The following is a 64,624-nucleotide window of genomic DNA, read 5'->3' on the forward strand; positions in this document are numbered from 1 at the left end:
GGGTCTGTTATGAGTGCATTCACTGCAGTGTAGTGATAGCCACTTCGCGAACGAATCACTCAAATCGAACTGAATCTTTTGAAATGGTTCGCGTCTTCAATAAGCATTAATCCACAAATTACTTAAGCTGTTAACTTTTTTTTAAGTGGCTGACACTCCCTCGGAGTTAAAATAAACCAATATACAGGAGTTATTAATTTACTCAAACAGTACACTAACTGAACTGCTGTGAAGAGAGAACTGAAGATGAACACAGAGCCGAGCAAGATAACGAACGAAAGGGTGAGAAACAGAGATTCCACTAACCGATTTCTATATCCCTGATAGGCTGGAAGGGGAAACCAAATTTCAGCTGAAAGGTCTGTAAAATTTTCTTGACCTATTGTATTGTGTCACATGTCAGTGCATTGACCTCTAAGGGTTCACTGACCTGTCCTCCAGTCCACAAAACAAGTTGAGGCTCACGCCCCTGCCCCTTAGAGGTCCGTTGCTAAAGTGCCCTTGCAGTCCAGTCTGACCCCGGTCCACGATTTCTGCCAAGGGTAGGGGTGTGTGATATGAAGATTTTTAATTGTGGATGATTTTTTTGAAGAAATTAGACTAATAACAGCGTAGATGCCATTCTTCTAATGATGTAGCAAGTACATTGGGTGTTATGGGAAGTGTTCTCGGTTCTGGTTTACCTAATTAATGCAGCCTAAAAATCCTTTAACGGATTTGGATATTAAAAGCATATTGGTATGTTCTGTGTAAGCCAGGTTAATGAGATGGGTCTTTAATCTAGATTTGAACTGCAAGAGTGTGCCTGCCTCCCGAACAATGTTAGGTAGGTTATTCCAGAGTTTAGGCGCCAAATAGGAAAAGGATCTGCCGCCCGCAGTTGATTTTGATATTTTAGGTATTATCAAATTGGCTGAGTTTTGAGAACGTAGCAGACGTAGAGGATTATAATGTAAAAGGAGCTCATTCAAATACTGAGGTGCTAAACCAATCAGGGCTTTATAAGTAATAAGCAATATTTTAAAATCTATACGATGTTTGATAGGGAGCCAGTGCAGCGATGACAGGACCGGGCTTATATGGTCATACTTCCTGGTTCTAGTAAGAACTCTTGCTGCTGTATTTTGGACTAGCTGAAAGATCTCTCTCTAGCTAATAGAGAGATACAACCATGATCAGATGATAAGAGCAGGTCATTTGTAACTCTATGGAGAGCAGTGACAGTACTATGATACGGTCTAAATCCTATCTGGAAATCCTTACATATACCATTTTTCTCTAAGAAGGAATATAATTGTGAGGATACCACCTTTTCTAGTATCTTGGACAGAAAAGGGAGATTTGATATTTGTTTATAATTAACTAGTTCTTTGGGGTCAAATTGTGTTTTTTTGATGAGAGGCTTGATAACAGCCAGTTTGAAGGTTTTGGGGACATATCCTAATGACAATGAGGAATTAATGATAGTCAGAAGAAGATCTGTGACTTCTGGAAGCACCTCTTTTTAGGAGCTTAGATGGTATGGGGTATACATGTTGTTGGTTTAAATGATTAAATAAGTTTACACAATTCTTCCTCTCCTATGGTAGAGAATGAGTGCAACTGTTCCTCAGGGGGTCTATAGTGCACTGTCTGATGCGATACTGTAGCTGACGGCTGAATGGTTACAATTTTATCTCTAATAGTTTCGATTTTAGAAGTAAAGTAGTTCATAAAGTCATTACTGCTGTGATGTTGGGAAATGTCAACACTTGTTGAGGCTTTATTTTTCATTAAAGCTCCAATATGTAGGAATTTTGTAATAAAATTTCCGAAAATAACTTGCACAGTGTGATATATTTCCTCCAGTTGTGTACTTACAATATCTCAAAAGTCTCCAAAGATTTTTTATTTCAGAGAAATTCCGATTTTAAATAACTGGCCATCCCAGAAAAGAAATGTCGCCTCTCAGTGACGCAATGTCCGCTCTATACTTTTTTTCCGGTGTAGATCATGTGATGTTCCACCACACCGGAATATCACATGGTCAAATGCGGAAGTGGTAGTTATGTTATAGCCGTGCGTATGGTTTGGTTGTCGTTGTTATGGATCATGATTACTCTTTGGCGAGTATTGAAGTGCCAGTTAAACGTAAGCGTCCATATTTGGATACACGCAGACACTGTGTGACAAACGGAGGAATAAAACCAGGATAAATATCGGCCAGGCGTTTACGAGATGGAGAGAGCTGCGCGAAAATCTTGGACTTGACAGAGACTCTGCTCTCGCGAAAGTATTGATAGACAGGTAATAAATACATTTTTTGTTTTGTTATTGTACAAGTAACATAATAGTTACAGTAAAGATGGTCCAGGTCTCATCTGGATTTGATCATTCCAGTGAGGATGTATCTGTGTTTCCCTGCAACACATGCAACTGTCAAAAATAGCACTTATAAACAAAGTTATATTGCTTTTTGTACTAAGGTAAGGATTTTTATCACGTGTGGTGACCGAGATTATGGCAGTACAATTAAATACAATCGGATATGTGTTGTTAAAAATATATTTAGTCATTACTTGCAAATGTTTGTTCAAATTTACTTTTAGAATGATTGGTTTGAGCACGTTAAACAACATGGCATTAACCATAAACACGTAACACTGCACAACATTAACCCAACAAATCATTTAACAAATAGCTGTAAGTTGTAATGGGATAATATAGTATAACATTTCACATTCCTTACAGTTCATTAATTATGATGACATAAAATAATACGATCAGATATACAGGTAATACAAAAATGAATAAATTACCTCATCAGTGATCATGATTCGTTTATCCAATTTAGATACATTTCTATGGTGAAAACCATCGTCACCTGCTTTGTAGCGTCATCAAGCTTCGCCTTTGTTATTGTTGGAAATGCGCCCTCTTGTGGTCATTTACAAAAGTCGCATACTGGAGCTTTAATTTAGCCACTGTATTGAATAAATACCTGGGGTTATGTTTGTTTTCTTCTAAAAGAGAAGAAAAGTAATCGGATCTAGCAGTTTTGAATTCTTTTCTGTAGGATAGGTTACTTTCCCGCCAACCAATACGAAATCCCTCTAGTAACATTGAGTCCGATTTAAAAAAAATGCTGTACACTGTAAAAAAATATTTTTTGAACTTGTAAATAAAGATAGCATCAGTTAAGTAAATTTTACAAACAAATACTATTTTGTCTTTTTACTTCAAAATATCATATTTAATTCAATAAGCTACTTGAGGTTAGATTTTTATTTATTTTACTTAAATACATAAGTAAATTTAAATGGAACTGCCTAGGTAGAAATGAAAGTTAAAACTCATAAGTATATTTTACTTGGAACTGTTTGTTATGTTTACAAGGATTCTTTAAGTAAATATCAAAGTTATGATCCCATATTTCCCATCATGCAATGGGGCATGAATAATTAAAAATGTACACTGTTTATGGTTGTTTTTGTTGTTAGTTGCTTATTTTAGTTGTTAGTTGTTGTTTGTTTTAGTAACATACCGTTTTGTGACACCTGGAGTTTATTTTCTATTTAAAATGACCCATTGATACTCAAACACTATTCACCGTCATTGTGTGTGGTGTACCAAGTATTGAGGTCTCTGTGTTCAGGTGGCTATTACTTTTATTGAGTGGGCATATTATCTTTAAATGATAACAGCCTGTCTACATGCTTACATGCATGTTTGCAAGTGAACCAAATGCTTAATAGCACGGTGATTTACCAGTGTTAAGGTTGTTAAAGTAAATTGCATAAACTCCCAGATTTTATTAAATTCAATGGTTGAGTTTTACTTAAAATATATGAGTGCAAAATTTGCAAAATAAATACATTTGTACACTTTTTTTCAGTAATAAGCATTAGGCTACACAGTGTAAAATTTACAAAGAAAGAGTCAACAAAATTTACTGGGAATTCCCAAGTAAACGTAACTTTAAATGTCCAATTAAATTTACTATAATTATGTTTAGGCTTTTACTTGACAATTTTTTTCTGAGTGAAAAAACTTTCCAAGCTTTTTTCAAGTAAATCCCACTCCAAATTTTTTACAGTGTATAGACTTAAAATGGCAATTTTTTAGATCATAATAAATGCACTAGTATTGCATACCTTTATGCAGTTTAAAGACTACTTTTCTTTTTTTTTACTGTAAAGTAGCAGAATATGATTTTGATCAATGAGTTAGACCATCTTCTGATGCAAATACCTCCATTTGGATGAATGACATTTACTCGCATGACAATACAGGGACAGTTCAGTTTTGTGAGAGGAATCCTTGTGCAAAACTGATACCCTCTGCAGGAAGCAGAATGCAGAAGCACAACGTTCACACCAGTCTAACTGTGAGAGACTGCTGGTCATTTCTAGCAGAAGATATCACATTATTCTGCCCACAAAGCATAATTAATCTTTAGTTTCCTCATTGTGTTATTAGCAAAAACTGTTAGAGACCAACTGTCCAACCACTACTAAAAGTGAGAACTGCAGGTTAGAAAAGAATTGAGAACAGAACAAGACAAGAAACAAGGAAATTAAAAATAAAAATCTCTATGGCCCGACATTAAAGAGATAGTGCACCCAAAAATGAAAATACTGTCATCATTTGCTCAACCTCGAATTGTCCAAAACATGTATGAATTTCATTTCATTTCTTTCACGGAAAGAAGATATTTTATAAAATGTGAGTAACCAAACAGTGTTTGGTCCAAATAGACAGTTTGTGTTTAAGAAATATATTCTTTTAGGTTGCACAGAAGAAAGCATTCATACTTGTTTGTAACAACTTTAGGGCAAGTAAATTATACCGATGTATTATTTAGGGGTAAACAATATCTTAAACAATTAGTAAAGAATATATAGTCAGAAAATAATGTTTCTTTTGCAAGAAATGTTGTGCAACGAAGGAGAGGAAGTTACAGGATGGCTTCCATGGTTTAAGAATGGACATGATGGCAAAACAAGAAGCAGAAGCTTATAAGCATCTAATGTATGAGGTTTAAAAATATACATAGCTAACAAGAAACTTCTGCTTTAGGCCTTGTGTTAATCAAAGACTTCTGCATCACAATTTCCACAAATGTATCACTGTTTCCACAAACATATTGAGAAAAATGATTCAAGGAATGAATTACATTTTCAAATATATTAACATAGAAATCAGTTATTTTAAATTTGAATAATATTTGACGAAATTACTGTTTCACCGTGTTTAGGATTAAATAAATTCAGCCTTGAGGAGCATAAGCTTATAAACCACACTGACCTTTTAACCAAACGTTTTCAGTGGTTTTGAGTTTTCTTTTATCAGGAATATTTCTTTTTTGTGAAATTTTGAAATCTTTGTGGGCACTGAGAAAGTAGCACAAAAGAGCTTTCAGGGCACTTTCTCTGTTGAACTGCGGCGATTTTTGCACACAGTATTTATTATATTTAGAATTATATTTATATTGTTTATAGGAATTGTTTTGCTAATAAAATGTATTACCAATTCATGCCAATAATGTATGATTAAAATTATATCCCTAAAAGGATTAATACCTGAGTTAAATCATGTAAGTAGAGTAGTAATCTGAATAGGCCTTTGAAATGATCATAGAAAAATGTTTCTTTAATTATATGTTGTTTTACAGGATACTGATAACATAAAATTATCAGATTACTAAGAGAACAATGAAAAAGATACAAAGTCTTTTAATACAAAATAACTGTACTTCAATGCTATATAACAGAGCAGTCCTCAATGAACATTGTTTTTACAGTATATCATAATATGTAAGTATAAAGCGCCACCTGCTGTCTGGAGAACAGCTCTACAGTAAGCAGAACTTTACAGCACAATTAAACTTGTGTATATTTATATATATCAGTGGCTGTTACAGTGGACATTGAATAGGAAAAACAGATCGGATGTTAACGCCGAAATAATAATAACAAAATGCAAAAGATAAGAAAAATTAATAAGAATATGAAAGAAAATAATATCAAGACAAATAGGCAATTCCTTGTTGTTTTTCTTAGGGAAATAGAAGAATTCCCAATTTTGATCTGAAATGACAATGAAAGAAATGTCTTGCTCATTAAACATCTCAGGATGACCAGGATTATGATCAAGATTATGATATTTTGGATTTTGGGTGTTAAGATTAAATTTAACAGAGTAGAATTAATGACAGTTATCAAATCAATCTATGAGATTGTCCTTCCCATAATCTATGCAAGAAGATATAAAAACATACTTACAGTGAGTGAGTCCACTGCTGAGACGGCTCCTGATTCTCCTTTAATCTTACAGATGATGGCATTGGACTCAATCTTCTCCAAAACACATGGATACTGCTGATCTCCCTGTAGACCCGTCACAGTCACCTCATTCATACTCAAATTCAACATATCTGTCTTTTTCTGAGAAACAGAAAGTGTAAGATGATTTGGAGGTTTGTGTGTTTCACATGCTGATGTTCAGAAACATAATAATATTTACTGAGAAGTTTTTAATACCCACGCTTGCCACAACATGCAGACTGTGCACTGATGCTAAACTCACTGTATCACTAAACTCACCTGAATGTTCACCTGTAGATCATTGGCCACCTGTACGGTGGTGAATCCAGTGAATTCAGGATTAGATTTATAAGAGAAATAATCCACACAGTCCACAGTGGAGTTCCCAACATTCAACAACAATCTAAACTGACCACTGCCATCATAAGGAACAGAGACGAACCACACATCCTGAGAAAGAGAGACAATGAAAATATCAATCTAATACACTGTGACATTTAAAGAGTGACGCTACATGCAAACTGTGTAAATAGAATAATCAAATAAATAATATTTAGTTTGAATTAATAAGTATCCAAAGTGGATTAAGTACATTTAATAATTATACTAGCAAAGTAATGACAATCTGCCAAACTAGAGCTCATGTGAATCTGTTCTGTTTGATTGTTGATATGTCAGATACAATCTGTAAACTGCTAGACTGGATCCTCTTTAGGGTATAGATAATTTTAAGCGTAATGCTGTAGTAATAAGCACACATCTTACCCCTGAGCTTGTGTTGTATTGTTGTGTTTTCATCACTTTATTAGAGGGAAGTACAGTAACTGACTCCACTAACTCCAGATTGCTCCCCTGAAGATGAATCTTCCTTCCACCACTGAAGAGATATTCAAGACAATTTGACCAAAAAGCACACTTCAGAATCAGGGAGGGGCCAAATCAGTAATTTATGGAATTAAATATTAGTCCTATATTATTAAATACAGTACATTACATTACATTAAGTCATTTAGCAGATGCTTTTATCCAAAGCGACTTACAAATGAAGACAGTGGAAGCAATCAAAAACAACAAAAGAGCAAAGACATACAAGAGCTATAACAAGTCTCAGTTAGCTTAAACGCAGTACATGTAGCAAGCAAGGGCTTTTAAAAATATAATAGATAAAAAGAAAACAGACAGAATAGAAAAAGAATAGAGCAAGCTAGTGTTAGAGGTCTTTTTTTTATAATCGTATAATAAATGAAAAGAAAAGGTGGGTCAAAATAGTTAATAAAGATGGAAGAGATGGGTTTTAAGCCGATTCCGGACTCAGCTGCTCGGATTGAGCTGGGCAAGTCATTCCACCAGGATGGAACATTTAATTTAAAAGTCTGAGAAAGTGAATTTGTGCTTCTTTGGGATGGCACTGTACACAAATCTGCCGCAAACTCTATGGGCGCCGCCATCTTGCCTCCCGCCATTACTGCGTGCCTGCGAAGTGTGGCGGTGTGACACTCGCCGGTGCCCTCTAATGACATTTCAATGAAAGCGGATCCTGCTTATTAAAGAAAATGTCTGGTGAAAGGGAACATTGGGTAGATGATGTCAGGCAGTGGCTAAAACTTAATGATAAAGGTAATTTATTGACAACAATGTAAAAATTTGTAATGTAATGTAATTAAGAAGTATATTAATTGATGACAACAATAAAACAGAACGCTGTCATTACTAGCTGTGTTGCTAATATGTTCACAAGTTTCAAATAACTATTAGACCATCCTTAAAAATATTCTTAACCTGACCCAATTAATAATTTTTTTCCCCTTTTAGTCCGACCAACTTGCCGATTGCAATTGCGTTAAGACCCACAGATTTTTTTTTTTACTCTTCAAACAACTAATACAAATGCAATAAAATGTTAGACACATGCAATTGACGCTTTTCACACACTCTCACGCCACACCTCCATTTTCTCATGCACAGAAAAATCGCGAAGCCAAGAGGACAAGGAGACCTACAGACTAGACAGAGCAGGTTACTTATGATTGAAAAAACTCAGCTCTCAGATTCTGTCAGTTTTATTACGAAATTCTAACAATAAATACTCCTCTGCTCGACCAGAAACTCTGTGTAATCCGAATGGCCGTAAACATGGGTAGTCAATTTGCAACAAAGGTTCGTGAATATCACAAATGGTTTTATTCCAGGCCTGTAGTTTTGTGCTGTTGTTAAAACAGCCAGCCACACAACACGCTCTTCCCAGAATCACTGGACAGCATACGTACTAAAAAAAAAAAAAAAAAAAAAAAAAAAAAACTTTTTGTACAGCTAACATCTGCTACAGCCGCCTATGGGACCAACGCTACTTCTGCTACTAATGGCGGCGCTACTTTACTTCCGTGTTTCGCCAGATTTGTGTATAAAGTGATGTTCACTTGAAGAACGAAAGCTTCTAGAGGGCATATAAATCTGAAGTTATGAATTTAGGTAAAGGGGTGCAGAGTCGGTGGTTTTGGATTAATTGTAAAGGTTTGATAAAACTGGCTGGAAGACCTGCCAAGAGGGCATTGCAATAGTCCAGCCTGGACAGAACAAGAGCTTGAACAAGGAGGTGTGCAGCATGTTCCAAAAGAAAGGGTCTGATCTTCTTGATGTTGAATAAAGCAAATCTGAAGGACTGGACAGTTTTAGCAATGTGGTCTGAGGAAGTCAGCTGATCATCAATCATAACTCATAACAAGGTTTCTGGCTGTTTTTGAAGGAGTTATGGTTGATGTGCCTAACTTGATGGTGAAATTGTGATGAAACGATGGGTTTGATGAAACCACAAGCACTTCTGTCTTGGCAAGGTTGAGTTGAAGGTGATGCTCCATCATTATTTTTTTTTATAATTGAATAAAAGAAAAAAGGTCAATAAAAAGTCCCAACAATGATAGAAAAGCAAATGCATGTGTGTGGAAATTGATCAGGCAGCGGTCTGAAATGGTCTGACCTGCTCCAGCTGACTGTGGGCTGTATTCCAGTGCAGCTGGGCTGAGAACTGTAAGTGATGATGCTGTTACCATGACAACGGTCGTCAGGAGTAACAACACACACTTTCACTGTTCCTTTAGTTCCACTGGGAGGAATGTGGAACCTTAACGTGTCACTGGAGCGATCAAACACTGGAGATCTGAAAGAAGAGATATACAGTATGATTTATCTGAATCTACACACATTCATATATACACCACTAAACAAACACAGAGTCTCACTCTTTAGGAATGCACTCCAGATCCCCTTGAATACGGATTTTAGTAACAGATTCCAGGTTCCTTCCTCTTAGTAAAACATTGTTTCTGCCATGGAAAGAAACTTTGTTCGGCTCCAGAGAGAGATTCTCTGGCTTCTACAAAACACCAAAGATTGTGCTCAGTTACAAAACAAAAACAAAAACTGAATATAAAAAAAATAACAGAGGTTAAAAACATACTATATAAAAAGTTATAATTGATTATATAATTTATAAATATAATTTGTATCACTAGTAGTAGTATCAGTATTACACATTGATAAAATATATTGTAAATTTGAATGAATAAAATATTATATATCATTTTTAAAGAATGATAATTGTGACAAATAGTTTCTCAAATGAGGAAACAAAAACCTCTCTTCTAAAGCCATGTTCATTTGAAATAGAAACATACTGTAAAAACAACATCCCTATCCTGTGACGTCGTGCACATAATCAGTCTAACACTTACATTGTAGACCATCTCAGAGAGAAGATATTTACATTCATCCTAAAGAGTAAAGAAAGAGCAGCTCATGTCATTCCTGAGTTCATTCAGTCAACACAATGATAATTCAGCTATCAACACTGAATTATTATAAGTTAATTAAGGTTTTTCCCAAATACAGATATACTGAAGCACTAGAATGTAGGTTACACATTGTCTCACCTGTGTGTGTAACTGCAGCCCACTTCCATGTGTCCAATCACAACGCTTGGAGGAAGAGGACCAGTGACACCCAGATGAGACACACTGCACACACCTGTATTTAATTAAAGCTATACCGTGACTTCATCCCACACCTGAAATGTGTTAAACCACTTCACAGCATTTTTAAAATTAATAATTTATTTAAAAACTCTTTTAGGCTCTGCATTTCTTACTGTGTATAAGAAGCACTCTGTGAATTATCTTTGATATTCAGGCAGTTTTTCAGCATCAGCATCTCTGTGATCTTCTGATCCCCAACAGTCACTTCAGCCGAAATGGGTAAACCTGAATATAACCAGAATAAAAATGTTATTACATGGCTTTCTGTATACAGTTAGTCATTACTACAAAATAAACTCAGACAGGTTGATCAGGACTACTCTCATTGATACCACATTTCACGAGTTCACGCTTACATTTAATTAGCTGAGGTATGGTATGCGTATTTGGCGTGCTGTCCGAGGAAGGGCTCCGAGCTCGGGAATGGCCCGAACCTATACCCCCCTTCCCCGTCTATTTATAAAGTGAAGTCGAAGTGAGGAGATGGGGTGGAGGAGGGATGCTGATTAACTGTCAATGGATAGAGGTAAGTCAGCAATATTTCTACTGTGAGATCAATTACTAGATTGTGGTCCACCTGTGTTGATTAGATAAGTATCTGACGCGCTCCTCCCGAATCTTGTTACGAGAACATAATTTATGCATTTAGCAGATATCTTTTAGAAGATACTTAAAAAACTTCAAAAAGTTTTTGAAGTTGAAACTTTATCATAAAATGTATTGGTTTCAGACGTGTCATGAGGTTTACTACCATGGTTATGGTTGCTGAGAGAGTGAAAGGAAATAACAGTTGTGTAGATGTGCTCTGTGGTCACAGAATTTATAAATAATTTCCTCCCTACAACATACAGACACACACACACACGTACACGCACACACACGTATGCACACACACACATACAGAGACACACACACACACACACACATTACTGAATCAAAGCTAGTAGTCCTTGTGTGTAAGTGAGAAATCAACTGCAAAAATATTATTGATACATTTCAGTTGTGAACTGTTTGCATGAGTGTGATTAGGATACATATGTATTGCTCATTTCTGAGTGCTCTGTAGGGTATTTACTCTTTCTTCCTGCTATTTCGCAACTGCCTTTTATCCACATTATTTTTAATGTAAGAGCAGAAGAGTTGTAAAGTCCACTAATATGTGACTTTCTTTCAGAATTTGGGCTTGTTAGTGGTTTGCTCACATAGAAGAAAACAAATGACTGCTTTATTGTGTGATGATGTTTCTCTGTCTATTAATGCTATGGCAAAAACTGCTCTGTCTGTTTTAATGAGTGCTGTGGTGTCAGAGTTGTGTAAGATTGAGCTTTTTTTTCATTTGGCACTTTCTTATAGCGTGCTGGGAATGTAGGACGACATTTTAAATTGACTAGAAACAGGATGAAGAAATCAAAACGATCAATGTTTTTGGCAGAACATAATAGAAAACTGGAACAAAATCCCTTTAAGAGAGTGCACTTTTTCTATTTACACTTCAAAATAAGTGTACTTAAAAGCACAGCAAAATATTATTCAAATAATTTAAAAAGCACTTTAAAGTGAAACTTAATGTGACATGAAACACTTTTAAAATTGTATTTAAAGCAACTTTCATTTTTTTTTACCTTGAAATATCTGTCTTATTCTTTCTTCTTCTACTAAGGCAAATGGCTTTTGTTTCTTATAGTTAGTCAACCCCCCCCCCCCCCCACCCCAAACATCTATTCTGGGAGTTGGTAAGTTTTGTGAGTAGGTAAGAAAATTCAGTAAAAAGAGCAGATTGCTTTACGGCAGCAAAAAAATTAAAAAAAATAAAAATAAATAATTAATTAATTAATTAAATGCACATATACAGCTATCCCATGTAATTACTAAAGTGGGTAAAAAAAAACATTCAGTTGCTTTAAGTGTGTTAAGTCATGAAATTGCACATTAAATTAACTGAGAACTGACAGAGAACCAACCTCCAGTGTATAGTAGCTGGTCAGAAAAACTACAGGAGCAGTTTGGGAAAACTGCAGGTGGATCAGACCCGTCACACAGGTTCATGGTTCCTGTGTTGAAGGTACATGAGAAGGCAGGATTTCCTGTGCTCTCCAGACTCAAGGAAAGATATAGAGTAATCTGTGTAGAAGTGAGCTCTGAATGGTCAGCAGAAATTGCTTATATGTTTTCAATGCAATGAAAAATGGTTTTACTTGAAGCTAATATAATAATACCTTGCTGGAAGATTTCTCTGCCCAAACCTGAAAAGAAACTAGCTGTTTCTGATGGGAATCTTTTGGGATGGACATCCATGAAGATTTCAAACATTCCTCTTTGGTGGAGCATCTAGACAAACAGAAATATATAATATTGAGCTGTTATGCCAGGTTGCATATTTATATATATATATATATATATATATATATATATATATATATATATATATATATATATATATATATATTTTTTTTTACCAAGCATATTACATTTATTTTTTTTTACGTGCAAAAGATACCAATCTGACCTGTGTGTGTTCACACACCAGCCGCAGAGAGGATCCAGAGCAGCTCTGCAGTCTTTCAGAATGATGTATTTAGCACATGAAACCACAGACACTCTTCTTAACTGCATCAAAAAACATGAGCAGAAAAAAACACTACTGCATTCACTTTTCAATATAAGAAAACAATAAATAATATTTTCTCTAAACTCTACACGCAAAACCACAAAATGCACACAACAAGCAAAACTTAACGCATCTTTTGCTAAAGCAAATACTTCTTTCAAAACTATTTTAACTCTTATAAAATTGTGTTTTTTTGCACTGTAACTACACATAAACAAACATCAAACCATTAGCCATATACATAACAAGCTACAGACAGATATGATAATGTAAATCACTACTATCTTGTATCTTTTGCTTGTTCAGCGTGCAGTGAAGCACAGGAGTTTATCAATTTAAATTTGTCTCTACTGTATAAATCATCACATTCTCTCAGAAAAGAAGGTACAAAAGCTGTCACTTTTCAGTAAGTACATATTTGCACCTAAAATGTCCATATTGGTAACTTAAAAGGTACATATTAGTAGATAAAAGGTATTAAATCTACCTTTTGAAAAGGTGCCACCACTGTGACAGCTTTTGTACCTTTTTTTCTGACAGTGTAGAAATAAAGGTGACTTGGCTTGTATGAATATTCAGTATATATGTAAAAAGAGCTGTAAACAGAAATGCTAGGGTGAAAAATTGAGTGAAAACACTGAGATTTGAGGACTCGATCTGAAGATTCAGTATATGAATGAATAGTTTCACTGAGTGTGCCTCAAGTACAATTATTAGTGAGTAAGCAATTTCATTTTCAAATTCAATGTTGACACTTTTTATTAACTGTACAGTTTTAATCCTCACCTGTTTCTTCAGAGCTATGTAGATATGATTGAAATCCACTGGATCAAAGTGCATTCTAGGAAACACTTTTCGTTCATCATCAGATTTGAACAGCACTGTTGGACAGCCTGCTGTGAATTTCTCATCCAACACAAGCTAGAAAAACAAACAGCATCATTATCCGAAGTTCAGCCAAATCATTATGACTGTGGTGCTTTATTCATGAAATTTTGTTCATGAAAATGTTCATTGCTGGGATATAAAGTACACATTATTAACACAAAATAATGAAGAAAAAAAAAAGTCAGTGAATAGATGTTTTTTTCGCTATTTAAGACACTTACTGTATTTTACAATACTTCACGATGCATATTTCTTATCATTTTAATAAAATTTATAATATTAAAAGTTAGGAGGCAAAGAAAATCTAACAATTCTGACAAAGATGCAAAAAAAGTAATGTTTCAATATTTCTATATTCGTATTTAAATTAGTGGGTAATACTTAACAATAAGGTTTGTTTGTTAAATAGTTAACTATATTAGATAACATGAACTAAGCATGAACAATACTTCTACAGCATTTATTAATCTTATTTAATCTTAATTTTAACATTTATTAAAATCAGAAGTTGTATTTGTTAACATTAGTTAATGCGCTGTGAACTAACATGAACAATGAATAACTGTTTCCATTAACTAGCATTAACAAAGATTATAACTACTGTAACAAATATATTGTTCATTTTTAGTTCATGTTAGTTAATGCATTATGATGTTAACAAATGACAATGTATTGTAAAGTGTTACCACTTAATTTATTTATATTTTCCACGTAAATGTCCAATTCAATGATGCATATTTCTCTGTCACAAATTTTGTTTACATTGATTTTTATAGCAACTAAATAAATGTTTATAGATGTTTATACATGGGTAGTTGTGAAATACAAAGCACTATTTACCCTATAATTATTTATACTATAATAAACGTTTTTGTTCTCTGACATCACATGACATTCTCTTAAAAAGAAACCACGTGTTGTGTTTGCAGTAGTTATATAATTTTAATGTTATTATGATAATTGAGTCCATTTTTCATCATCATGGATAAGGGCCCACAAACCCAGCATACAATTCAACCTACTTAAGCCTCTTTCACACTGCACGTCGGACCCGCAATATTTCCGGAACATTGCCGGGTCGCCTTCTGTGCGAAAGCAACCACGTCCCAGGATTGATTACTGCATTGAACCCGGGTCGGGGACCTAGTAACATTGCGGGGTTCGACCCGGGACGAGCCCTGTGTGAACAAAAGCCAGATCTAACCCTGGAACAATTGCAGGAACACTTTACCTGTGTATTTGCCAGAATGGCAGTGTGAAAGGGGCTTTAGTGTTTTCCAAATATTGAGGATAGCATCTAAGAAACTATTGAAAAATAAAATATAAAGGAGACCTTTATGAGTTGACCATCACTGGTTCCTATGAACAGCACAATCCAGGATCCACTTCTTACTGCTGCCACTGCTGACATTGAGCTGTACTTGAACACCACAGAGAGCGGCTGAAGTTCAGTACCATTCTGAAACACAAACAACAAAATTAATCTTTATATGACTTTAGTGAACAGTACAATTACCTTTATCATGCATCACTTCATTACAATTGTTATTCAAGTCTCAGTAAGGTGAAATGCTGTTCTCATTTAAAAAACGTGTATGAATGCAGTTTCCAACCTCAGAACCACATGTATTTTCACCAATAAGACAGAAGCCCTTCACTCGTCCTTTAACATGACTGATGTCGTACAGAGCCAGCGCGCTGTTCTCCGGATCCTGCTGATTCTGTGCACTGAACACACCTGCCCAAATAACTCTGTTCACTGAGGGAATAACGGTGCTGGCGACGAGCACTGGACGAGCTTTATCACTGCAGCATCGTATCCTTGAAGCCTGTAGGGATTTGATGATTTCTATCTTGCTTCCTTTAGAGCTGTTCATCCACAGGACGACCACTTTCCTCTCGGAGTCAGTCTTTGTGTTGAGAAATAAGTAAGATTCTGAGGGTGAAACTCTCTGGAATCCATCAACAAACTCCACATCTCTCACAGTGCTCTCAATGAAGGCATCTGATCCTTCTGCATTTTTTGAGAAAATCCCACCTGGTTGAGACTGTGAAGTGCTCAGCAAGGTAACAACAGAATACCTGGCATCTTGAGGTTTTGCATCGTCGTCTTTATTCCCAACCAAAAGGTACCTACTGCTACTTGTACCGGCTATGAAGGCAACAGATTTCTCATCCTGTCGAGGTCCTATCAGTGTATTACTTTCATAGTAAATACTGTTTGTAATGTCATTTATATCAAGAACCTCACAATATCCTTCTTTAAATGTCCCACACGTTATCAAGGTGCTGTTTTCATCAAAAGGCACCAGAATGTTAACTCTGTTGTGTTCAGTTGCTTTAGTGATGTCTTTGCTCTTCTCCTCAGTAAGATCGAGACTCATCTGATGTAGTTGATGATCAGTAAGAACAAATAACTTACTGTTACCAACTACAAAGTCCTTGATGTCTCCATCGAAGTCATGCACATCATCGCAAATGCAATATTTCAAAAGCACAAGAATTCCAAGTAATCTTCTCATCTTATCTGATGAGCAGCTGAGGTTTAGAGATCTTGTCACAGAGATCAACTTCTCTCAGACACGCGCACTTGTGAAGTGGACTGAAGTGAAAACCGCGAGGATGCAGATGACTTCCGCGCAACACCAACAAATCTGTTGAGACGGTCTATCTATCTATCTATCTATCTATCTATCTATCTATCTATCTATCTATCTATCTATCTATCTATCTATCTATCTATCTATCTATCTATCTATCTATCCATCCATCCATCCATCCATCCATCCATCTGTCTGTCTGTCTGTCTGTCTGTCTGTCTGTCTGTCTGTCTGTCTGTCTGTCTGTCTATATATCTATCTGTCTGTCTGTCTGTCTGTCTGTCTGTCTGTCTGTCTGTCTGTCTATCTATCTATCTATCTATCTATCTATCTATCTATCTATCTATCTATCTATCTATCTATCTATCTATCTATTTTTGTGTGTGTGTGTGTGTGGGGGGGGGGGGGGGGTATTAGTACTGTATCAAACTTGTTCCTCAAAGTATGTTATCGTTTACTTGGCAGAGTGCACGATGTTAACCCTTGCTATATAGCCAGTGTTTTGCTGTATCTTCTGGGAACAATATCTTACTGTAATATGAGGAGCATCTTTAAGAATTTATGCAGCTCTAATAATAAATTACAGTAAATTACTCTATGTTCCCATTACAGGTACCAACTGTAACATTAATCAGTAAATTACTGTCCTCCGACACTACTCGAGTGCATTACGTCACATTATATTGTGAAGTGTACACATATTCAGGCAGAAACCAAGGATTTATGCAATATGCATTAGCACACACATACACACGCACTGACTTATCCTAAAAGTGAAGGTGTTGCCTCTTTAAGGCAGCCTGGTGGTCAAGTCATTTGTTTACTTTTCAGCGTGCATTGTTAGTCAACCAGTTGTGACGTTTTCATGTTTTAAGCCTTAAAATGGAACCTTACACAAGGAGTAAGTAAACTGTTCAAATATAAGTGTGGTTTCTAGAATACTTTATGTGAAGTTAAATTGTTATTATTTGTTCTTGGACTTCCTTTGTTTCAAGAATGCTATATGGTTAGCTGAGTTTTGAGCCTCTCCTCAAAACTTAGAGTGACATCCCTTGGTGTTGCAAAATATTGAATTGATCAAAAATTTACCAACTCAGATTGTTTATTTATTTAGTAATGTTTTATTTATTCATTTAATTGGTTAGTCAACATTTGCCACAGTGTACAGATGCAAACTGTGCAATGTGCCTTTCCACCAGCTTAGTGTTATTTATGCACATATAAAAAGACACCAACATAGAGCAAATTTTCAATATGCCTGTGGAATGCAGAAGTGCCCTTGTACATTTAAGAAATTCTCCTCGTTTAGGTCTCATATGCACAGAAATCACAGGCAGTCACAAAAACAAGATAAAGTTATACATAGGCATCCACAGGCGAACTTCCACTGTCAGGTCCTAGGGTGTGCATTTGTGGCTTGTAATTTTTCAGAGCTGTGCTTCCACTTTGCTCACTCTCTTTAATGCACTAATTTTTGTTTAAATAATTAAATAAAACTATTAAAATAAACCCTTTTAAAGGGACCAAGATGTCAATGGAGCCAGCCACACCAAGGCTCATCATGCTTGGTAAGCATAAAATATATAGTAAACAACCTATGTTTCTTTGCAGTTTTCATGGTGACTTTTCATTTTTTCAGGAGATAAACTTCTAACCTCAAGTGGATGGTCAGCATTGAGGGGAAAGTGACACATTGCATTGAAGAGAAGCTGGATTTTGCTGCAGCACTCTCTGAGCTTTTTGGTTGCTTTATTTTTTTTAATATTGAGTACCAGGAGTCAGCCAGTGTCACACTTGAGCTTATTCAAAGGTAAGTGTTAAAAATCATTATTTCCAATCATGGTTTTATTTAAGGAATATCTTTTTTTGCCAATATGTATTTGTTGTTGTACATGGTTCTCATAATAAAGGTATGTATATATATTTTCTTTTTTTTTTTCAGCCGCAAAACTGGGTCTACAGTTAAAAGAAAGGTTCAAAATGTGAATCCACATGTCCATACATTTTTGCAGAACCTTACCGAATTTGAATAGAAAACATGTAATTAAGTAAGCAAAAGCAATATTTCTTTTAATATACGACTTTCATTATAAAGACATAAACTGTTAATTAAATTTTTGTTGATATTTTGTCACTACATATTTTGTGTGTGTGTGTTATACTGTAAAGGAAGAAAACATTATTTTCTATTCTGTTATAATTTTATTGTTAATATTGATTCATTAATTTGCTTTTATTGAAAATATGCTTGATTAATTAAGGTACTAAAATACACTGGCGTTGTTGTTTATTTTACTTTTGTTATTATATTGTTAAGGAAATAAGAATACTTGTATTTTGTTTATAATTTTTACTGATGTTGTAAGATGTTATTTAGCCGATTCTATAGATAATGTGGTTGTTTTTGTGTTTTTTTTTCATTTTAGTATATGTTCTGATTTGTTTAATTTGTGATATATTTCATTTTATGTATTTGTTTTTCCCAAATTAATAAAATATATTTATATGAACATTTTATATGCATTCTCTTTTAAAAAATAAAAATATTGTCATTCTGGTGTTACTCAAATATTATATACAGTAAATTTATATGCAGTATTATACTGAGTGGTTTCGTGTAATTACAGTAAATAACTGCCAACACTCCAGCCAGTTATTCACTGTAATTCTTTATTTACAGTATATAACTGGCAACACTGTTGCCAGTTAGTCACCGTAATGGTTCAGTTACAGTAAAATACTAGCAACACTTGCCAGTTAGTTACTGTTAAAGATTCATTACAGCAATTAGCTGGCAACAGTGTTGCCAGTATTTTACTGTAAAAGAACCTGGTAAGGTCTTACAGTGCAAGTAAAAAAAAAAACATTCATATAAGTTAATGTCAAGCCCTGCACATACTGTAACACGTTTAATTGTATATTGTTTTCACCTACGTAGGCTAGCCCTATTTAAAATAACAAGTGGTTACTCGGTTAATTAAAACATTTAAAGCAGTCAAGAAGAATGAGTTTTATGGACTTGAAATAACATATTTTATCACAGTGTTAGCTGTATTTTCTATTAAATAAATAACAGCAAAATAATTTAGGTGTACGATGAAAAATAAAATAAAATCAGTGTTTTCGATATCAGAATAATTGTATTGCAATACTAAATAACAGACCTGTCCTGTTTCTACAGTGTATAATAAATGAGTAGATAGCGCCACCTGCTGTTCAGACACAGATTGACTCTGACAGGAGATGTTTGACAGTCCATCTCTTATTTATACACTATTATATTATAGCCTATATTATAGCCTAATTATGTAAACAGCATTATATCATATTCTTTATGAATTACAGGGAACATAAAATAAAACTTTGTATCAGTTAAAGCTGAAATATACATTTAAAACAACTTATACAATAATAATTATTTTTATAGATGTCTATAGTCTTTGGTATAAAAAAGTTTTTAAATTTTTTCTTTTCCCAGAAAGATGTTGAGCATAATTTTTCCTTTATATATGGCCAGGTGTATTGTGTGGACTGAGGCAGAACAGATTCTTTGTATTACTCATCCCGAGAACATAATTCCCAACCGTGATCTGAAATGACAATGAAAGAAGTTTCTTTTCATCTTTATGTAAATCTAACTTAAGTTTACAAAAGATTTATATTAAACTTAACACAGCAGTGTTATCAAGTCGAAATTTACTTTAAAAATCCAAGGAACAATTGAAAATACCCGAAACACATACTCACAGTGAGTGAGTCCACTGTTCGGACGTGTCCTGATTCTCTTTTAATCTTACAGATGATGACATTGGACTCAATCGTCTCCAAAACACATGGATACTGCTGATCTCCCTGTAGACCCGTCACAATCACCTCATTCATACTCAAATTCAACATATCTACCTTTTTCTGAGAAACAGAGTCCCAAAAGAATAGTTAGTCCCATCAATGCACAGTTGCCAGCTCGAATTCTAGGCAAAAGATCTTGCTCTTCTGAAGAAGTTTTTTACCTGAATGTTCACCTGTAGATCATTGGCCAGCTGTAATGTGGTGAATTCTGTGAAATCTGGATCAGGCTTGTAGAGAAAATAATCCACACAGTCCACTGCAGAGTTCTGGACATTTAACAGCAAACTAAACAGACCCTGGCCATCATGAGGATGGGAGTGAAACCACACATCCTGAGAAAGAGAGACAGTGAAATTATGTCTCTAATGCTTCTCAATGTACCTCCTTATAACCTACTATATACACCTTTAATATATGCCCTCTTTTGGTCAAGAAAAAGTACACACTTTTGAGTGTGTAGTACACTCTTTTGAGTGTGTATACCTGTTCACACTCTTTTGAATTTTTAGAAGTATAGAGAAGTAGCATGTTGATATGCCAGCTGTTAGTCTTTATGCAAAGAGTTCATATTTATTTTGCATTATGATGCATTAAAAAGATAATGGCCAAACAGATGTTTATAGAAGTTGACACTGTTTGTCCTGTTGTAGCATTCACCAAACCTGCAGTTATCTCTCATTGAATGGAACAGCACTGTACTTGATAACATCACTCAGCTTGCCTTGGCTACTCTGGTTAACTGATTATGATACCAAACATCATTGCCTTGTTTTGTCTGCATTTAATATATATATATATATATATATATATATATATATATATATATATATATATATAAATATATAGCCACAAACATGTGGTTCAGGAAACAAGTACATACGTTACCTTCAGGGTAACTATACTCATGATAAAACATAAATAAAAACACAACCACAGTTAGCTGGCATATTCAAATGGTGGACCATGAGACATAAGGGCAATGGCAACTCCATTTTAACATTTCTAAATAAAATGAGCAGCACTTCAAAACAAAGAAGTGGTACACATGACAAGAGCTCAGGGTCATTTAATGTAATGATCTTTTGGTGTAATAGCCTCTAATATTTTTTTTAATATAGAGCCAAACGGGCTTCATTCAAGCCCTTCCCATGTGCACTGCTTCTTAACCACCTGCACTCCTAAACCAATGCACTTAAACACACATTGAAAAAAAAAATTCTCTGCATTATTTCTCATCCTCTCTAACTTTTAAGCTTTTGTTAAAATCTGAGCTGACAACACAGCTCATTTTCTCTTCCTCTTCATTGTGACTTCACACTGTGGTTGTCATCATTTACTAACATAAGGGAACATCAAGGAACATAAAGTAACCTCATGCACTACATGTGTGAATATGGGCTTTTTGAAGACTCAAGTTATAAACAGCTGACATCTGCGTCAGATAAAGCAGGAGTAATAACACATCTTACCCCTGAGCTTGTGTTGTATTGTGTTTTCATCACTTTATTAGAGGGAAGTACAGTAACTGACTCCACTAATTCCAGATTGCTCCCCTGAACATGAATCTTCCTTCCACCACTGAATGAAGAGATTAAAAACGATTTCAGCCAGTGATACATGATATGAAGCAATGATAAAGTACATAATTAAAGCTTTAATTCTAACCACTCGCTTTTGTGCATATGAGTTTCACAAACACACAGACACACAACACAACATTTCCACAACCAATAAAAGTGAAACCTGCCATAAATATTAAGAATGGCCTGGCTGTCAGGAAACTGTTTGTTGTAAACTTTAAGCAAGACTAGACTAAGGTTAGCCCTTGTAATGGAAATGCCATCTATCTGTTTTTCATCTGTTCTAATGTGTTGCTATTTTTTTTTTTCAACACATTAGAAGAGATGAAAAACAGAAACAGCATTCTTGCAAATTTTATTACTAAAATAGTTAGAGTGACATAAGATTCACTACTATTAGCAAGTTATTCTGAAATGGTCTGACCTGCTCCAGCTGACTGTGGGCTGTATTCCAGTGCAGCTGGGCTGAGAACTGTAAGTGATGATGCTGTTACCATGACAACGGTCGTCAGGAGTAACAACACACACTTTCACTGTTCCTTTAGTTCCACTGGGAGGAATGTGGAACCTTAACGTGTCACTGGAGCGATCAAACACTGGAGATCTGAAGGAAGAGATATACAGTATGATTTATCTGAATCTGCACACATTCATATATACACCACTAAACAAACACAGAGTCTCACTCTTTAGGAATGCACTCCAGATCCCCTTGAATACGGATTTTAGTAACAGATTCCAGGTTCTTTCCTCTTAGTAAAACATTGTTTCTGCCATGGAAAGAAACCTTGTTCGGCTTCAGAGACAGAATCTCCGGCTTCTACAAATAAAAAAATAAAAAAATAATAATTCAGTAAAGAAAGGCCATAAAGCAGAACAAAATTGTATTTCAATGAACAATAGAAGTTGAAAGGTACTTAATAATAATAACATGTAAATATAAATATACATTAATAAAATATTAATTACTGATGAATAATGTATTATTCATAATTTAAAATGTATGGTAAATATGGTGTACCTGCTGCTGAAAAAAAAAAAAAACTGTTTATAAGTAAAGTTTCATACCACCAGTAGATCTTTACATGCATCCTAAAAAAATTGGAAAGAGAGAGAACTCTGAGTGTTGCATTTACTTCCTGTATTCACTTCAGCTTACACAATGCTATTTCAGCTATGCATTCATATAATATTAACACTTGAAATTTGAAAACTATGAAAGTTATGAAGTGAATTGGTTACACAATGTCTCACCTGTGTGTCTAACTGCGGCCCACTTCCATGTGTCCCATCACAACGCTTGAAGGAAGAGGACCAGTGACACCCAGATGAGACACACTGCACACACCTGCATAAGTGAACATATGATGTGTTAATATAAAAGATAAACTCTGTGTTATCATTTATGAACTGTGATATTTTTCTCACTGCATTTAATTTTCTCACTTTGTGTAAGAAGAATTTGGTGAATTATCTTTGATACCAGAGCAGTTCCTCAGCGTCAGTGTATCTGTGATCTTCTGATCCTCAATAGTAACTGTAGCAGAGACTCTTAAACCTGAACAGATTACCAACATGTTTATGATTATGAACAAACATACTCTTGACTACATAAATTAATTGTATAATAGCACATATATGACTTCTTTAAAGGAGAACAAACCTCCAGTGTATAGAATCTGGTCAGAAAAACTACAGGAGCAGTTTGGGAAAACTGCAGGTGGATCAGACCCGTCACAAAGGTTCATGGTTCCTGTGTTGAAGGTACATGAGAAGGCAGGATTTCCTGTGCTCTCCAGACTCAAGGAAAGATGTAGAGTAATCTGTGTAGAAGAGGGCAATGGCTGGTAAAGAGTAGAGTAGTAATAAACATTTTCTAAATGATGACTATGAAAATACTTGATTTTGATGTCTACAGTACCTTTCTAGAAGAATTCTCTGCTATCTGAAAAGAAAACAGCCGTGTCTGGAGAGAGTTTTTTGGGATGGACACCCATGAAGTATTTGAACATTCATCTCGAGGAGAACATCTAAATAAAAACAGGATCAGCCAGTATATCACTACAGAACTGTTGCACACTGCTCATCTTGTCCATATAGATGATGAGAAGATAACATACTGTTCTACAATTAAGCATATTACTTTAGATGTAGAAAAGATCTTGTGTGAAAAATCATGTGATAAAGACAGACTGACCTGTGTGTGTTCACACACCAGCCACAGAGAGGATCCAGAGCAGCTCTGCAGTCTTTCAGAGTGATGTATTTAGCACACGAAACCACAGACACTCTTCTTAACTACAGTTTACAAGAAACATGAGCGGAAAGAGACACAATTATTTTAGAGTCATTCTTTGAAGCCAGCTTTTTGTCAAGAGGCTTTTATTATTAATTTAAGCAAATATTGTAAGACTTCCACACGTAAATATGTTATATTCTATTCTATTCTATTTCTATTCTATTTTATTAAATTCTATAGTTGTCACTTATTATGTTTGTTTTTGCCCCTGTGACCCAGTTTCTGTCTCTCCTGGTTTGTTAATTTAATTCCAAGTGTGTCTAGTTTCTCTATGTCCCCATTACTTTAGTAATTACATGCACCTGTCTGCCCTTCATTATCCTGTCTTTATAATCAATGTCCTTTCAGTTCAGTTTGGTTGGGTATACAAACAAATCAGTATGTGTGTCTTCCTCCTGTGTTCCATGGTAGATATACCCCTATGTTGGATTAATAAAGACTCTCCCTGTTATTATCGACTAAGTTTTCCTTCCAGCACAGTAGCGTGACAACAGTCCATTGTTTGGGAAATAAATGAAAAAAAATCTCAAATCACTTTATTACAAAAAAGATATGGGTCAGGTTCCATTAGTCGATGTTAGTTAATGTATTCACTAACATGAACAAACAATGAACAGTACATTTATTACAGTACATATTAATATTTGTTAATGAAAATACAGTCGTTCATTGTTAGTCCATGTTAATTCACAGTGCTTTAACTAATGTTAACAAGTGCAACATTTGATTCTAATAACGCATTAGTAAGTGTTCACATTAAGTAAGATCAATGAGCTTGTTGTTTGTCTTTCAACAAATGCAGAAATGGTTTTATGTTTATGCAGCGTGATACTCAACACAACATGTAAAAAGACAGTATAAGTCATAATAATCAGTAATTATGTCCCCTACTGGATGCAACAATTCCCTCCTTTGTAATGGGTTTTATTGTTCGTTTCATTGTGCTGGGGCACATGGGATCTCAGTATGGTGAAGGGCATAGCATTTCCGTCAAACGCTTGAGGCATTCGGCCAATCACGACACACTGGATAGTTGGCCAATCAGCAAACACCTCGCTTTTAACAACAAAATGCTTTGTCTATGCGTTTCAGAAAGGCAGGGATGTAGAGAAATAATATGTTTTATGTTTTCTGAATCTTAAACCACATAAACACACACATTGCATTACAGCAAATACACAAAATAATGTTCTATTTCGCCTTTAACTAATGAACCTGATTGTAAAGTGTTACCAAGATATGCAATGGAACTGAGCTGACAAACATGTCACGGTAAGGAGACCTATATATAATGACTTTTTCAAGCTCTTTATAACATTTTTATTATGCTTTTTTGGTTTGCAGCCAGAACAACTGAACACAGTATACAATTTCAGACAGTAAATTCAAAGTTCAAAGTTGTTTTTTATGTGGCTGGTTTTAGGTTTTATTAAAAGTGTGATTGACATGTCCCCTACATCTCCAGCATATTCTAAACTCATGGCTAATTTATTTTCAAAACTAAGTATCACTTTTATTGACATTTTAATCCTCACCTGTTTCTTCAGAGCAATGTAGATATATTTGAAATCTACTGGATCAAAGTGCATTCTGGGAAACACTGCTCGCTCATCATCAGATTTGAACAGCACTGTTGGACAGCCTGGACTGAATTTCTCATCCAACACAAGCTAGACAAACAAACAGAAATATAAATCATAAATTATGTCTGCTTAGAGGTTTATTTGTAAGTGGAGATGTCCACTATCGTCCAGGTATTTAGAATTAAAAACTCCCTGAGAATAGTGAAAATAAAGACATGTGTGGGACAGAAGTGAAGCAGACCTTTATGAGTTGACCATCACTGGTTCCTATGAACAGCACAATCCAGGATCCACTTCTAACTGCTGCCACTGCTGACATTGAACTGTACTTGAACACCACAGAGAGCGGCTGAAGTTCAGTATCACTCTGAAACACAAACAACAAACTGAAACTTTATATGACTTCAGTGAACAGTACAATTACCTTTATCATGCAACATGTATTCTATTGAAAATATTATCCATAACTCAATATGACAAAATAATATCCAACCTCAGAGCCACATGGCTTTTCACCAATAACACAGAAGCCCTTCACTCGTCCTTTAACATGACTGATGTCGTACAGAGCCAGCGCGCTGTTCTCCGGATCCTGCTGATTCTGTGCACTGAACACACCTGCCCAAATAACTCTGTTCACTGAGGGAATAACGGTGCTGGCGACAAGCACTGGACGAGCTTTATCACTGCAGCATCGTATCCTTGAAGCCTGTAGGGATTTGATGATTTCTGTCTTTCTTCCTTTAGAGCTGTTCATCCACAGGACGAGCACTTTCCTCTCGGAGTCAGTCTTTGTGTTGAGAAATAAGTAAGATTCTGAGGGTGAATCTCTCTGGAATCCATCAACAAACTCCACATCTCTCACAGTGCTTTGAATCATGGCATCTGATCCTTCAGCTATTCTTGAGAAAATCCCACCAAATTGAGAGTCTAAAGTGTTCCACAAGCTAACAACAGAATACCTGGTATCTTGAGGATTTGCATCGTCATCTTTTTTCCCAACCAAAAGGTACCTACTGCTACTTGTACCGGTTATGAAGGCAACAGATTTCTCATCTTGTCGAGGTCCTATCAGTAGATCACTTTCATAGTAAATACTTTTCGTGATATCATTTATATCAAGAACCTCACAATATCCATTGTTAAATGTCCCACACGTTATCAAGGTGCTGTTGGCGCCAAAAGGCACCAAAATGTTGACTCTGTTGTGTTCAGAGGCTTTAGTGATGTCTTTCCTGTTTTCTTCATAAAGATTGTGGCTCAACTGATGTAGTCGATGATCAGTAAGAACAAATAACTTACTGTTACCAACTACAAAATCCTTGATGTCTGAATCAAAGTTCACCATTTCACCGGAAATGCAATATTTCAAAAGTAGAAGTGTTCCAAGTAAGTATCCTCTCATCTTGCATATCTGGTGAGCAGCTGAATTGATGAGATCTTGTCACAGAGATCAACTATTCTCAGGTGCATCCACGGGTGAAGTGGATGGAAGTGAAAGTAACATGGTTAAAATGAGGGCAGGGGTATAAAAACTACTGACAAAAGTTTGAGTGCTGTGGGTACTGAGTTGAACGTTTATTCAAATCATTTGAAAGTTTACTTAAATGCATGAAAAAAAAATGATGCTTGTTATGTGTTTTGCATTTATCTGCATATTTAAAAGCAAGCCTAAACATTATAAATTAACCAATGAAGATAGAGGTTTGTAAAGCAACAATTAAACACAATAGGCCTATTTTTGTGTTTTATCACAGTTTTTCCAGTGGCCTAAACATACTGTATAGGCTAATGGCCAAATATGTTTTGTTTTACTTGGAAATGCTATATAAGCGTTCGAATTAAAGGTTCAGTATTTATGCATGTAGATGTCTGCCTTTTGGTTATGATTTGTGGTGAAGAGTGAAGCTTATGCTCTGGTTGTGGTTGTCTATTGCACATCAGTGTCCTTTGGAGGATGGGCCAATGGCTGAACATGAACAGTGTAAACTTTGTAGAGGAAGTGGCAGTTTAAAAATCTATTAATTAAAAAAAAGTTAGTTAAACATTAACATGCGTATCTAACAGAACAAATGTCATGCTACAAATGCAAATAACTTGTCACTGAGCAAACCCAAGTTCTTTGAATGATGCATTAAGTAACATCATTTTATAACCATTGCAGAAACCACAAGCTCTGCTCTTCACTCTCAGAAAAGAAAGGTACAAAAGCTGTCACTGGGGTGGTACCCTTTCAGAAAGTACTAATATGTACCACTTAGTAACTAATTTGTACACTTTCTGTACTAATACTATATGTGCATTTAAGGTATCAGTATCCGTTAGAGGCAAATAAGGTACATAGGTGTACCTTTTGAAAGGATACAACATAAATGTCAATATATAATAATACAACTGTGATTTCAGTTGGAGTATTAAGTTCACATCAATTAATCAATATTAGCTCAACAGAAACACTCAAATAACACTCAACATCTAACCACTCACAAGATGTAGTAAGATACTCTGCAGATTTTAAATAAACAATGTCAAGATATGACACAGTCCATTTTATTGTAAATTAAGTAGATTTAATATGGTGTTCATTGTGTGTTATAAACAATCATACTCTTAAACTTAATTAAGTTATAAGTTATAAATAATTAATTATTATGATGTATCATAATTGTTGTTGATAACAATAGTTGATAACATATTATAAGGTTTTTTATAATGCGTTATGCATTCATCATAATGTCCTAAGTATACCCTTATAATGTATTATAAATACGGGCTTCATAGAGTTATCTTAGTCTCCACAAATAAATAAATGTCTACTCATCACCTTAACTTTAACTGTGTTTGTAGACAGCACCGTTAGCTAGACCGATACACACAACACAGACTGGAAGTTAACTTAGGGCCACGCACGTGCGCCCAATGAAACCGTTTTCACGATTTTCATAGTAAATACTGTTTTTACTGTGTTTTGCATTGAATATGTGTTTATGTTTTGGTGGATGTTAATGTGCTTGTTCATTTAAGTACAGACCAGACTCTTTCCTATAGATATCATATTTTTGGTATGTTTATTTGTTAGTAAACTGTATACAATAATAAGAATATTTTCGTCCCCCTTCAGTAACAAATTCCCCATTAAATATCAAATTTGATAATCAATGACTTAAAAAAGACTTATTAAACATTTTGAACAGTGAACATTTCTTCATGCCCTAAAATGACTTGAATATAACTCTGCACGCATACAACATTTAGTAAATGTAGATTCACGAATATACAAATGAGACTAGTCCCTACCTCCACTCAATCACAGACATATAGATTAAAACCAGAAACTGATTCGAAAACAAAAGAGAACAGGGTCACCTAAAACTTGATGTATCAGAATAGTAAAGCATTTTATGCATCACTCCACAACATCAGACTCATGACAGTAATTTATATCATATCATTTATTTGTTTTCTCCTCTGGGTGTTTCTATTGCTCCTTCATACTTGACCAGATGGGTTCTATGGACTGATGCAGAAATAGTTTGTACTTTCTCCCATCCCGAGAACAAAAGTATCCCCAATGCCAATCTAGAAAGACAAAATTAAAAAAAAAATAATAACTTGTGCTACTCAGTCCTGTCCATTGGGTTATGTTCTATAACTCATAAAGTTGACAAGATTTAACATTTAGCAGCAATTATCAAGTCAATAGACTTCTCCTTCCCATAATCTATTGAGATTTAACATTATAGTTACCACATGGAAGAAAATAAAACATACTTACAGTGAGTGAGTCCACTTCTGGGACAGCTCCTGGTTTTCCTTTAATTGTACAGATAATGGCATTAGACTCAACCCTCTCCAAAACACACGGATACTTCTGATCTCCCTGTAGACCCGTCACAGTCACCTCACTCATACTCAAATTCAACATGTCTGCCTTTTTCTGAGAAACAGAGAAAACAATTAGTGCAATCTCTGTACAGCTGCCAAATCTAATTATTTCATTAATTTCTACATATTTTATTAAATAGTATGAAAGAGGCAGAACTTCAATGGTTTATTCAGCCAATTTAGTCACTCTTTACCTGAATGTTCACCTGTAGATCGTTGGCCACTGGAAAGGTAGTAAATCGAATGAACTTTGGGTCAGGCTGGTAGAACAAATAATCCACACAGTTCACAGTGGAGTTCCCAACATTCAGCAACAAGCTAAACTGACCACTGCCATCATAGCGGTGGGAGAGAAACCACATATCCTGAGATAGAAAGACAATGAAAATATGATTCTAATACATGTGAAATTTAAAGATGCTTGTAAGTACTTACAAATATAAATATATATAAAATATATATATATATATATATATATATATATATATATATATATATATATATATAAAATAAATATATATATATATATATATATATATATATATATATATATATATATATATATATATATATATATATATATATATATATATATAAATTCTCAGTTTACATTTTTTTACATTTGTTTTAACAGTTTGGAGGTCAGTATGTGATGGACATTTGAAGACTGAAGTTTAAAATTGCTGACCTCAGTGTATCAGATAAAGTGCTATGAGCAACTGCAGAAGTAATAACACATCTTACCCCTGAGCTTGTGTTGTATTGTGTTTCCAGCACTTCATTAAAGTGATGGACAGTAACTGATTCCACTAATTCCAGATTGCTCCCCTGAACATGAATCTTCCTTCCACCACTGAATGCCATTAATACACAATATAAAAAAAAAAAATCTATTAATATTTAAATCCCCCACTTATTTTAGCATATGTGGCTTTTGCATGCACACATGCAGACTCACAATACAACACATTTCAGCAAACAATGGAAGTGAAACCCACCAAAAATATTAAGAAAGTCCTGGCTTTCAGAAAACAGTTTAAGCAAGAAAAGTCTAATAACAATCTGAGTTAGTAAACTGCAGATCTCAGAAATATGACAAAACATGCAGGAAATGACCTAATTGCAATCATTTGGTGTTGCATATATTTAAAAAATTTGCTCTAAAAGTATCTCATCAGATCATTACTTTGTAAATATTATTTTTCCACATTAACAGCATTCTTGTTAATGTAATGACTAAAATGTTCTGTATGACATTAGATTCATTAATTATAATGTGCAGTTGTCATCTTGAGGAGCTGATGTGATGTGGAAGACAGTGGTCTGACCTGCTCCAGCTGACTGTGGGCTGTATTCCAGTGCAGCTGGGCTGAGAACTGTAAGTGATGATGCTGTTACCATGACAACGGTCGTCAGGAGTAACAACACACACTTTCACTGTTCCTTTAGTTCCACTGGGAGGAATGTGGAACCTTAACGTGTCACTGGAGCGATCAAACACTGGAGATCTGAAGGAAGAGATATACAGTATGAGTTATCTGAATCTACACACATTCATATATACACCACTAAACAAACACAGAGTCTCACTCTTTAGGAATGCACTCCAGATCCCCTTGAATACGGATTTTAGAAACAGATTCCAGGTTCCTTCCTCTTAGTAAAACATTGTTTCTGCCATGGAAAGAAACCTTGTTCGGCTCCAGAGACAGAATCTCTGGCTTCTACAAAACACCAAAGGTTGCACTCAGTTACAAAACAAAAACAAAAACTGAATATATATATAAAAATTTAATTTAATTAAATTAAATTTATGCATTTAGCAGATGCTTTTATCCAAAGCGACTTACAGTGTGCATTTGGGCTACAATTTTTACATATCATAATATAATATATCATAATATAATTTATAAATATCATTTTTATCACTAGTAGAAGTATCAGTATTATAAATACACATTGATAAAATATATTGTTAATTTGAATAAATAAATATTATATATCATTTTTAAACAATGATAATTGTGACGTCGAGGAAACAAAATCCTCAGACTCTTTTTAAGTCATGTTAATTTGAAATAGGAACATTCTGTAAAAACAACGTCCCTATCCTGTGACATTGGGCTCATGATCAGTAAGACACTTACATTGTAGACCATCTCAGAGAGAAGATATTTACATTCACCCTAAAGAGTAAAGAAAGAGCAGCTCATGTCATTCCTGAGTTCATTCAGTCAACACAATGACAGTTCAGCTATCAACACTGAATTTATATAAGTTTATTAAGGTTTTTTCCCCCAATACAGATATACTGAAGCACTAGAATGTAGGTTACACATTGTCTCACCTGTGTGTGTAACTGCAGCCCACTTCCATGTGTCCAATCACAACGCTTGGAGGAAGAGGACCAGTGACACCCAGATGAGACACACTGCACACACCTGTATTTAATTCATGTTATTTATCATTTCACTAGTTCACGCTAACATATAATTAGCTGAGGTATGGTATGCGTATTTGGCGTGCTGTCCGGGGAAGGGCTCCGAGCTTGGGAATGGCCCGAACCTAGAGTACCCCCCCTTCCCCGTCTATTTATAAACTGAAGTCGAATTGAGGAGATGGGGTGGAGGAGGGATACTGATAAACCGTCAATGGATAGAGGTAAGTCAGCGATATTTAAACTATGGGACTGATTACTTAATTATGGTCCACCTGTGTTGATTAGGCTAAGTATCTGATGCGCTCCTCCGAATCTTGTTAATAAAAACATCATTTAAAAATAGGAGTTCAAAGTCTTTTAAAACTCTTATATACTATATTTTCTCACTGTGTATAAGAAGCATTCTGTGAATTTTCTGTGATACTGGAACAGTTTGTCAGCGTCAGTGTCTCTGTGATCTTCTGATCCTCAATAGTAACTGTAGCAGAGACTCTTAAACCTGAAAAGAAAATCAAAAATGTTTATGATCATACATAATCATATAGAACATAAAATATTCACTGACAGAGAACCAACCTCCAGTGTATAGTAGCTGGTCAGAAAAACTACAGGAGCAGTTTGGGAAAACTGCAGGTGGATCAGACCCGTCACACAGGTTCATGGTTCCTGTGTTGAAGGTACATGAGAAGGCAGGATTTCCTGTGCTCTCCAGACTCAATGAAAGATGTAGAGTAATCTGTGTAGAAGAGGACAATGGCTGATAAAAAGCAGTCTTCTAAATATTAACTAAATCATAAGTAAATCATTCTAGACAATGTCTACCTTAGAAGAATTCTCTGCCATCTGAAAAGAAAACAGCCATGTCTGGAGAGAGTTTTTTGGGATGGACACCCATGAAGTATTTGAACATTCATCTTGAGTAGAACATCTAGATAAAGACAGCATCAATCAATATATCACTACAGAACTGTTGCATACTGCTCATCTTTTCTATGTACTGCAGATGAGAAGAAGTTATTATGGGCTACCACAATTTGGCCTTTTTATTTAATGTAGATGCAGCCTGAAACAGATTTAATTTGTGAAAAATCACATGTGATATAGACATCCTTACCTGTGTGTATTTACACACCAGCCGCAGAGAGGATCCAGAGAAGCTCTGCAGTCTTTCAGAGTGATGTATTTAGCACACGAAACCACAGACACTCTTCTTAACTACATCAAAAACATGAACAGAAAGAGAGAAGTACGATGATTCGATCTAACACACTTTGACTAAAGAGGGTTGTGACTAATAGTCTGCTATGACTGTATGAATTACATGCTATGAATTATTTTTATTTACCACAGTGCACTCAATGCACAATTCTATATATTCTATTCTAAAATAATAAAGCAAGCCTATTGTTTTTTTTTCTTCCATTTTATTGCAGACAAAACATCTCTAAGCCAGTATCACAAGCACTAAAACATTTTTTTAATTGTCTACATACCTCATTTGTGTATAGTATCTTTTTTTTTTTTTTTTTTTTCACCAACTACAAGTCACAATAGAAAAATACTTTAACAGAATCCATTAACTTGGATCTTAAGAAAGAGTAATTGGGAATCCCAGGGTCCAAATAATTTACAGTACACACGGTTCCAATATTTTGTAGAAATGGTCCATCTTTGAATTAATTATACATGTAAGGTATTCTAGTGGTAATAGCTCCATTAACACTTTTTGCCAGCCCTTCACAGAGGGGGCTTTATCAAAGGTCCACTTGCAAAAGAGTGTTTTTCAGTGCTGAAAATGTCATGACATTAAGGAGTCTTCTGTTAACCATAGAGGTTGCCTTACTATCAGGCAGTCCTAGTAATAATGACAAAGGGTTTAAATCTAGATCCAAACTCAAAGTATTTTACACCAGTAATCCTGTATCAAACGGCAGAACCATAAACAGTGATTCAGAGTTCCAATTTCAGTCTTACATTTAAATGGGTAAAAGGAACTGTTAAAAGTGTGTCTGCGATCAGAAGATATATGTAGCCTGTGCAGTATCTTCAGCTGAATTGCTCTTGCACAATTACAGACTGATTTTTTTTAGCACCCTCCCAGACTTCCTCTCAAACATCCTCATCAGTCGGAATTGATAGTTCCTTTTCCCACTTCTTCCTAATTTTCTGTGCGTCAGTGCCATTCATAGAGCATATAGTGTTATAGAAAAGGCTAAGCGATGATCTCCCAGTTGTTTGACAAAGTGTCTTTCAACTGGTGTACAGCATCTTAAAATAATGGATCAGTTTATCAAACATTATCAACTTTGAGCGAATAAAAACAAAAATAATATTAACATATCATTAACAATTGTAGGTGCATATTCCTTTTAACGTGACCGGAAAAATAGATCTTACCAGTCACAAAAGTCAGTCAAAAAGGTCTGTAACAAATGTGAGTTTAATCAAAACACAAAATTCAGTGGTTCTTATATCCTATGATATTGCATTTTGAAATTCCTTTAACTTGTGTTTCCTTAAACATTTAAACACGTTTTATCCACAAATAACAGCAAGACGGTAAGAATACTGTTTCTGACTTATTTCCCTACGCGCACCTATTCAACCTCATCTAACAGCAAGTGCAGGGCCATTAAAGAAACAGAAATTAAACTATTCATCAAAAACATAAGAAAATAGTATTGAAACATATACAAAGAAAATACCAAAATTGCCTCTCAAAGAAAGTTACAGAAGTTATACTTTACATCATTACTTGCAAATCAACAAACTGTTATAATATATATATTTATTGACATGTTAAATTGGCTTTTACAACAATAAAGATTAACAAAGATAAAAGGTGTATATTAATTTAATTTAATATTGATTAAGTGTCTGAAGACTGCCTGAATTAGTACTTCTGCACTGTTAAATTCAGAGGTTTGTAAATGTGGGGAATTCCTTTTTTTCCCCAAATATTAAAACATGGTGTTGGATTAGCTTCTTGGTGAAAAAGTTAAAAAAGTGATTCCTTTTTATATTGCTCTTAAAAAGCATTGTAACTTTTTAATTATAAATTTTATACATTTTTATGTATTTAAAATGTTACATTCAGGAACTATTGATTAACATTTTTAAGACTTTTTTTCACACTATAGTAGTTTATATACTATTGACAGTAGCGTACTGTGGGGTTTCAGTCAGGGCCTTCAGTAAGCGACTGTAAACTACATACCCTTACACATTTATCTTACAAATCTCTGTAAGAACTAACACAGCCATATGCGCATAATTCACATATTATTCTGCACACAGGCTCTCAACAAAAATGACAGCTGATTATATTTTTTTGATCTGTTAGACATTCATACATACATCTTTGAAATGGCGCACAAAGGCTCCTCCTTCCCTCCGGCTCACCCTTCATCCTCAGTTGCTCTGGCTCCACATCAGTCTTCCCGAGCACCGCCTCCAACTCAGTTGCCTATACCTTCAGTGCTGCCTTGGACCTCTGGACCCTCTGTGTCACTCTGTGTCTGTGACATCTGTCTGCTCGGCTCCATCCTGGGCTTCTCATCCATCGTTGCAGTCTCCGTGAGTCCGCCCCCTGGTTTAGTCGGCTCTCATTCCACCATGGCTCCTCCCGCCGTCAACTCCACTGTGGGTCATCATCCTGGCTGGCCTCTGGAGCACCCTCCCTCCGCTGGTCTATATCTGTTGGTGCGAGGACGCACCGTTCTAGGATGGGGCGAACTGTGCTGAATTTTGTTCCTTTTGAGTTCTCCTTATTTGGTCATGTTCCATTCCTCGTTTTGTTAATTGATTACTCCCCACCTGTTTCAATTCCTCTGATTACTTTCCATGCCTTTTTAAAACCTGTCTGTTCAGTTCTGTTTTGTCCACTATTGATGTGAGGATACCAAGATTTGGATTTGTGTTTGGATGTGCCCTTACTACTCCTGTGAATCATTAAAAGAAGTGTTCATATATCTTCTTTGAAGTGCGCTTTACTTTGCACACCAACTCGTGTTACAGAATAGCAAACCAAAAGTAAGATTAGCAGTGTTTTTCTTACTTTTTTGTTTTGTTTTGCCCCTCTCCCAGAATGGCCTTACCAGCTGTCCAGCTCCTATGCCTGGAGCAGACGGTCTGTTAGCTAGAGGACCACACCAGGGACTTTCTCGATCTGGCGTGCCCACCAGCAAACCTTCGTGGAGTAGGTGCTGGTGAATAATGGATCCCTGTTCACCATTGGCCCCGCTGAGGAGGATATCTCCAGCCCCACTCCCGAACCTTAGACCAGCCAGCTGTCATCCCACTGCACGGAGTTAATGCCTGAGCCCACTGCAGACGGAGAGCCTGAGCCCGCCATGACTGAGCCGACCATTGCCACGGAGCCTGAGTCTTCATCATGGACTGACAAAGTGTGTGAGCTGGCAACATCGTCTGTTCCAGATGTAGTTTCGGTAGAGATCGGGGCCTTGGAGAGAGACTCCTGCCACTGAGGGTGAGCTGCATCTGGTTTCTGGATTATATTTTGAGGAATTTATAGATGTTTTCCAGACTGATTTAAATGTATTGGTTTGAGGCATTACCCAATGCCTGAATCTCCTGCATCTCCGCTGGGTCCGCCCAGCCCTGAATCTCTTGCGTTTCTGCTGGTTCCGCCCAGCCCAAGTCCATCTGTGTTCCCTCCCTGCCTCCCTCTCCCACCTCCTCTCAAACCAACCAGTTCCTCAACCCCATCTCCGATGGTGCAGTCTCCATCAGTCGGCCCCCTGGTGTGGTTGGCTCACATTCTACCATGGCTCCTCCCACCGTCGACTCCACCGTGGGTCATCATCCTAGCTAGCCTCTGGAGCACCATCTGGCTCCTCCCTCCATCCACTCTGCCTGGTACTATAGTCTATGTTCCCTCTCCATTGCCTGCCCCTTGCCTGCCCCACGCCCACCTCCCTCTGCTGGTCTCTCTCGTCGGTTCGAGGATGCACCGTTCCGGGGGAGGAGCGAACTGTTACAGTTATGGACTTCTGTTCCTTTTGAGTTCTCCTTCTTTGGTCATGTTCCGTTCCTCTATTTGTTAATTTTATTACTCGCCACCTGTTTCCTTTCCTCTGATTACTTTCCATGCCTTTTTAAAACCTGTCTGTTCAGTTCTGTTTTGTCCGCTATTGATGTGAGGATACCAAGATTTGGATTTGTGTTTTGATGTGCCCTTTCTACTCCTGTGAATCATTAAAAGAACTGTTTATATATCTTCTTTGTCATGCACTTTACTTTGCACACCAACTTGTGTTACAGCAGCCAGTCGATGAATTGCAGTTTTAGTCACTTCCTTGTTGGCTTCACTACAGAGAGCGGGAGGTTGCCACTCGGGGACACCTCGAAACATGATTGGGTGGATTTTGACAAGAAAACCGGGCAAAACTGGCTAGGGGAAGCACTGGGCCCGTAGCTGGACCGAGCGCCAACATCCCGCTCTCTCTCGTACTAAGATGGCGACTACCCACTCTGTCAACTTTGAGCTTCAAAAACGCACTTCAGAAATCTGAAGGTGACATCACGGACACTATGTCCATATTTTTATACAGTCTATGAGGTGAACCTAGAGGGCGTGCTTTCATGTAACGTCAAAATTTGATTGGCTGATAATTCAGTTGCAACATCTTTGAACAAAATGGAAGCGCTATGTGTAGTGCTGGCCCCAGACTTTTATTTTTTTTAATGTTAGATATTCCAGTTCAACCTCATCGAAACTAATCATAGGCCATTTTTGGACCTTATACAAATGAAATAAATAAATAAATAATAATAATAATAACTAAATAATAATAGTAAAAAATGTTTACACAATTTTATTTTTTATAGGGAAAGCAGACAAGTCCCTACTGACCCTGATGGCCCACCACTGACTATATATAATATTTGTATTTTTTTGTTAATTGCACATTTCTAAACTTCACCTGTTTCTTCAGAGCAATGTAAATATGTCTGATATCTACTGGATCAAAATGCATTCTGGGAAACACTTCTCGTTCATCATCAGATTTGAAAAGCACTGTTGGACAGCCTGGAGTGTATTTCTCATCCAACACAAGCTAGAAAAACAGAAATAAATTATAACATGAATTATAACATTAGTAATTCAAATGCAGAATTAAAAAAAAACTGATTATAGCTATATGTGTAAATTGAAATGGTCTACAGGTATTCAGAAATGAAAACCCATTGAGAATAGTGAAAATAAAGGCATGTGTGTTGGAGAGAGAAGTGAAAGAGACCTTTATGAGTTGACCATCACTGGTTCCTATGAAAAGCACAATCCAGGATCCACTTCTAACTGCTGCCACTGCTGACATTGAACTTTACTTGAACACCGGAACACTTAAGAGCGGCTCAAGTTCAGTATCACTCTGAAACACAAACAACGAACTGAAACTTTATATGACTTTAGTTGAATATACGTTTAATCATTCAACAGATTCAGGTTATTCTATCTTTACAACATGTTCTTATTTTTTTAAAGTGTGTATATTAAACACATGAATGCAATTTCCAACCTCAGAACCACATGGAGTTTCACCAATAGCACAGAAGCCCTTCACTCGTCCTTTAACATGACTGATGTCGTACAGAGCCAGCGCGCTGTTCTCCGGATCCTGCTGATTCTGTGCACTGAACACACCTGCCCAAATAACTCTGTTCACTGAGGGAATAACGGTGCTGGCGACGAGCACTGGACGAGCTTTATCACTGCAGCATCGTATCCTTGAAGCCTGTAGGGATTTAATGATTTCTGTCTTTTTTCCTTTAGAGCTGTTCATCCACAGGATGAGCACTTTCCTCTCGGATTCAGTCTTTGTGTTGAGAAATAAGTAAGATTCTGAGGGTGAAACTCTCTGGAATCCATCAACAAACTCCACATCTCTCACAGTGCTCTGAATCATAGCATCTGATCCTTCTGCATGTATAGAGAAAATCCCACCTGGTTGAGAGTGTAAAGTGTTCCACAAAGTAACAACAGAATACCTGGTTTTTTGAGGTTTTGCATCTTCATCTTTTTTCCCAACCAAAAGGTACCTACTGCTACTTTTACCAGCTATGAAGGCAACAGATTTCTCATCCTGTCGAGGTCCTACCAATATATTGCTTTCATAGTAAATGCTGTTTGTGATGTCATTTATATCAAGAACCTCACAATATCCTTCTTTAAATGTCCCACACGTTATCAAGGTGCTGTTGGCATCAAAAGGCACCAGAATGTTGACTCTGTTGTGTTCAGTTGCTTTAGTGATGTCTTTGTTCTTCTCCTCATAAAGATTGAGACTCATCTGATGTAGTCGATGATCAGTAAGAACAAATAACTTACTGTTACCAACTATAAAGTCCTTGATATCTCCATCGAAGTCATGCACATCACCGCAAATGCAATATGTCAAAAGTAAAAGTATTCCAAGTAATCTTCTCATCTTATCTGATGAGCAGCTAAGGTTTAGAGATCTTGTCACAGAGATCAACTGCTCTCAGACGCATGCCCTCGTGAAGTCAACTGAAGTGAAAACCGCGACTCTGAGGATGCAAACTTTTTTGGGGGAAGATTAGTTTGGGTATTAGTGTGTCAAACATTTACTCAAAGTATGTAAACGCTTGGCAGAGTGCAAGTAAAAAAAAATCTAATTTAATTAATTGTGTTTTATATTCACCTAGGTAGCCCTATTTAAAAGTAACAAGTGGTTACTCTGTTCATTAAAACATTTAATGTTTTATTTAACCAAAGCAGTGAAGAATGAGATTTTGAGTTCATGAAACAACATATTTAATCACAGTGTTAGGTGTGTTTTCTAACAACTTTGTGCCATAACTCAGTGTCCATGTATAACTAACTATAGGCCTACTCTAGAAATAAATATGAAACAACATTGTTAACCTGAAAAATACCATGATGCCCATAACTACTATGTTCAAAAATAATTAGTTTCACATACACAAAGAAACTACCGGTTTTGTAACAGTCTCTCCATAGGCCTACTTTTATTTTGATCACTGTCTAATGGTTATGATCGTCCAGGGGTGCACATCGGCTTTAAAAAAGATTGTGTGGCCAACACAACACGAGCTGACAACAAATCTTGTCACCCAACATGTAGCCTGTGGTGTCCAGCCACTGCTTCTTCAGGATATATCACATTTAAGCATTCTACATTTATTGAAAATTTGAAGTTTGTTTTACTGTTAAAACAAATGCTGCACAAACTGTGCTGTGTGCTGCTCAGTGCTCTTAAATTTGTGTTCTGATGAAGTTGCGTTTATGTGTATTTGTCCATTTAAATATAGACCAGACTATAATAGATTTCATACTTTTTATAACCCATTTTTATTAGTAAATATGCTGTTTAATGCAGTATATGGATAACAGTCATCAGATTAATAACAGAAAAATAATTGTGTAGGTGTACGATAAAAAAAAAAAAAAAAAATTACAATCAGTGTCTTCGACATCAGAATAATTGTATTGCAGTTCCACATAACAAACCTGTCCTGTTTCTACAGGGTATAATAAATGAGTAATAAATGCGCCACCTGCTGTTCAGACACAGAATGACTCTGACAGGAGACGTTTGACAGTCTTATTCTCTTATTCAGCCTAATTATACATGTAAACAGCATTATATCATATTCTTTATGAATTACAGGGAATTGTATCAGTTAAAGCTGAAATATACATTGAGGTTAATATATAGAATTAGAAAGTACATTTATAGATTCATAGATTTATAGATTTATAGTCTCTAGTCTTTGGAATAAAGAAATGCTAGTTTTTCTTTCTTTTCTTTTTTTCTTGGAAGATGCTGAGCATCAGTTTTCCTTCATATATGGCCAGGTGTATTGTGTGGACTGAGGCAGAACAGATTCTTTGTATTACTCATCCCGAGAACATAATTCCCAACTGTGATCTGAAATTACAATGAAAGAAGTTTCTTTTCATCTTTATGTAAATCTAACTTAACTTTACAAAATATTTGTATTAAACTTAACACAGCAGTGTTATTAAGTCGAAATTTACTTTAAAAATCCATGGAACAATTGAAAATACCCAAAACATACTCACAGTGAGTGAGTCCACTGATGGGACGTGTCCTGATTCTCTTTTAATCTTACAGATGATGGCATTGGAATCAATCGTCTCCAAAATACATGGATACCTCTGATCTCCCTGTAGACCCGTCACAATCACCTCATTCATACTCAAATTCAACATATCTTCCTTTTTCTGAGAAACAGAGTCCCAAAAGAATAGTTAGTCCCATCAATGCACAGTTGCCAGCTCAAATTCTAGGCAAAAGATCTTGCTCTTCTGAAGAAGTTTTTTACCTGAATATTCACCTGTAGATCATTGGCCAGCTGTAATGTGGTGAATTCTGTGAAATCTGGATCAGGCTTGTAGAGAAAATAATCCACACAGTCCACTGCAGAGTTCTGGACATTTAACAGCAAACTAAACAGACCCTGGCCATCATGAGGATGGGAGTGAAACCACACATCCTGAGAAAGAAAGACAGTGAAATTATGTCTCTAATGTGTCCCAATGTGCCTCCTTATAACCTACTATATACACCTTTAATATATGCACTCTTTTGGCAAAGAAAAAGTACACAATTTTGAGTTTGTAGCAGTGGTGTAGGCATACATTTGTGTCTTTAACGTCCTCTCTGTCGCAAAGTTAAATGCACCCTGTCATTGTAAGCTGGCCTGTCAATCATCTTACCACAGTTAAGTCAAGTCAAGCCACGTTTATTTATATAGCGCTTTAAACAAAATGCATTGCGTCAATTTAGTGGGCTACTTTTACTTGTTGTCATGTAGGAGTAACTGCAAAATGTGTGGTCAACCAGAGAGAAAACTGTCACGTGAAACGTGCAGCATGTGCATCACCAGCTTATGACACTGCTTAGATATCTCAGTTTACTTTGTCATGTCGACCATCTTCCAAAATTGGATAGTCATAGATGCTGGGAAAGTGGATGCATGCCAATTTTGTGACAGCAGTAGTTTAAACACACATAAAGAGCTAGACTAACATAAGATCTTTATCTGACCCGACGATCAAAGAAAAATTTGATGAGACAATAAAGTATTGCGGATGTAAATTAACTGTCTGCTTATGGACTTTTTCGACTGGGTGTCAAACTTACCTCTAAACTCACTGCTTTATTGATTATTGATTATACTGGTGCTGGATGTGTATTTTCCCAGCCTCACTGTCCCACTGTCTGTCAGGAAGCTGTTGATCCACTGACAGAGCTGAGTTAGTTTGGGCAGAAGGAGGTTTGGGATGATAGTGTAAAAGGCAGAGCTGCAATCCACAAACAGGATCCTCACTTGAGTCCCTGGTCTGTCTAGATGTTGCATAATGCAGTCCAGTAATTACTGCATTGTCCTAAGATCTATTTGCTCTGTAGGCAAACTGAAGAGGATGGAGCAAGTGTCCAGAAATGTCCTTCGTGTGGGCCAGCACCAGTTTTTCAAATGACTTCATGACCACAGATGTTAGAGCCACAAGCCTGTAGTCATTTAGTCCTGTCATTTTGGATTTCTTTGGAATGGGGATGATGGTGGAGTGTTTGAAGAATGAAGGGACTTTGTACAGCTTTGAAGATGGGAGCCAGTTTGTCAGCACAGGACTTCAGACAGGCTGGTGTAACACAATAGCCGCGTTTCCACTGGCGAGCTTAAACTGGGCGTGCTAGTGCGTGCCAGGGCCAGTCGCGTTTCCACTGTCACTTCCGGGGCTTGATCGTGCCTCGCCGGGGCTTCCTTCACTCTTAGTTAGCAGCAAGTGTTTGAAATAACTTGATCCGATATGGATTATAATCACTAAACAAGGCAGAAATATTTATATGTGATGTAAAAGACTATGCACGATAAAGGTTAACGTTACCATAGTAAACATGGTAAATATGACCGCTTGGATAAATCAGACGTCAGCTTCTTATTCTCTATCACAATTGTTTTTTTATTAAGTAACATTTTATCTGTCGTCTCGTTTCGTCAGTTTAGCTCCACGTTGCATATCATCAAAAAATAATAATAATTTTTTTATAAAAAAAGCTTTTATAAAAATAGAGAGTCTGCGCTGTGGATCATTTCAGAAAGATAACAGCTTTAACACCAGCATTAAACACTTTTTGTAGTCGAGCTCAAAACTCACTTTCAGTCAGCAGCGAGTCTTTGAAATAACTTCAGCCAATGTGGATTATAATCACCATACAAAGCAGAAATATTTATAAGCAATGCAAAAGTCTGTGCACGCTAGGCATTAACATTCCATTGGAAACATGGTAAATATGACCACTTGAAGAAATCAGACGTCATTTTCTTATTCTCTATCACAATCGTGTATTTATTTAGTAACTTATATTATCTGTCACAAGCCTCGTCACGAGAGTTTAGCTCACATTGCCTATCATAAAAAAATATAATAATGTTTTTGTTCGGGAGCTTTGATAAAAATAGAGATATTATCTTTCATTCTAAATGTGACGGCTACTGTGGCTAATAAACAGAAACAGACTCGACTGAATAAGCAGGCTATTTTCATAAGAGTTAAAAATAAATAAATAAAATAGAAATAAGTGTATTTATGTGTGATTAATTTTGAGTCCCAATAAATTAATTCAATATGATCAATGTATCGCTTAGACGTTGTTCTGAGAGGCGTGTTTTAGTGACGTGCCGCGGAGCTTCAGGCCCTGACTGTGGAAACCCTGCACTTTTCTGTCCTCGGTGCTACTGGCCCGAGGCTATGAGCCCCACCCGGCCCGGCCCGCTTTATGCCCTGGCTCGCACTGGCCTGATAGTGGAAATGCGGCTAATCTGTAACTGGTGCTTTTTTTTCCTTTTCTGGTTCCGGAAGACCTAGCACACCTCATCCTCACTCATGTGAATTGCAGGTGTGGGGGAGAGAAGGGATGCAGGAGGTGTGAATGGTGAGAGCGGATGTGTGAAGAGGTGTTCATGGTGGGTTGCAGGAGGTGTGAATGATGTGAAGGGTTGTGTGAAGAGGCGTTCAGTGCATTTGATGGGTGTTTTTTCAAACCTGCAGTAAAACTCATTCAGATCACTTGCCAGTTGTTGATTCTCCACAGTGCTGGGGGATGGGGTCTTGTAGTTGATTATCTCCTTCAGACTTTTCCACACTGATGCTGAGTCGCTGGAAGTGAACTGAGTCCTTATATTTCAGAATAATTCCTCTTTGCCTCTCTGAAATTCTTTTCCAGTGTGTATTTAGCCTGTTTATACAAGACATTGTCCCCGTTCCTGTAAGCATCTTCTTTGGCCTGACCAAGCTGTCTGTGTTTTGCCATGAACCATGGTTTGTCATTGTTGTTAAGTAAGTAGGGTTAGGCAGTGCTTAATTTGTAAATTGTGAGGTACCGGAACACGCGATTACAGAAGGGAGAGGTAACAGACCACTCGTGGTGGACCAGTTTAAGTGATTGAGAGCATGCATCAGTTGCTTTTATATGGTCTGTAAGGCCATGAATAACATGGAAATGTCATGCGATTAAAATAAAAAACAATTTCCAGGCCTAAAAACTTTTCTGAGGGGGACTGTGTGTCGCATGCTTTTAATAAATCTCGCAGCTTTAAGGTTTAGAATGAGGGAAATTCATGCATTTATTCAACATAGCTTGTAGGTTTGAATAATAAAATAAATCCACACAAAGTGTAAGATTAAATCAGTCATTTGAATCCATGAACTCTCACTCGCATTTCAGGACAGCTGACAGAACTGTCACTTGACTAATCAGGTCATTGTTGCATGGTCACAAAAATGTATAATAATTTGCACACCTTTTTAAGAATTTTAAGCCATTTGGTACTCACGCGCTCCAAAGGCTGTATTATGTGCCCTCACAGTCACATCCAAAGTTTGTGCATATAAAGCTGACTCGTGAGTATTCAAATGGGGTTAACAAGGTCTTTGGCCAGTGAATGAGATCTGTGTTTTGTCCGCATCTGAGGAAAGTGCAGCGCATTATATGCCATTATCACCTTTTACAGGTTAGGATCTAACGTTTATTTATTAATTAATAAATACTTTTTTTTTTTTTTTTTTTTTTTTGCTGTTTAATACACTTGGCCAAAATCTCATGATATAAACGATTAAGCACTTATGCACAGGATATTTTAAACGTACAGAAGTATATTGGATAGATTGCGAAAAAAAACTACTTCTCCAGTCTTCAAACACACAAAAACAAGAGCCTTTACAGACTATGACGCGTGTCCCGAGACCTCATCAGCGTCGCCCTGGAAACACACAAGGAACACCTGGAAACCTCATCACCGGCTGATCGGTCACAGCTGCCGTCAATAAAGCTACATAATCCGCCCCCACTGATACACAAGTGAGTGGTCACTCCAGAAGACTGGATGCTAATGCTGTTCTCTGTGTTCCCTTGCAGAAAGCTTGTGACCGATCAGCACCCCCACGCACGGACAGGCCGCACCTGGGACACCACCACGACCAGCGCACCAGCACTTCCTACTCCTGACCACGAAACTCTCACACTCAAATAAATCCACCCTCCGGAGCTTTACTTTGCACTCCTTGCTGTCGTGTGATTCTTCACCCCGTGACACAAGTGGAGAATGCGGGCAGTAGCGTGAAGAGTCACAGACAGCTGCCCTCACTTAAAAAATAATAAAATTACTACTTTGTTTCCTATCCGCTGCTTTTTCTCTCCCTTTCCCCATGCAGGCGGGCACTCCTCCCCTCATCATGGAAGAACTGATCAATCACCTCACTGAGGTCAGCATCTGCCAGCAACAAATTTCTGAACATCTCGCCAGCCGTCAAGGGGAGACAGAACGCGAGCTCGCCGCCCTCCTGGCAGGCGGACATTCCTCGCCACCTGATCCCCGTGTCCAGGCCGCGCAATTGATAACCCAAAATGACCGCCCATGATGACGTAGAGATGTTCCTGCAGATTTTTGAGAGCGTCGCTATCCAAGAGCGTTGGGAACGCCAGGGCTGGGCACCACTGCTCGCACCCCTCCTGACCGGCGAAGCACAGCGCGCCTACTTCTCCCTCCCATCCGAGGCCAGTGGGAGCTACGAGGAACTGAAGAGGGAAATCCTGGCTGGAGTGAGATTGTTACCGATTGCAGCGGCCCAACTGTTCTTTGACTGGGAATATAACGCACGGTCCCCAGCCCAGCCCCAAGTGGCAGAACTCTCCAGGCTCGCGCGGCACTGGCTGCTGGCCGGGGATCCCACCGCTAGCCAGGTGGCCGAGCGCGTGGTCGTCAACCGGTTCCTGTGCACTCTACCCCGGCCCCATTGTCAAGCACCAGGAATGCAGAATCCCACTACTCTCTGCGAGCTGGTGGAAGCCATCGAACTGGCGGATGAGGCCCAATGACGGGAGGCTGGGGAGCGAGTGCTGCCATTTCCCTGAAGGGTGGTCCAGGAGCGAAACACGCCGGAGGGCACCTCGCGACCAATGAGCAGGCTGGCGGCTCCCACCCCCCAGGATGAGCCCATAACCACCAAACCACCCCACCCTTCCATGCGGATGTGGCTGGCAGGCTGCATAGTCCACCACGCCCCGCCCGGTGGGGCCCCACGAGCCAAGGTGAAGGTAAATGGCTACCCATTGGAAGCTGTCCTAGACTCGGGGAGTGCATCCACCCCACTATCTTGTCCCCCCGTCCGGAGTCTTAAGCTCATCTGGTCATCACGTGTGTTCACGGGGACACCCAAGGGGTGGCGGCATGGCAGGTCACCATTTCGGCCGCCCGGGATCCTGGCCGCTTGAGGTGGGGATCGTCACGGACCTCCCGGTGCCGATGCTCCTCAGAAGGGATTGGCCCGGATTCGACCACCTCCTCCTCGCCGCCACCCAGCCTGCCAGCCCCTGTGGGAGCCGCCGAAGACCCCTCCGGAAGAAGGGGGACCGACGTTGTCCTGTGCTACTGGCATAGAGGGTGAGTCCCCAAGTGTCCCTAACCTCTATCTTGATGTCTTCCAGCAGGTGTCGGGAGAGGGCAACTTCAGCAAGGCCCAGCACAAGGACGACCGGTTGAAGCACTGTTGGGCCCAGGTCCGGGTCATCGAGGGGAAGGAGGTCCGGCCATGCCCCCTATCTGGTCCCACACTTCATCGTCAGGAAAGGCCTGCTCTATTGTATTCACCGCGAAGGGGGGAGGAAAAAACCTTGCTGGCAGTGCCTTGGACGAAGACGGAGACTGTGATGGAGCTGGCCCACTCACATCCCATGGCCGCCCACCTCGGGGTCCAGAATACCATCCACCGGATCTGGGATCGCTTCCACTGGCCCGGCCTGGACGCCGAAGTGAAGAGGTACTGCCAGGCGTGCCCGACCTTCCAGCGGACGTCACCACGGACCCCTCAAATATAATAGAAGTAAAATATGTTGACAAATATAATAGAAGTCACTATCGGCTTGGAAAAACCTTTTCTACAGTTGAAATAGCTCAGAATGGTCCAAGAACGGACCCAAACCAGAACCCACAGCGCAACTGCCGACCCCTGCTCTCTGTGCACGTGCTTGTGCTTTGAATCATGTGTGCTGCAAATAAACAGGGCTCAAATTTTTTCCGTTCCTGCACTTAATCGTTTTTAATCAAATTGAAATGCGAATGCAGGAATCGTTAAGCAGAATCGAAATGCATGCGACTCAGCGAATACCCGGTTCTTAGAAATTTGGAACCGGTTTTAAATACCCAACCCTATAAGTAAGTAAGTTAAATAAGTCCTGGCAGGAATGCACATGTGATATAAGATGTTACGGTCTCTGTGAGCTCGTCCAGATTGATGGAAGCAGCTTCAAAAACACTCCGATCATTGAGGTCAAAACAAGCTTTTAAATCCTGCTCTGCTTCATTAGTCTATCTTTTTACAGTCCTCAATACATGTTTAGCTGATTTTAGTTTCTGCCTTTAAGTCGGTGTAAGATGAACCAAACAGTGATCAGAGCGCTTCAAAGCTGCTCGTGGAACAGAGTGATAGGCATCCTTTATTGTAGTGTAACAGAGATACAATATATTACTGTCTCTGGTGGGACATGTTGGTTCCAAATGGGCCGCGAGACATAAGGGCAATGGCAGCTCCATTTTAACATTTCTAAATAAAATGAGCAGCATTTTTAAACAACGAAGTGGTACACACCACAAGTGCTCAGGGTCATTTAATGTAATGTTCTTTTGGAGTTATAGCCTCTAATATTTTTGTTTTTATCCAGAGCCAACAGGCTTCATTCAAGCCCTTACTGTGTGCGCTGCTTCTTAACCACTCACACTCCTAAACCAATGCACTTAAACACACACACACACACACACTGAAAGAAAATCATCTGCAATATTTCTCATCCTCTCTAACTTTTTACATATAATGCTACAAGTTTCAAACCTAAAAAAAATCCTCTTAAATGCAAAACTTGCTTTTGTCTAAGCTGCCAACACGACTCATTTTCTTTTCCTCTTCATTGTGACTTCACACTGTGGTTGTCATCATTTAGTAACGTAAGGGAACCTCAAGGGACATATTATAATAACCTCATGCACTACATGTGTGAATATGGGCTTTTTGAAGACTAACTTAAGTTTTAAACCGCTGACATCTGCGTCAGATAAAGCAGGAGTAATAACACATCTTACCCCTGAGCTTGTGTTGTATTGTGTTTTCATCACTTTATTAGAGGGAAATACAGTCACTGACTCCACTAATTCCAGATTTCTCCCCTGAAGATGAATCTTCCTTCCACCACTGAATGAAGAGATTAAAAACAATTTCAGTCATTGATACATGAAATGAAGCAATAATAAAGTACATAATTAAAGCTTTAATTCTAACCACTCGCTTTTGTGCATATGAGTTTCACCACATGGGGTGGTGTTGGCACAGTGGATAAGACAATCCACAGTGGGTTTGAATCCACTGTGAGACACCAATGTGTCCCTAAGCAAGACACTTAACCCCTAGTTACTCCAGAGGCATGTGACCTCTGTCATATATAGCAATACAGTTACTTTGGATAAAAGTGTCAGCTAAATGAATAAATGTACAGGGTAAAGAAAATGTACATACACAAACACACAGACACAGACCACAACATTTCCACAACCAATAAAAGTGAAACCTGCCATAAATATTAAGAATGGCCTGGCTGTCAGAAAACAGTTTGCTCTTCATAAATTTTAAGGAAGACTAGACTAAGGTTACCCCTGATAATTGAAATGCCATCTATCTGTTTTCATCTCTTCTAATGTGTTCTCTACAGATCATTACTTGGAATATTATTTTTCCCCATAAACAGCATTCTTACAAATTTCATGACTAAAATAGTCTGTGTGACATAAGATTCACTGCGATGAGCATCTGACCTGCTCCAGCTGACTGTGGGCTGTATTCCAGTGCAGCTGGGCTGAGAACTGTAAGTGATGAAGCTGTTACCATGACAACGGTCGTCAGGAGTAACAACACACACTTTCACGGTTCCTTTAGTTCCACTGGGAGGAATGTGGAACCTTAACGTGTCACTGGAGCGATCAAACACTGGAGATCTGAAGGAAGAGATATACAGTATGATTTATCTGAATCTACACACATTCATATATACACCACTAAACAAACACAGAGTCTCACTCTTTAGAAATGCACTCCAGATCCCCTTGAATACGGATTTTAGTAACAGATTCCAGGTTCCTTCCTCTTAGTAAAACATTGTTTCTGCCATGGAAAGAAACCTTGTTCGGCTTCAGAGACAGAATCTCCGGCTTCTACAAAACACACACATAAAAATTGATTCAGTAAAGAAAGGCCAAGTACAACAAAATTAATTTTAACTCCAAATGACCACAGTATTTCAATGAACAATAGAATTTGAAAGGTACCTAATAATAATAACATGTAGATTTACATTTACATTTACATTTATAAAACATTAATTACTAATGAATAATGTACTATTCATAATTTGAAATGTATGGTAAATATGGTGTACCGGCTGCTGATAAAGGAAAAAACAACTGTTTATAAGTAAATGATTACATGAAAATGTCAATGCAAGTGAACTAACACTCATGTCTAGTATCATTGGAAATGTCTCAGTGCAACTGGTACAATGGTCTCAATCTTACAAAAGTAGATTAGAAGATAATACAGATCTGAAGAGTCAAGAGATATCTGGATTACTGTGATGGGAGCGCCCTTTCCTAGAATCCTCCATGTAAATTACCCACTGTTCCCATTGAGTTGTAAAACCACCCAGGCTTGGAACCTAAGTTAATGCAAATTCCAATTGTTAGTTTCTGTCTCCATCTCGGGGGATGTTTTCTTGGTCTGAGGTATTTAAAGTATTGCAGCAAAAGGATCAGGGCGATTTCTGTAGCCAGAAAGCCCGTAGTGTGTTGTGTGTCTCTTCACTTCATACTATGTATTTTCTAAGGTCAGGTATGCATATTTTACTTTTAGATTCATCTTTGAGAATTTGATGTTTTATATTGATATGATTTGATGTGTTTCAATTGGATATGTAATTGGCAAAATACATATCTACCTGACTGTAAATAAATTGTTACAATTTGATTCTATTCTGTCTTACTCTGTAATTATTGACTAGTAGATTACGTTGTATCCTTGTTAGCAACATGAGCACCCGAATTAATGAGTTAATATAAAAATAGAGTTAACTAGAATAATCAAATGTCAGAAGAATATTAATTAAAAAGGCATACAACCAATTTGCATTTCAACCTAAATTCGAGGTCATACTAAAATGGAGTCAGATTAAATAATAAAATGGAGTCAGATTTGAGTTTAACCTAAAATGAATAACTCTACGCGCTGAAAGACAGAACACGCAGGAAACCTTCATCCAGCACCGGATACCTTCCTTGGGGCGAGTGCCTGGACCTTATAGAACATTTTATGAAAGTTATGCAGTTTACCAATGCACATATAATGAAGCATTGAATTGGTTACACATTGTCTCACCTGTGTGTGTAACTGCGGCCCATGTCCATGTGTCCAATCACAACACTTGGAGGAAGAGGACCAGTGACACCCAGGCGAGACACACTGCACACACCTGCATAAATGAACATATGATGTGTTAATATAAAAGATAAACTCTGTGTTATCATTTATGAACTGTGATATTTTTCTCACTGCATTTAATTTTCTCACTTTGTGTAAGAAGAATTTGGTGAATTATCTTTGATACCAGAGCAGTTCCTCAGCGTCAGTGTATCTGTGATCGTCTGATCCTCAATAGTAACTGTAGCAGAGACCCTTAAACCTAAACAGATTACCAACATGTTTATGATTATGAACAAACATACTCTTGACTACATAAATTAATTGTATAATAGCACATATATGACTTCTTTAAAGGAGAACCAACCTCCAGTGTATAGAATCTGGTCAGAAAAACTACAGGAGCAGTTTGGGAAAACTGCAGGTGGATCAGACCCATCACAAAGGTTCATGGTTCCTGTGTTGAAGGTACATGAGAAGGAAGGATTTCCTGTGCTCTCCAGACTCAATGAAAGATGTAGAGTAATCTGTGTAGAAGAGGGCAATGTCTGGTAAAGAGTAGAGTAGTAGTAAACATTTTCTAAATGATGACTATAAAAATACTTGATTATGATGTCTACAGTACATTTCTAGAAGAATTCTCTGCTATCTGAAAAGAAACCAGCTGTGTCTGGAGAGAGTTTTTTGGGATGGACACCCATGAAGTATCTGAACATTCATCTCGGATAGAACATCTAAATAAAAACAGGATTAACCAGTATAACCCTACAGAACTTTTTGCACACTGTTTATCATGTCCATATACAGTACATGATGAGAAGATAACATACTGTTCTACAATTAGGCATATTAATGTAGATGCAGAACATATATTATGTGTGATGTGTGAAAAATCACATATGATAAAGACAGACTGACCTGTGTGTGTTCACACACCAGCCGCAGAGAGGATCCAGAGCAGCTCTGCAGTCTTTCAGAGTGATATATTTAGCACATGAAACCACAGACACTCTTCTTAACTACAGTTCATAAGAAACATGAGCGGAAAGAGACAATAGGCTTTTATTATTCATTTCAGCAAGAAGATCTGTAAAGCTGCAAAGGTTAAAGTCTCAAATTCAAAGAGATATTCTTTATAAAAGTAAAGATTCAACCACACCGTCCTAAAACGGCTCATTCTAACACACCCCAACGTCTATGTCAAGATGTGGGAAGATTTATAACACATGTATATGTACATGTAGTAGCATAACACCACCTAAACATTCACACAAAGAAAGAAGGCGTAACTTTTTTTTTTCAGTGTTGCCCCAAGTGCCCATGTTGTGGAGACACTCTGTGTTTCATTGTGAAAGTGAAAGTACTTTGTTTCCAAAAGAGTACACAACTAGAAATCAGTGGTTAATTTGTATCTACAACACTGTTTCAGAACAGTTCAAACCAAATATTCAGATGTGTACAGCACATTTTGTGGATGACAAGGACTGTTTTCTGGGAGAGTAGCCTACAATGCTGGTGTCTGTTTCTATTAAGTGGGGCAGTTCTAACTTTGCAAAGACAGTTTGGCATTTCTGATACACAGCTTGTAAGTACATTTTCATAATTAAAGGATTTGCCACTGATGATACAAATGCCAGTTTTGAGCAGTGTAGAATAACTGTTAGCGCTTGTTGTTTGCCTTTTTTTTCTGATCACAAATCCAGACATGGTTTTATGTTTATGCAGCACGTTACACAATGCATCACGTAAAAAGACAGTATAAGTCATAATAATCAGTAATTATGACCCCACTGGTGAAACAAATGCCTTGTTTGTAATGGGATTTATTAGTTTTGTCTCATTGTGCCGGGACACATGGGATCACAGTATGGTAAGGGGCATAACATTTCTGTCACACACTTGAAACATTCGGCCAATCACAATGCACTGGATAGCTGGCCAATCAGCATATACCTGTCAGGGTTTTGCACTGTCACTCTGTTTGTTTTGTTTCTTGTGTCAGCACATGGCCTAGTTAATTGTTTTCTCGGCCATGTACTCTTTTAGCCCATCCTCCTTGTTTCCTTTCTACCACACCCTCTTGTTAACCTGGTTAGTCTAATTGTGTTCACCTGGCCCTCATGTATTTACCTCCCTACTTATAGTGTCCCTTACCCGTTTGTGTTTACTGGTTCATGGTCATTTTCATCCCCTCTGTCACTGTCTTAGTCTCTGTCTGTGGATGTGGCTAAATATGTGTCCGTGTCTCCTTGCCTGATCAGTCTTGTACTCTTGTTTAGTCTAGTCCTTGTAGTTCATTGTTCTTGTCTTGCTCCTTGTTTTAGTAATTTGTTTGTTCTTGCCTTTTTGCTTTTTTTTGTAATATTTATTTAGTTTTTCTAGTCTTGATTCTTGGTTTTGTTTATTATCCTAAGTTGGTTACAATGGTAATTATTTCTTAATTTCTTATTTTGTTACTTTATTCTTTATTAGTTTATTGGTTCATATTTTTTCCTTGTCTTGGGTTTATTTTGTGTTTTTGTGGAGCTTTGTCCAGTTTAGTCTTGTGTCAGAGTTCCTGACCTCTCCCTGTGTGTCCTGCCCTGGTTTTGCCTGCTTGGCACTTGGTCTGCTTCAGAGTCGGTGGTCAACAAGTGTCCGAGCTCTGGTCCATGGTGCCTAGTATGGTCTTCTCCATCAGCCTGGTCTTGCCGTCCCCTCTGTTGCCAAAGTATTTTGCCAGTTATTTTCTGAAGCTGTCCCAGTGGCCTTCCCTAGCTGTTTACTGTGTTCCTGTTGTAGTATCTATTGTGCACTTCACTACCCTCTTGTATCAGTCTTTTTTGTCAATAAACCCTTATTACCTCACACTGCAATTGGGTCCTCCCTCCTAGATCCCTGACAACACCTTGCTTTCCAGAATGAAGAGCTTTGTAAAAATCTACAGGTTTCAGAAAGAAATAATAATGTACAGTATGTGGGAAATTATGTTTTTTTTTATTTAAACCACAAACACATTGCATTTGTCACGGATCGACCAGGTCCTACCACACACATTCCTCATTTCCCAAGATCACATTCACCTGAATTCTGATTTACCACACCTGGCACTCCCAATCAAGACAGCACCATAAATATCAGACACTCTCACTCAGCGGCCATCCGGTCTCGTCTCTACTGGCATACTCTAATGCTTGCGACTTCTCCTGACCCATATCTATTTCTGTTTACACAGAACCGCTTGACCTTCATCTTCCTCGAGGAATCCACCATTGGCAAACCATCCATTGTGTGCACTGGACTCATATCCGTGATCGACTACCATTCATCTCACCTTCACTCTACTTTAAACATCACTTCAATAAACTTGTCATCTGTATTGCAGTTCTGTCTCCGTAGTCCTCTGTCCCTGACAGAAGACCAGACCAACACCGAAGATGTCTCAACAAGACACATTTCAACAACTTGTGGACACGCTACGGGCAGAACTGCTACAAACACTGTCCACACTGTCCACCGTGAACTACTGGCCATCAAACTGGCCTTAGAAGAATGGCGACATTGGCTCGAGGGTTCTCGCCACCCCTTTACAGTATTAACGGATCACAAAAACCTCCAGTACCTCCGAGAAGCAAAAAGACTGAACCCTCGACAAGCCAGGTGGGCCCTTTTCTTTACACGTTTCAATTTCACCATCTCATACCGTCCAGGGTCAAAGAACTGTAAAGCTGATGCACTGTCCAGAATTTTCTCACCAGAAGAAGATACCTCACCGCCTGAAACCATCCTTCCTGAGAAAATCTTTGTTTGTCCTATTGAGTGGCACGAAGACGACATCATCCCTGACACTGCCACCACTCCGCCGGGTTGCCCAGCAGGATTGACGTATGTACCCTTACAACACCGCACACCTCTCATCACCAAGGCCCACACCTCTCTGGGTACTGGTCATCCCGGCACACAGCAAACCCTCTCGCTGCTAAAACATCGCTTCTGGTGGCCCAACATGGCCGAAGACATCAGAAGGTTCGTGAGGGGGTGCAAGGACTGTGCCATGGCTAAAACACCCAAACATCTTCCTCATGGTAAATTACGACCTCTTCCTGTTCCACAACGACCATGGTCACATCTTGGAGTGGACTTTGCTACAGACCTCCCTGCATCACAAGGTAACACTTGCATTTTAGTTATAGTAGATCGATTTTCCAAAATGCTGAGACTGATACCTTTGAAAGGTTTACCCACAGCTATGGAAACTGCGGAATGTCTTTTCCAACACGTCTTCAGATACTTTGGCATCCCAGAGAATATAGTTTCGGACAGAGGAACACAATTTACCTCCAGAGTATGGAAAGCGTTCTTCAAACTCCTTGATGTGACTGTGAGTTTATCATCTGGGTATCATCCTCAAACAAACGGACAAACAGAACGCAAAATCGAAGAGGTTTGTCGCTTCCTCCTAACCTTCTGCCACAGCCACCAGAACTCTTGGAGCCAGTTTCTACCATGGGCCGAGTACGCACAGAATTCCTTACGACAACTCACCACAGGTCTCACCCCTTTCCAGTGCGTACTCGGTTACCAACCCCCCATGTTTCCATGGACCGAAGAACCATGTGAAGTCCCTTCCATCCAGCACTGGTTCCGAGAGAGCGAGAGGGTCTGGGACTCAGCACACCATCATCTCCAAGCAGCCATCCGACGCCATCAACAACAGGCTGATGCCAGGCGAGCCCCAACGCCCAATTTCAAGGTTGGGGACAAGGTCTGGCTCTCCACACGATACATCCGTCTCCGTTTACCTTGTAAAAAGCTGAGTCCCAAATACATTGGACCATTTAAAATCATCAAGGAGGTCAATCCGGTAGCCTTTCAATTACGTCTCCCACCCCAATACAGGATTCACCCAGTCTTCCACACATCCCAGTTAAAACCTTATTACTCACCTGTCTCTTCTGTTCCCCCCACAGGACCTTGTGAAGAAGCCCCCCCTCTGGATGAGGAAAATAACATCTACACGGTCAAAGAAATCCTGGACTCCAGACGTCGAGGTGGGCGACTAGAATACCTTGTAGATTGGGAGGGATTTGGACCTGAAGAACGAGCCTGGGTACCTCGAGATGACATCTTGGATCCCAAACTTCTACGAGAGTTTCACCACACTCATCCAAATAAACCTGCTCCGAGGCCCAGAGGTCGCCCCCCTCGACGTCAGCGGAACCCACGGTCCTCAGGAGCGGACCATCGGGGGGGGGTTGGGTACTGTCACGGATCCACCAGGTCCTACAACACACATTCCTCATTTCCCAAGATCACATTCACCTGCATTCTGATTTACCACACCTGGCACTCCCAATCAAGACAGCACCATAAATATCAGACACTCTCACTCAGCCGCCGTCCGGTCTCGTCTCTACTGGCATACTCTAATGCTTGCGACTTCTCCTGCCCCATATCTATTTCTGTTTACACAGAACCGCTTGACCTTCATCTTCCTCGAGGAATCCACCATTGGCAAACCATCCATTGTGTGCACTGGACTCATATCCGTGATCGACTACCATTCATCTCACCTTCACTCTACTTTAAACATCACTTCAATAAACTTGTCATCTGTATTGCAGTTCTGTCTCCGTAGTCCTCTGTCCCTGACAGCATTACACCAAATACACAAGATAATGTTCTGTTTAGTAATGTCATATGACCGCTTTAACTAATGAACCCGATTGTAAAGTGTTACCAACATATACAATATATCTGAGCTGACAAACATGTCACGGTAAGTAGACCTGATATCAGTAGAGTTAACATGCAGTAGAAATATACAGTAATTGAACCTGTTAGTCAGCACCCCCCATTATGGGACTCACAGCTGAAAGTGCCCTACCTAACTTAAAATTATAACAGTTTCTTACTTCAGTGTGTTACACACATCATTTTGGTGTCTTTGGAAGGAAGACCCTTTGGGCTTTACTTTTTATCAACCAGATTTGATAATGCTCAAAAAATTGCATTATAACATTATAAAAAAACGACACTGAAGTGCCTTGATTTATATTTGATTTGTAAAGCAAGCTATGATGATTTTCACCTTGATATTTTATATAACCGACTGGCTGAGGCCAGCCTAAAAAGATGCTCAGGACAGTTGACGGGCCACTGCTGCGCATTGTCACGAAAGATTACCTTTTTCTCATGTTTTTACGCCTTACCGCTTGTCGATTTAAAAATTAAAGCATCCAAACACAAGATGCGGAAAAGCTGAATGGAGTAGCTGGTTACTGGTGCTCGGTTAGCACGAGAGAGAGAGAGAGAGAGAGAGAGAGAGAGAGAAAGGCGTCTCTCAAAACAATTGAACATCGAATTTGCTTATTTTTGCTCTTACAAATGCTAATACATACGAAATATGTAAAAATATCCACCTTGGAAATTATGCTCGAAAAAACTGTCAGTTATTTCTTAAGTGAAAGTTAACAGTTGAGGGAAAAAATGGGATGTGTATTATATTGGATGTGTTCACCGTCTCTTAAAGTGACCGCGCCTAATTTAGCGACTGGCTCGTGTAATGTTAATCCAAGAAAATTAAAATGAAAATCACTCACTGCTTTTGACTGAATTAGTTTGTAGTTTTAACAGTCAAACCAAAAATTATTCAGACACCAGGTATCATTTTTGATATATATAGCAGAACTGTAATAATGTTGAAGGTGTCTAAATAAATGTAGGTTTGATTGTATATTTCATTTTTACATTGAAGACTATCCAGTGCTATTTTACATTTAATTATTTGGTTTCTGTACCTTGACACCTACAAACTTGAAAAAAAAAAACTTAAACATTTGTGTGAAACAGGCATAATGTTGTTTGCACCTTGTGCAATGTGGAATTAGTTTAAGCTTTTTCAAGCACTTTGTGATGCATTTTGGAAACAGGAGATGAGCCCCTTTTCTAATGCACCACCTAGCTTGATAAACCCCTTCTCAAATACTTACTGTTTGACAATTTTATTTGGGTAACACACATATTCTGAATGCCTTCATCAGAATTCGAATGAGCCATTTTAATCTAGATTAATTTCAAGATCACAGTGAGACTAATCTAGATTAAAAAAATTAATCTATGCCCACCACTAGTTGAAACTCACATATCTCATGAGTTTCTATTTCAAATCTGAAGATATCATGAAAAATTAGATTCTTTCAAATATTTTTTATGAGAATATGTCTACACCCCCCCCCCAAAATATAAAAAAAAATTATTCATCAATTGTACTGAAGGCTTCTACAAACTATTTCAGTTATTAAACATACCATTGCATATTTTTTTAAAGGGGGGGTGAAATGCTATTTCATGCATACTGAGTTTTTTACACTGTTAAAGAGTTGGATTCCCATGCTAAACATGGACAAAATTTCTAAAATTAAGTTGTACGTTTGAAGGAGTATTTCTGTTCCAAAAATACTCCTTCTGGTTTGTCACAAGTTTCGGAAAGTTTTTTTCGAGTATGGCTCTGTGTGACATTAGATGGAGCGGAATTTCCTTATATGGGTCCTAAGGGCACTTCTGCCGGAAGAGCGCGTGCTCCCGTATAGCAGAGCACTGAGAGCTCAGACATTCACTGATCAGAGCGAGAGCGTTGCGAAATGTCACAAAAGAAGTGTGTTTTTGGTTGCCAGGGCAAGACAACCCTGCACAGATTACCAAAAAAAACAGCATTAAGGGACCAGTGGATGGAGTTTATTTTTACAGAGCATCAAAGGAGTTCAAATATCTCTGTGTTGTTAACTTAGCTATCGGCGCGTAAACACATCAAGTAAACAACATGCGATGTTGTCATCAAACTGCACTTTCCACATGTACAGCTTAAAAAAAAAATAAAAAAAAATAAAAGACGACATAAAGTGGAACTTAGTCATTTTCCAAAACTGCTAAGCAAATATATATAGTTTCAGTACATACCACATAGAGACGTCGTTGCTCATGCTGCTCTTGTTAAATTTCAGCCTCTGGATCTGATTCTGGATCATAAATATACGCTGAATCTGACTGTCATCCCCCCGAACCACTACCAGTCTACTTCCACATCTATCGAAAGCCCTGTTGAGAACCAATCCATCACTATTCCTCAGTGCTAATCCCCCTTCAGCGATGTCTTCTGCGGGCCTCCAAGCTGCCTCAACACCGGCCGTGGGACTGTGCTATTGATCTGCTGCCGGGTGAACCAGTGCCAAAGGGACGGATATATTCCCTATCCGTCCCCGAAGAGAAGGCCATGGAGGACTACATCAAGGAGGCGCTGGCAAAAGGATACATTCGCCCATCTACCTCCCCTGCTGCTTCCTGCTTCTTCTTCGTGGCTAAAAAGGATGGAGATTTGCGACCATGCATCGATTACATCGATTACTTGTATTCACCAAGTTGGACTACCAGCTCTATCTTAAAGCAGAGAAGTGTTCATTCCATCAGCCCTCAGTGCAGTTCCTTGGGTATACCATCGACTGCAGTGGCATCCGGTTGGACAAGGGGAAGGTGAGAGCAGTCAGGGATTGGCCCATTCCTACCACAATCAAGGAGCTGCAATGATTCCTTGGCTTTGCCAATTTCTATAGACTATTCATTCATAATTTCAGTACAATCACCAGCCCTCTTACCAACCTTTTCCGCCAGAAACCCAAATCTCTCTCCTGGACTCCTACCGCCACTGAATCCTTCCAAGCCCTCAAGCAAGCCTTCACGACCGCCGCACTCTTCGTACATCCGGACCCCAATTGACCATTTGTAGTGGAAGTGGACGCCTCAACCACCGGAGTGGGAGCGGTCCTTTCACAGCAGCAGGGGACTCCCAGCCACCTCCATCCATGTGCCTTCTTCTCCAGGAAACTCAACCCGGTGGATGTAAACTATGACATCAGGAATCGGGAGTTGCTAGCCATCAAACTTGCCCTGGAGGAATGGAGACATTGGCTAGAGGGAGCTAAACATCCATTTCAAGTTCTCACTGACCACAAGATCCTGGAATACCTTAGAGCTGCCAAGAGAGTCAACCCCAGACAGGCTCGCTGGGCGTTATTCTTCACCCGCTTCCAATTTACCATCTCCTACTGCCCAGGGGTAAAAAAACGTGAAGGCCGATGCTCTGTCCAGATGTTACGCCCCCGAAGAAAAGTCAGAAAACCCGGAACCCATCCTCCAGGACAAGGTCATAGTTGCTCCTATCACCTGGTCAGTTGAGACTCTTCCTCCTGCCGAACCTCCTAACGACACCCCGCAGGGTTGTCCACCAGGACACTTGTACATCCCCAGGACACGGCGCACCCCACTTATCCACTCCACACATACATCACTTGGCACTGGTCAATGAAACCCTCTCATTGCTACGGGAACGCTTCTGGTGGCCCAACATGGCCTCGGATGTCAGAAGGTACGTGAGTGGATGTACCAGCTGCGCCATGTCCAAGAGTCCTCGCCACCTACCATCTGGCAAACTCCATCCTCTGCCCGTTCCTAATCGCCCGTGGTCACACCTAGGGGTGGACTTCATCACGGACCTTCCACCCTCTGACAATAACACATGTATATTGGTAATAGTGGATAGATTTTCTAAAGCTTGTCGTCTTCTTCCTCTGAAGGGCGTACCCACTGCCATGGAAATGGCAGAACTGATGTTTAACCATGTCTTCAGGTACTTCGGCATCCCAGAAGATATTGTGTCGGATCGAGGCCCCCAGTTCATCTCCCGGGTATGGAGAGCATTCCACTCCCTCCTAGGTGTGGCCATCAGCCTATACTCCGGCTATCACCTCCAGTCGAATGGGCAGACGGAGAGGAAGGTCCAGGAGATTGGACGCTTCCTCTGTACCTTCTGCCACGGCCACCAGAACTCCTGGAACCAGTTCCTGGGATGGGGTGACCTGGGGTGGTCGGCTACTAGCCACCTCTGTTCCCCTGGTCAGGAGAGCCCTCGGATGTTCCCGCAGTCGACGACTGGTTCCGGGACAGCGAGAGGGTCTGGGATGTGGCTCATCACCAGCTACAGCGGGCACTTCGCAGACGCAGGACGAAAGCCGACCTTCGCCGGTCTGAGGCCCCCCAGTACCAACCCAGTCAGAAGGTCTGGTTTTCCACCCGGGACATCAGCCTGCATCTACCCTGCCGCAAGCTCAGTCCCAGATTCACTGGCCCGTTCACCATCACCCAGCAGATAAATCCGGTCACTTATAAACTCCAGCTTCCTCCTGAGTACCGGATTCACCCCACATTCCATGTTTCACTCCTAAAACCTCACCATCCTCCTGTTTCTCCCTCCACAGAACCTGGCAAGACGGAAGCCCCCCTCCTCTCCTCCTAGATGACGGTGCAGCTTATACAGTCAATCACATCCTGGACTCCCGTCGGGGTCCCCGGCCCTCAGGAGCGGGCCTTGGGGAGGGGGGTACTGTTACAAACATGCCAGGTTCCACCTCCACACAATCAAAGCGCACACCCTCAACTGAATACTAGATCACCACCACCTGTTCCTCATCTCCCTCTCATCAGCGCTGCACCATAAAAGCCACACACACGCACTCAGTCTTCGGCCGGTCACGTTCGCCACAAGATCTTTCCTGTATGCTTACTATTAGGACTAACTCCTCTTCTACTCTCTCTCTCTAAGGATTATCTCCGAAGGACTCAATTCCCTGAAGTGCGTGTGTGTGGTTCACCTATCCCTCAAGAAGTCACAGCCTTACCTGCACGGATCCAAACCCCCATTCACTCCTCACTACCTGCTCCTCTGCTTGTGTCTCTTAATAAACATCTTCATCTGTTACTCCTCAGTTTCCCGAGTGATCCGTAACAACAGGTTGAAAACCACTGGCCTACATCATGTCAAGCTGAAAACACCACACGTGCTTCAGTGTGTGTGTGTGTGTGTGTGTGTGTGTGTAGTAGAGCACTCATTCCCAGAGACGTGTATAACAACACTTTTAATATTTGCAGTCCATATCGAGATTTGATTAAATGATTTTGATTTATTAATTAAAAAAATGGCCGAATTCCGTGAAGTTCTGCTTTAATGAAGCAAGTTCTATTTGTGACTGAATTCCGCGATTCAATCCGTGACGCTTTTCAAACAAAGACGGGTGAATTTATGAATGAAAGTGTGAAAGTTCAGACACAAAACAAAGTTGTTATTTATCCTCACGCTTTTTAAAAGTGGGTTACGTATCACGTAGTAGACTACACCACTATAACTTTAGTTAGCAAAATAACGTTCTTCAACCTGATATTTATCATCTCAAAGTCAACATTACAACTATGCTAGCACTGTGCTTTCATTATAGCTTCATTTCTTTATAGATAGATAATCAATTTTTACCTCTTTCCTCCTGTGTTCCCTCGTTTCGCATGCTCAGAAACTTTTCCAAACTAATCAGTCTCGTGCCGCTCTGTCGTCCTCTCGTGCTGCAGCATTCACTGCAGTCGGACATTGGAGATTCGCGCTCATAAATTTTCTAATTGGCCATAACTTTTAACTCGTTGCTGCCAACTGGGGTGGCAAGGCTTTCTTTTAGGGTGGCATTTGCCATCACATGCCACCCCGGTAAATCCACCCCTGCTGAGAGGAAAATTTCCTCTACCATTACTCCTTTCAGCAAAGACCATAAAGCACATAACTCCATTACACGTTTTACCAAACACATGATAATCATAGACGTAACATACCTGCCTGCAATCTAGCGATTGGGTGAGTTGACACGGAACACTCCTCTGTGCTCGTCAGTCTAGGCATTCCAAACATGTTGTTTCGGAAGCGTGCACACACAAACAATAGCGCCATTGCCAAACTCTCTGCAACCCCTTAACCCATCAAGACAATGTGGAAGATTTTTATTAATAAGATTTTAATCAATCAAGTATAATCAATGTGAATCTATCCACTTTTGTTGCTAGTTATTATTCCATTATAATCCTAGATCTCTCCCAGTGCACTGAACCCAAATAATAATTAGTCATACAACACAGATAGTTTGGACATACCATGCACTACAAACAGCACCCAGGAACACTGCTGCACTCCGACATGTTAGCAGCTACATTCAACCCATTCTTCTAGGCTGTTGTTGTCTGGGACAGCCTCCGTAGTACAAAGCAAAACATCAATTGGCAGTCTCGGATGATGGCCAAACATCAGATGATATGGGGTATGCACTGTGGTCTGGTGGGGAGTAACATTTTAGGCAAAGGGGAGCTGAGGCAGATAATGTGGCCAACAATGCTTCTCTGTCTCGGGTAGTGTACGCAGCAAGTCGTGGAGTGTGCGGTTGAACCGCTCACACTGGGCATTCCCTTGGGGGTGGTACGGAGTGGTGCGGCTCTTTTGTATACCATACATCTGACAAAGTTGCTGGATCAGGAGGCTCTCAAAGTTTCGTCCCTAGTCAGAATGTATATGAGCTGGGGGACCAAACCTATGGAACCATTCTTGCACCAAAAATCCCTGGCCACAGTGTGTGCTTTTTGGTCCTTAGTAGGGACAGCCTGCGAGTACTTAATGAAAATATCTGAAAGGATCAGGACATTCTCTCATCTATTGCTGGATGGCTCTAGCCGAGTAAAGTTAATTTGGTGGAGTGGCCTGCATCATGCTCCAATATGTATGAACCTTGGGCTGGACAGCCTTCCCCACAACACATTGCTGGCTCTGCTGGCAACACTGTTCAGCATCTTTAGTCATACTAGGCCAAAACCATTGGAGTGTTCTTTCCGTGTTTTGGTGCCCTTGCTCGTCATGGACACTCAGTAGAACTTCTGTTTGCAGGCACTGGGGCAGCAATAGTTGGAGAGTCTCCAGAGCTCCCCTTGTTGCGTAAACCATGTGATAAAAAACTCCTCCTTCATCGACTAGGCGATCCCAGAATCAGAGCAGGGCTCCCTCTATGTTTGATGTATTCTGATACTGATACGTCACCTCCTGTTTGTTGTTGGCATCTGTACTGCATTTGAGCTCCATCACTATATTCTTTTTATCGACTATTTTTAGCTTAAAAATCAATTTTATACACCATCGTTTCCGTTTATATAACATGTGAATATATACTCTATTGTATTCTACAACAAAAACAATCAGAGCGCCTCGCTATCACTAGTTTTATTTTGATCTCCCGGGTCCGCTATTAGCTTATAGCCCGTTAGCATCAGCGGCGTGGTTGCAGCTAACTGCGCTTAGATTGCTAATACTCTATTCACACACATTACCACTGCTGTACTCACTGTTAGTTGCTTTAATGGCAGATGAATGTCTAACTTTGATTTCAGGTGGGGACATGTTCATGCAGCTCGAGCTCGAGGCCATGGAGAAGCAGATTCGTGACCTGGAGGTGAGGCAGGCCCAGCTGAAAGAGCGGAGAGCTGCGCTGAAATCATCCCGGGCTGACGCTCACAAATCTGAGGTAAGTATACAGCGTGCTGTTAACAGTCCCACCATGTCTACTCTGTGCATTTCTCTTCACAGGCCCGGTGCACCCAGGATGCAATCTTCCCAGATGTCC

The 64,624-nt window shown here is 38.7% G+C and overlaps 3 protein-coding genes and 1 pseudogene across 3 annotated transcripts; all 4 read right to left on the minus strand.

The window, feature by feature from the left end:
* Positions 1-2,370: 2,370 nt before the first annotated feature.
* Positions 2,371-16,421, minus strand: LOC113047743 (plexin-C1-like). The gene is made up of 15 exons (XM_026209025.1): positions 15,443-16,421; positions 15,163-15,288; positions 13,728-13,862; positions 12,840-12,940; positions 12,550-12,661; positions 12,295-12,454; positions 10,447-10,558; positions 10,232-10,325; positions 10,034-10,072; positions 9,542-9,675; positions 9,280-9,459; positions 7,071-7,182; positions 6,585-6,755; positions 6,264-6,425; positions 2,371-2,400 (listed from the first exon to the last, which is right to left on the minus strand). The coding sequence occupies exons 1-15, from the start codon at positions 16,349-16,351 to the stop codon at positions 2,371-2,373; spliced, it is 2,577 nt and encodes an 858-aa protein (XP_026064810.1). The 5' UTR covers positions 16,352-16,421.
* A 9,758-nt stretch (positions 16,422-26,179) lies between these two features.
* Positions 26,180-27,145, minus strand: LOC113048145 (uncharacterized). Its single transcript, XM_026209712.1, has one exon. The coding sequence runs from the start codon at positions 27,143-27,145 to the stop codon at positions 26,198-26,200; it is 948 nt and encodes a 315-aa protein (XP_026065497.1). The 3' UTR covers positions 26,180-26,197.
* Positions 27,146-28,811: 1,666 nt separating this feature from the next.
* On the minus strand, positions 28,812-39,544 carry LOC113048142 (plexin-C1-like; annotated as a pseudogene).
* A 9,137-nt stretch (positions 39,545-48,681) lies between these two features.
* On the minus strand, positions 48,682-52,396 carry LOC113047744 (uncharacterized). The gene is made up of 8 exons (XM_026209026.1): positions 52,032-52,396; positions 51,481-51,847; positions 51,264-51,375; positions 51,072-51,165; positions 49,722-49,855; positions 49,460-49,639; positions 48,734-48,842; positions 48,682-48,696 (listed from the first exon to the last, which is right to left on the minus strand). The coding sequence occupies exons 2-8, from the start codon at positions 51,563-51,565 to the stop codon at positions 48,682-48,684; spliced, it is 729 nt and encodes a 242-aa protein (XP_026064811.1). The 5' UTR covers positions 51,566-51,847; positions 52,032-52,396.
* Between the last annotated feature and the right edge of the window lie 12,228 nt (positions 52,397-64,624).

This window comes from Carassius auratus, chromosome 29, assembly GCF_003368295.1.
Source record: "Carassius auratus strain Wakin chromosome 29, ASM336829v1, whole genome shotgun sequence".
In the NCBI taxonomy this organism is placed as follows: domain Eukaryota; kingdom Metazoa; phylum Chordata; class Actinopteri; order Cypriniformes; family Cyprinidae; genus Carassius; species Carassius auratus.

Bases quoted from the DNA above. Each gene is read 5' to 3' on its own strand.
- LOC113047743 (XM_026209025.1), bottom strand. From the start codon at position 16,351: ATGAGAAGATTACTTGGAATTCTTGTGCTTTTGAAATATTGCATTTGC. The intron at 10,073-10,231 runs GTGAGACAATGT...TTTACTCTTTAG, and splicing joins GGCTGCAGTTACACACACAG to GATGAATGTAAATATCTTCT. The intron at 9,460-9,541 runs GTGAGACTCTGT...CTCTTCTTTCAG, and splicing joins CTGGAGTGCATTCCTAAAGA to ATCTCCAGTGTTTGATCGCT.
- LOC113048145 (XM_026209712.1), bottom strand. From the start codon at position 27,145: ATGAGAGGATACTTACTTGGAACACTTCTACTTTTGAAATATTGCATT.
- LOC113047744 (XM_026209026.1), bottom strand. From the start codon at position 51,565: ATGAACCTTTGTGATGGGTCTGATCCACCTGCAGTTTTCCCAAACTGC. The intron at 51,166-51,263 runs GTGAGAAAATTA...TCATTTATGCAG, and splicing joins CCAAATTCTTCTTACACAAA to GTGTGTGCAGTGTGTCTCGC. The intron at 48,843-49,459 runs GTCAGATGCTCA...CTCTTCATTCAG, and splicing joins CCCACAGTCAGCTGGAGCAG to TGGTGGAAGGAAGATTCATC.